We start from the raw sequence: 71302 nt of genomic DNA on the forward strand, positions 1-71302 counted from the left end.
TGGGCCCCCCCAGGGCCCCCATGGTACTACGGTGCCAGGGCCCCCATAGTTCTACGGTGCCAGGGCCCCCGTGGTTCTACGGTGCCAGGGCCCCCCCAGGGCCCCCATAGTTCTACGGTGCCAGGGCCCCCGTGGTTCTACGGTGCCAGGGCCCCCGTGGTTCTACGGTGCCTGGGCCCCCCCAGGGCACCCATGGTTCTACGGTGCCAGGGCCCCCGTGGTTCTACGGTGCCTGGGCCCCCCCAGGGCCCCCATGGTTCTACGGTGCCAGGGCCCCCCCAGGGCCCCCATGGTACTACGGTGCCAGGGCCCCCCCAGGGCCCCCCCAGGGCCCCCATGGTACTACGGTGCCAAGGCTCTGGGCCATTTGTGACTCATACAAAGACATTGTCCGCTTAATTTATCTTCCTAAAGTCTTTTACAATGTTTTAATTTAATGTTAGTAATAATATGTACTGTATAGAGTGGATTTGTACACTACAAACATTTTGTTAATTGTTTTCTAAATAAATACGGTACAGTAGATGAGATGATGTTGTCCCAGTGGGGTACTGTTGCTATAGCAATAGTGTTGGGGTAGTTGTTATACTGTTGGGCGAGGAGTTTCTTTTCCATGACCATGTGACCTCACCAGGAAAAACTATTGGCCCTAATTACAATCGTTATTTATCAGAGTCAATTCCATTTCAATTCAGGAAGTTATACTGAAATTCTCATTTTTCTTCAATGTTTCTTAATGGAAAAACTATTGGAATTTCACATTTCAGTGTACTTCTCCAAATTGACTGAATTCAAATGGAATTCCCCCCCCCCCCCAAAGCCATTTAAAAACATATATATATATATATTTCTCAGTATATTTAGTATATTGGCTTTGTCTATAATACAGATGTACTGTGTGCAGTGACGTAGTAGCTCAACTCTACCAGCTGGTGTCGCCATTGAGCAGTTGTCTAATTAAAATCTGCATCATGAACCCAGCAAAGAGAAATGATAACGACGTCAACAATGACTGAAGGATTCCATCTGCTTAATAGACACCCAGAGGAGTAGTACTTTTAGATACCTAACCTTTTCTCTGGCCATGAGAGGGAGGGAGGGAGGGAGGGGAGGAGAGAGGGAGAGAGAGGGAGGGAGGGAGGGAGGGGAGGAGAGAGAGAGAGGGAGGGGAGGGGAGGAGAGAGAGAGAGGGAGGGGAGGAGAGAGAGGGAGGGGACGGAGAGAGAGAGAGAGGGAGGGAGGGAGGGAGGAGTGGAGAGGGATGGGGAAAAATGGAGAGCTGATTAAAGGATAAGAGAGGATGATCTCTTCATTGTCCGGGAAAAACGGATTGGGGGGGGGATCCTGACCCACCCTTTTCTCGCTCTCTCTCTCGTTCTTTGTTTGTGCATTCTGGGGAGTCTGGAGAGAGAGATAGGGATGAGTGGAGAGGAGAACGAGAGCCTTGCAACTGTGAAGAGAGAGGGAGAGAGAGATGGAACAAAACAGGGAGGTGGAGAGCAGAACAGCATTAGCATGCTGAGTCAGCACTCATCTTTCTTTTTCTATTTATCCCTACTCTCTCCAACCCCCTCTCTCCACTTCTCTCCCTCCCTCTCCATGTCTCTTCCTCTTTCTATCCCTCCATCCCCCTCTCCTCTTTGTCTGTGACAATTACACCATCAAAACACTTCAGTCAGAGAGGGTAATTGGTGCCAGTGTTGTAGTGAGAGAGCGATATAGATAGTGTGTCTATTTCTGTGCTTGTGTGGGTCTACGTGTTTGTGTGTGTTTAGAGAGGGTCCATCATATGTTCTATATCGTACAGCAAGGTGCTTCACTCACTGTGAGAGCCTGCTCGGTCAGAAGGCACAGAATCGGTGTACTTCGAGTAATGTGGCTTTACACACAGTGGTGAGGGCTATGGGAGTGTGGTGTCAGGAAAATAACCTCACTCAACGTCAACAAAACAAAGGAGATGATTGTGGACTTCAGGAAATAGCAGAGGGAGCAGCCCCCTATCCACATCGATGGGACAGTAGTGGAGAAGGTGGAAAGTTTTTTAAGTTCGTCTGCGTACAAATCACTGACAATCTGAAATGGTCCACCCACACAGACAGCGTGGTATAGAAGGCGCAACAGCACCTCTTCAACCTCAGGAGGCTGAAAAAATTTGGCTTGTCATCTAAAACACTCACAAACTTTTACAGATGCACAATTGAGAGCATCCTCTTGGGCTGTATCACCGCCTGGTAAGGCAACTGCACCGCCCACAACCGCAAGGCTCTCCAGAGGGTGGTGCGGTCTGCCCAACGCATCACCAGGGGCAAACTACCTGCCCTCCAGGACACCTACACCACCCGATGTCACAGGAAGGCCAAAAAGATCATCAAGGACAACAACCACCCGAGCCACTGCCTGTTCACCCCTCTATCATCCAGAAGGCGAGGTCAGTACAGGTGCATCAAAGCTGGAACTGAGAGACTGAAAAACAGCTTCTATCTCAAGGCTATCAGACTGTTAAACAGTCATCACTAACACAGAGAGGCTGCTGCCCCATATACATAGACATGGAATCACTGGTCACTTTAATAAATGGATCACTAGTCACTTTAATAATGTTTACATATCTTGCATTACTCATCTCATATGTATATACTGTATTCTATTCTACTGTATCTTAGTCTATGCTGTTCTGACGTTGCTCGTCCATATATTTATATATTCTTAATTCCATTCCTTTACTTAGATTTGTGTGTATTAGGTAGTTGTTGTGAAATTGTTAGATTACTTGTTAGACATTACTGCACTGTTGGAACTGGAAACACAAGCATTTCGCTACACTCGCAATTACATCTGCTAACCACGTGTATGTGACCAATAACACCTGCGAACCATGTGTATGTAACCAATAACATCTACTAACCATGTAACCAATAACATCGGCTAACCATGTAACCAATAACATCTGCTAACCATGTGACCAATAACATCAGCTAACCATGTGACCATGTGACCATGTGACCAATAACATCTGCTAACCATGTGACCAATAACATCTACTAACCATGTGACCAATAACATCTGCTAACCATGTGACCAATAACATCTACTAACCATGTGACCAATAACATCTGCTAACCATGTGACCAATAACATCTGCTGACCATGTGTATGTAACCAATAACATCTACTAACCATGTGACCAATAACATCTGCTAACCATGTGACCAATAACATCTGCTGACCATGTGACCAATAACATCTGCTGACCATGTGTATGTAACCAATAACATCTACTAACCATGTGACCAATAACATCTACTAACCATGTGACCAATAACATCTGCTAACCATGTGACCAATAACATCTGCTGACCATGTGTATGTAACCAATAACATCTGCTAACCATGTGACCAATAACATCTGCTAACCATGTGACCAATAACATCTGCTAACCAATAACATTTGATTTGACTTTGATTTGCACATGAATTACAGACACACAAACACTTGGCTAAGCGATACTTTACTGACTCTACTTTTACATATATGTAAAACTCACACATCCTGTAGGCAAACTCAACCCCAACTCACTCACAAATACACTGTACACACAGATATGCGCACACACCTTCCAATGACCTATATGTGTTAAATGATATCCCCCACCCCCTAACACACACACACACACACACACACACACACACACACACACACACACACACAGTGGTCTGCTCTGTTGTGAAATGACGAATGAGCATAATGTGTTTCCTTTACACACACAGCAATTACTGGAAAAAAGCACTGGACACACACACCCTCTGTTTCTATCCTCTCTACTTCCTCTCTCTCTATCCTCTCTCCCTCTCTTTTCCCCTGCATCCCTTTATCCCTCTCTGTCACCTTGCCTGAGGCTGTTTGAGTGCTCTCTCCTCCCTCCCTCCCTCCCTCCCTCCCTCCCTCCCTCCCTCCCTCCCTCCCTCTAAACAGGAATCAATGCACAAACACTTTATGCTGTCCATCAATTCTCTCATATCTCCTCCCGCCTCAGTTCTCACCCTTCCTTTCTCTTTTATCTCCCTTCCTGTTTTCTCTCTCTCCTCTCTTTTTCTCAATTCCTGTTATTTTGCTCTCATTCATCTTCCTCCCTTCCTGTTCTCTCTATCCACCTCTCTCTCTTTCTCCCACCCGTTGTCTCTCTCTCTCTCCATCCCTCTGGGATGCCCTATTTTTCCATTCCTGGTGCTGCTGTGTTCCCAGAGTGATATTGAAGTGTTAGATCAAACACACACACACACACACACCCACACACGCACACACACACACACACACACACACACACACACACACACACATCATCATCAGTCATTGGATGAGCTGCTTGATGTTGGGCCAAGTGGTTGACATGTTACAGACCTCAGAAAGAGGCAGCAGCAGAGAGAGAGAGAGAGAGAGAGAGAGAGATCATCCTCTGCTCTGTGCCAAAATAGAATTTAACTAAGCTAGCTATCTGTGAAATGGTTTATGGTCAGTTAAATACACTGGCTAAATAAATCTGTCCCCACACACACAGAAAAACACACACACTCTCGCTCCCACGTACACAGACTTCATAATTTCTCTGCATATGCTGTTGTTAATCCAGACAAATGACCCTCTCTCAGGCAGCTTTTGTTACCGCCATTGTTACCATAACAACCACAACCTTTTGGTTTTTGGGGGATGCTCTTACACTGAAGAGGAGAGATGGAGGATGGGAACGGGGACAGAGTGAGGCGGGTGTGTGTTACGGGCTAGACACTACAGCAGATGAACAGGTGAGATGATGTTTCCTATTCGTTAGTAAGTCATTAACCCTTCAATCAACCACAAAGGCCCTAAAAGCTGACAGAACTCCGGCATTAACCAAGCCAAGATGACAATAAAACACATTGTCCATGTAGCCAATGAAGTTTGCCATGTTTGCTGTCTGGGCCCTTCATGTGAATAAATGCTGTCTACAAATAAATCAATGTTTTTCCTTCTAGAGATAACAAAAAAATGGTTCATATTTGACTCCTTCAATCGAGGCTACGAGTTTCATTTCGGCTGTCAGTCAGTAGTGTTGTTCTAAATGACACCCTATTCCCTTGACTGGGGCCTAAAGTCAGGGTGTCATTTGGGACTGATAAAAATCTGTCAAATGATAGTCTTAAACCAACTGTTTATAATGATCGTTCCAAAGAGCCAATGAGAGACCTGGGGAATATGAACTCTGCTCTGTGATGTGATAGGACAGGAGCCAGGATTCCAATACTGGGATATCTGCCCACATGGAGAGTGAGTATGAATTCTAGTTGTCCCATGTAACTAACTACCTACAGCCACAATAGTATATAATATATATATAATCCCAGTGAATTTCAGTTTTGGCAAAGTCGTTAGTTCATTCTATATCACGTAGCTATACTTTTGTCTCCATAATAGACAGAGAGAAAGAGGAGATGGGGGAACAAGGGGGGTTCATGCCAACCGTGCCGTGAAGTGGACAACAGCTCGCGAGCCCGCCCTCACGCACCTTTTCGAAGCGTGCGTGGATGTCACAGGGAGATAGTGTATGTTAGGAAGCTAGAGATAGACAGACAGAGAGAGAGAGAGGGAACGAGGAGCAGCAATAACAGGAAACACTGCGCGCAGGGCTTTGCTTTCTACCGAGCGGATGCACTGACCAGAGCAAACAGAAGGGCACGAGAGGAGCGGTTGCAGACAAATAAAACGGGAAGAGGAACACTGGAAGAACACCTCAGAACTAACCGGTTCTAACGGTCTCACCGAGAGAGAGAGAGAAGAGTCGGTTTCCGTGCGGGGGGGTTATCCAATTCAGTGAGTTATTGTCGAAAGTCAATTCTACTTTTGGTTTGTCACACTGACTATACTCCGTGTGTCCTTTGCTGTGAAGTGCGCTGACCTGTGTGTCCGTCCATGTTTATGTATCCTAGCCTATTGTCAACTGCGACATACTGTACGTGCGCCGACAATTAATGGGCGGCAGATGCTCATTATGGAGGACTAAAACTGACATAATTAGAAATAAATTAATAAATAAAAGCACACATATAGATAAATACCTAAATAAATGCTCATATAAACACATAAATAAATAAATAAATGCTCATATAAACACATAAATACATGCTCATATAAACACATAAATAAATGGATGAATGAATGCATACAGATGACTAATTAATAGCAGTTTATTTTGTTCTATTAATTTTATATAATTTATTTCTGTATTTCTTCCTCCAATATGATAACGAGGGGGTGTCAAGCAAACATATGTGGCTGGTATCTAACAAACCATTGGTTGATCAATGCCACAGTGCGTTGCACTTGCCTGGGCTGCGTTCAGTATGACATAACGGTGTTCAACATTTTAAAGATCATGTTTAAACATTAGTACCCCCCTCCCCCCCCCCAAAAAAAACAAAAATGTGTAGAGCATACATGTATCAGTGTCACTTTTTTCCCGACATTAGAAATTGGAGATAAAATCTATTTTATGGTGCCGTGCTGAACACGCACCATGAAAACACACAAATGGAACATTGTCCTTGGTTGCCGTAGAAACCGGTGAACAACTGTGGAACACTGAGCCATTGGTTGCCAAGCTACACCAGGTAGCAGTGTTATGAGTGTGTTTGTTTTGACAATAAGTCACCGGGCTACACCCATATAGTTTTGAACCTAGAAGAAGGCAGAGAGACGGAGTCGACCGGGATCGGTGAGAGGAATATCCAGTTGGACAGAAAAGCACGGTATGCTAATGTTACTGAGTGAGTATCAAGCTAGCTAGCTTGGCTACAACTGAACGTTGAGTTGGCTGGCTAGCTAGCTGTGTTTAACAGTCAGACTCTACATTTTACACTTAGGTAGCTAGCTAGCTAGCTGTGTTTTACAGTCAGACTCTAAACTTTACACTTAGGTAGCTATTTAGCTAGATAATGAACTAAACTTCAAGTATCGTAAACCATTTAGCTAGCTACCGTAGCTACATATCTGTCAGATGTAAAGCAAGCAGGATCGTGGCATGTGTCAGAAGCAGTTGGCTAGCTCATCTTAGCTAGATCACATTAGCTAGTCAAGTTTCAAGTTTTATTAGTCGTATGTACAGGATACGCATGGTATACATGGTCCAATGAAATGCTTACTTGCAGGTTCCTTCTCGACAATGCAACAACAATACTAAATAAAAGAGAAGAATATGAACATAAAGTAAATGGCTCAGTAGATATAATAAATATTTTAGCACAAGTATAATACAGGAAGGCACAATTTATAGTCCAATATTTACATGTGTATTGGGGGGGGGGGGGGCAGTATATAAACTGAGCAGTATAATAACAGTCTGGTAGCGTGTGTGTGCTATGGTGTGAAGAATCAGAGCAGGTAGTCAGTCCAGTTCAACTTTTCAGCAAGTCTGATGGCTTGTAGACAGAAACTGTCTCTGAGCCTTTTGGTATCAGACCTCATGCTCCGATGCCGTTTGCTCGACGGTAAAAGGAGAGAATAGCTCGTGGCATGTGGTCCTTGATGACGCCTTGTGCCTTCCTCAGGCACCGTTTCCTGGATGGGTGGGAGCACCGTCCCAGTGACGTACTGGGCTGTCTTCACCACCCGCTGGAGGGCCTTGCTGTTGTGGACGGAGCAATTCCCGTACCAGGCCATGATGCAAACGCTCTCGATGGTGCAGCGTTAGTATTTGGAGAGGACCCTGGGTGGCGTGGCAAATTTCTTCAGCCCCCTGAGGAAGTAGAGTTGCTGTTGCGACCTCCTGACAAGAATGGTGGTGTTGTTGATCCATGACAAGTCCTCGGTGATGTGGACGCTGAGAAACTTAAAACTCGTGATTCTCTCTACTGCAGTCCCGTAGATGTGGATTGGGGCATGGACTGACTCATCGTTGTTGGTTATCAGGCGTACAACCGTGGTGTCGTCATGGAGACTAGATGATGGAGTTGGAGTCGTGCAAAGTCACACAGTCGTGGGTGAACAGGGAGTACAGCAGAGGACTGAGGACACACCCCTGGGGGTGCACCTGTGTTAAGAGTCAGTGTGGAGGAGGTGTTGTTGCTAACCCTCTTTCAGATGTAACTCGGAGGTGTAGCCTACTTTCTGAATTAAGCCATAGTTTATACCTAATTTAAGTGGGATGTCATTAAGCTAGCTAGCTAGCTAGGCTAATTCTCTACATCATCCATCTTTGAAACAGTTGGGAAGCAAAATTATGGTCTCAACAATCACAGGCATCTAAACTAGCAGCTAACCACAGTCAAATAAGGAAGAGCATGATGGAAGAAGTCCCCTATAAGCCACAATAAGGATTAGCCACAATAGTGGAATTTGCTGTTCGCCTTAGCGATTGTTAGTGAGATGAGACGTGGTGCCATAATATAAATAGTAGCTTAGCGAGCTATACGTTTAATGATTTCCTGGAGCCTAGTGGAGATGTATGGTCGTATCTAAGGCAGGAGATTTCTCTGCATCCAGGTTGAGGCTTGCTTCCAGCAGGAACATGGATCACTCCCTTGTCAGTAAGTCATGATATTGTTGTTTTCCGTTATATTGCATGATACAAGTTCCTCGGTGTCCACATCACTAAGGACCTATCATGGTCCAAACGCACCAACACAGTCGTGAAGAGGGCACGACAACGCTTCTTCCCCCTCAGGAGGCTGAAAAGATTTGGCATGGGCCCTCAGATCCTCAAAAAGTTTTACAGCTGCACCATTGAGAGCATCTTGACTGGCTGCATCACGGCTTGGTGTGGCAACTGCTTGGCATCCGACCAGAAGGTGGTGCGTATGGCCAAGTACTTTTTATCTTTGCATTGTTGGGAAAGGGCTCGTAAGTAAGCATTTCACGGTGAAGTTACACCTCTTGTATTTGACGCATGACAAATAACATTTTGATTTGATTTTGATAATAGGCAGGAGACCCAGTGCGAGGGCAGGGGTCTCTTTCTAGGAGACTCGCTACCTCGATCAGTCTCTCTTCAGGTGCTAGAGACAGACTGGTCCAAGGACTTCCAGAGCCACTACCTGCGATCTCTCCAGAGCACAGATAAATAAGCTATACTCCTAGTAAACCTCCTTCACTGTGGCGGCAGGTAGCCTAGTGGTTAGAGTGTAGGGGGGGCAGGTACAACTGAACGTTGAGTTGGCTGGCTAGCTAGCTGTGTTTAACAGTCAGACTCTACATTTTACACTTAGGTAGCTAGCTAGCTAGCTGTGTTTTACAGTCAGACTCTAAACTTTACACTTAGGTAGCTATTTAGCTAGATAATGAACTAAACTTCAAGTATCGTAAACCATTTAGCTAGCTACCGTAGCTACATATCTGTCAGAGCAAGATATGTAAAGCAAGCAGGATCGTGGCATGTGTCAGAAGCAGTTGGCTAGCTCATGTTAGCTAGATCACATTAGCTAGTCAAGTTTCAAGTTTTATTAGTCGTATTTACAGGATACGCATGGTATACATGGTCCAATGAAATGCTTACTTGCAGGTTCCTTCTCGACAATGCAACAACAATACTAAATAAAAGAGAAGAATATGAACATAAAGTAAATGGCTCAGTAGATATAATAAATATTTTAGCACAAGTATAATACAGGAAGGCACAATTTATAGTCCAATATTTACATGTGTATTGGGGGGGGGGGGGCAGTATATAAACTGAGCAGTATAATAACAGTCTGGTAGCGTGTGTGTGCTATGGTGTGAAGAATCAGAGCAGGTAGTCAGTCCAGTTCAACTTTTCAGCAAGTCTGATGGCTTGTAGACAGAAACTGTCTCTGAGCCTTTTGGTATCAGACCTCATGCTCCGATACCGTTTGCTCGACGGTAAAAGGAGAGAATAGCTCGTGGCATGTGGTCCTTGATGACGCCGTGTGCCTTCCTCAGGCACCGTTTCCTGGATGGGTGGGAGCACCGTCCCAGTGACGTACTGGGCTGTCTTCACCACCCGCTGGAGGGCCTTGCTGTTGTGGACGGAGCAATTCCCGTACCAGGCCATGTTGCAAACGCTCTCGATGGTGCAGCGTTAGTATTTGGAGAGGACCCTGGGTGGCGTGGCAAATTTCTTCAGCCACCTGAGGAAGTAGAGTTGCTGTTGCGACCTCCTGACAAGAATGGTGGTGTTGTTGATCCATGACAAGTCCTCGGTGATGTGGACGCTGAGAAACTTAAAACTCGTGATTCTCTCTACTGCAGTCCCGTAGATGTGGATTGGGGCATGGACTGACTCATCGTTGTTGGTTATCAGGCGTACAACCGTGGTGTCGTCATGGAGACTAGATGATGGAGTTGGAGTCGTGCAAAGTCACACAGTCGTGGGTGAACAGGGAGTACAGCAGAGGACTGAGGACACACCCCTGGGGGTGCACCTGTGTTAAGAGTCAGTGTGGAGGAGGTGTTGTTGCTAACCCTCTTTCAGATGTAACTCGGAGGTGTAGCCTACTTTCTGAATTAAGCCATAGTTTATACCTAATTTAAGTGGGATGTCATTAAGCTAGCTAGCTAGCTAGGCTAATTCTCTACATCATCCATCTTTGAAGCAGTTGGGAAGCAAAATTATGGTCTCAACAATCACAGGCATTTAAACTAGCAGCTAACCACAGTCAAATAAGGAAGAGCATGATGGAAGAAGTCCCCTATATGAAGCTAGTCACAATAAGGATTAGCCACAATAGTGGAATTTGCTGTTCGCCTTAGCGATTGTTAGTGAGATGAGACGTGGTGCCATAATATAAATAGTAGCTTAGCGAGCTATACGTTTAATGATTTCCTGGAGCCTAGTGGAGATGTATGGTCGTATCTAAGGCAGGAGATTTCTCTGCATCCAGGTTGAGGCTTGCTTCCAGCAGGAACATGGATCACTCCCTTGTCAGTAAGTCATGATATTGTTGTTTTCCGTTATATTGCATGATACAAGTTCCTCGGTGTCCACATCACTAAGGACCTATCATGGTCCAAACGCACCAACACAGTCGTGAAGAGGGCACGACAACGCTTCTTCCCCCTCAGGAGGCTGAAAAGATTTGGCATGGGCCCTCAGATCCTCAAAAAGTTTTACAGCTGCACCATTGAGAGCATCTTGACTGGCTGCATCACGGCTTGGTGTGGCAACTGCTTGGCATCCGACCAGAAGGTGGTGCGTATGGCCAAGTACTTTTTATCTTTGCATTGTTGGGAAAGGGCTCGTAAGTAAGCATTTCACGGTGAAGTTACACCTCTTGTATTTGACGCATGACAAATAACATTTTGATTTGATTTTGATAATAGGCAGGAGACCCAGTGCGAGGGCAGGGGTCTCTTTCTAGGAGACTCGCTACCTCGATCAGTCTCTCTTCAGGTGCTAGAGACAGACTGGTCCAAGGACTTCCAGAGCCACTACCTGCGATCTCTCCAGAGCACAGATAAATAAGCTGTACTCCTAGTAAACCTCCTTCACTGTGGCGGCAGGTAGCCTAGTGGTTAGAGTGTAGGGGGGGCAGGTAGCCTAGTGGTTAGAGTGTAAGGGTGGCAGGTAGCCTAGTGGTTAGAGTGTAGGGGCGGCAGGTAGCCTAGTGGTTAGAGTGTAGGGGGGCGGCAGGTAGCCTAGTGGTTAGAGTGTAGGGACGGCAGGTAGCCTAGTGGTTAGAGTGTAGGGGCGGCAGGTAGCCTAGTGGTTAGAGTGTAGGGATGGCAGGTACCCTAGTGGTTAGAGTGTAGGGGCGGCAGGTAGCCTAGTGGTTAGAGTGTAGGGACGGCAGGTAGCCTAGTGGTTAGAGCGTAGGGGTGGCAGGTAGCCTAGTGGTTAGAGCGTAGGGGCGGCAGGTAGCCTAGTGGTTAGAGCGTAGAGGCGGCAGGTATCCTAGTGGTTAGAGCGTAGGGGCGGCAGGTAGCCTAGTGGTTAGAGCGTAGGGGCGGCAGGTAGCCTAGTGGTTAGAGCGTAGGGGCGGCAGGTATCCTAGTGGTTAGAGCGTATTGGCGGCAGGTATCCTAGTGGTTAGAGCGTAGGGGCGGCAGGTAGTCTAGTGGTTAGAGCGTAGGGCGGCAGGTAGCCTAGTGGTTAAAGCGTAGGGGCGGCAGGTAGCCTAGTGGTTAGGGCGTAGGGGCGGCAGGTATCCTAGTGGTTAGAGCGTAGGGGCGGCAGGTAGCCTAGTGGTTAGAGCGTAGGGGCGGCAGGTAGCCTAGTGGTTAGAGCGTAGGGGCGGCAGGTAGCCTAGTGGTTAGAGCGTAGGGGCGGCAGGTAGCCTAGTGGTTAGAGCGTAGGGGCGGCAGGTATCCTAGTGGTTAGAGCGTAGGGGCGGCAGGTAGCCTAGTGGTTAGAGCGTAGGGGCGGCAGGTAGCCTAGTGGTTAGAGCGTAGGGGCGGCAGGTAGCCTAGTGGTTGGAGCGTAGGGGCGGCAGGTAGCCTAGTGGTTAGAGCGTAGGGGCGGCAGGTAGCCTAGTGGTTAGAGCGTAGGGGGGCAGGTAGCCTAGTGGTTAGAGCGTAGGGGCGGCAGGTAGCCTAGTGGTTAGAGCGTAGGGGCGGCAGGTAGCCTAGTGGTTAGAGCGTAGGGGCGGCAGGTAGCCTAGTGGTTAGAGCGTGGAGGCGGCAGGTAGCCTAGTGGTTAGAGCGTGGAGGCGGCAGGTAGCCTAGTGGTTAGAGCGTGGAGGCGGCAGGTAGCCTAGTGGTTAGAGCGTGGAGGCGGCAGGTAGCCTAGTGGTTAGAGCGTAGAGGCGGCAGGAAGCCTAGTGGTTAGAGCGTAGAGGCGGCAGGTAGCCTAGTGGTTAGAGCGTAGAGGCGGCAGGTAGCCTAGTGGTTAGAGCGTAGAGGCGGCAGGTAGCCTAGTGGTTAGAGCGTAGAGGCGGCAGGTAGCCTAGTGGTTAGAGCGTAGAGGCGGCAGGTAGCCTAGTGGTTAGAGCGTAGAGGCGGCAGGTAGCCTAGTGGTTAGAGCGTAGAGGCGGCAGGTAGCCTAGTGGTTAGAGCGTAGAGGCGGCAGGTAGCCTAGTGGTTAGAGCGTAGAGGAGGCAGGTAGCCTAGTGGTTAGAGCGTAGGGGCTGGCAGGTAGCCTAGTGGTTAGAGCGTAGAGGCGGCAGGTAGCCTAGTGGTTAGAGCGTAGAGGCGGCAGGTAGCCTAGTGGTTAGAGCGTAGAGGCGGCAGGTAGCCTAGTGGTTAGAGCGTAGAGGAGGCAGGTAGCCTAGTGGTTAGAGCGTAGGGGCTGGCAGGTAGCCTAGTGGTTAGAGCGTAGAGGCGGCAGGTAGCCTAGTGGCTAGAGTGGTTAGAGCGTAGAGGCGGCAGGTAGCCTAGTGGTTAGAGCGTAGAGGTGGCAGGTAGCCTAGTGGTTAGAGTGCTGGGCCAGTAATCGCAAGGTTGCTAGATCAAATCCCTGAGCTGATAAGGTAAAATTCTGTCGTTCTGCCCCTGAACAAAGCAGTTATTAACCCACTATTCCTAGGCTGTCATTGTAAATAACAGTTTGTTCTTAACTGACTTGTGTGGTTAAATAAATAAAAAAATTCACTGTGGCAGCCTGCCTGTGTGATGACATAGTATATTATCCAGGGCCAGTTGTTGGATTCTATTCACTCCAAAACCCAAGCTCTCTCCTCATGGACAAGTCTCTGAGACTATTATTAAAAACTCACCTCTGTCCCCAGGTGAGTCTGCTGGGCTGTGGGAACTCTACAGCAACACATCAACAAACCTGTTTCGAGGAAGGATGCAACTATCACTGCTTTCAAAGGCCACAGTCAAGTTTTCTGTATAAACAACTTGTTTTTTTTATTGTTTATTTATTTTATTTTTTTATTTTTTTAACTTCTGTGGTATAAGAGCTTGTGATTCAAAAGGTCTCGTGTCCAGGGTAAATACATCTTTATTCATGTATATCCGACACATCAACACAGGCTTGTCAACTAATATATATATATATATATATATATATATATCTATATCCCAGACAAGATTTAAGAATGGTACAAGTAGACAAAGTGACTATAAGACAGTGCTTGTGTCTGCAGCTGTTGGTATGAATTTGAGTGGTTACATACAATACATGTTGATAGAATGGCTGAGTGACAGAGAGACTGTTGCTGTACTCCTCCAGGTAAGGACCTTGTTTCCGGGTACCACTAAAGGCCACAGTCTTCAGCCAGGCAGCTTGAAGATGTCACCATCCAGGCCTGTTTCACAGCATGCAGTCGCCTGATACATTGTTTACCTTTCATCACCAAAGACATGTTAGCGTTTACTGCACATGTTGCTGAAACGATTCAATCTTTTTGTTCGTGTCATTGATTATATGGAAATTCACATACAATATTCAGTTCATAAGCATTGACTGTAATACCTCTAAGGATCGGGTAGGCAGCCCTGGGCCTGGATTCAATTGATGAAACTGTACTGAAGACCGTTCAAGATTGCCGCAGCCACTTCATGTTTTTGTGTGTGTTGAATTTAGGAAATCACTGAACTGATCAATTAGCACAGTTGGTCAGGGCTGTGTTCAGTACATAACATAATGGAATGTTCAATTGATGAAACTGTACTGAAGACGTGTAGAAAAAAAAAAAATTGGGAGTGGTTGGGTTTGTGGGGTCTTAAATTGCACCGCTGACCTTTTTCAATACACCACTCGTTGCTTCAAGCCACACCCTGGCACTCCCACCGAACGGAGAAAACGTTTCTGTTCCAAGAACGTTTTTGGGAAAACGTGTCGTTCAATACAAACCGTTACGCATCGTAAAAAAACGATCAAGCGAACTGAACGCACCCCGAGGCCAAAATCCTGCAGTACCCGCGGCACTCCAGGAACAGGGTTGCATACCCCTGCTGTGGGATTCTGGGGTGAAAGGACTGCTCTGTAAGGTATTGGGCGACAGCTTTCTTCCAGAGCAATAGCTATCTAGGTCCTAGGATAACCTCCACCTTGTCAATGTAATTGAATTGCACTCAAAGACAGTCTAGGAAAAAACTGATCCTAAAATCAGTACGTGACTGTGTGCCCTGGCCTGTCAGCCGGCAATGCCACTCCATCTGAAATGCAACAAAAACAACTTGAATCAGAATTATCTTATTTCGAAAATGTTGCTAGTTAGCTAATGAAACATTATTGTAAATGCGCACAAGCCTAATCAGCCAAATTATATGAAAACAACAAAGCCTATTTGCAGTGAAATTAGGAGGGACATTTTGTTTCTGGACAACTTTCTGTCACCAATTCATCAAACAGGCAGAGGGACAAAGTAGTTTTACAAAAATGTGTTCAATAGTCAGTAACTAGCTGCTAGTCTTTAAAATATAGCTACCAGTTATATAGCTAGTTGTTGTTTTCTATAAACCTAGCTACTGTTACAGATGGTGGGAGTAAGCTAACTTTAGCTTTCCCCCCGAAGTTACAATAATTTTTTTTTAGCCTTTTATTTTAGGTAAATTCCTTGCCTAGTTAAAAGAGCAAATTCTTATTTGTTGGGTTAACTGCCTTGTTCAGGGGTTGTCAGCTCAGGGATTTGATCTAACAACCTTTCGGTTACTAGTCCAACGCTCTAACCACTAGGCTACGCTGCAGCCTCAAGATAGCTGGCTAGTTAATGGCATTTTTTTTAATCAACTTTATCAATCAGATGAACAGCTAGCAAATGTATCCGTTCACCAATGTGTAACTTGTAGCAGCTAGCTGATAAGTTGTCGATGCGTGCATCCACACGGGAAATCCGGTAATCTGGAGATACGTCGTTCTCAGCAGGGGCCAGCACTGCCACAGGTCTATGTGAAGATAGCCACAATAGTGGAATATTCGGTTCGCCTTCAAAATAAACGTACGGCACTGAAAGTGACGCAAACGGATACAAATAGTGGAATCATGCCATTTTGGACTAAATAACACGTTTGGAATGTTGCTATATGAATTAAAGAAAACACAATTTAATTTGACAAAAAAAAGGACAAATCAGTTAATCGCACAGTGGATGTAAATAGACTTAATAATTGTATATTATTTTTATTTAACCTTTTTATTTAACTAGGCAAGGAATTGCATTTAAACATCAGCTATCTGAGCAGCTAACAGATCGCTGCAGCTGTACATAGCCCATCTGTAAATAGCCCACCCAATCTACCTACCTCATCCCCATAATGTTTTTATTTACTTTTCTGCTCTTTTGCACACCAGGATCACTACTTACACACCATCATCTGCTCATTTATCACTCCAGTGTTAATCTGCTAAATTGTAATTACTTCACTACTATGGCCTATTTATTGCCTACCTCCTCACGCCATTTGCACAAACTGTATATAGACTATTTTTTTCTATTGTGTTATTGACTGTACGCTTGTTTACTCCATGTGTAACTCTGTGTTGTTTGTGTCACACTGCTTTGCTTTATCTTGGCCAGGTCGCAGTTGTAAATGAGAACTTGTTCTCAACTGGCCTACCTGGTTAAATAAAGGTGAAATTAAATAATTAAATTACTCCATTTCAGCCAGCCTCACTCCATTTCATGGAACCAAGATCCATGGGTATCAGCCTATTCAGTGACACCCAAAGAACACAACGTTGAAGAGTTTACACAGATATTAGCATTGTAGCTGATATTAGCATTGTAGCTGATATTAGCATTGTAGCTGATATTAGCATTGTAGCTGATATTAGCATTGTTGCTGATATTAACATTGTAGCAGATATTAGCATTGTAGCAGATATTAGCATTGTAGCAGATATTAGCATTGTAGCAGATATTAGCATTGTAGCAGATATTAGCATTGTAGCAGATATTAGCATTGTGGCAGATATTAGCATTGTAGCTGATATTAGCATTGTAGCTGATATTGCAGGACTTTGACTGTGGGAAATCACCTCCCCAGTCAGTCTATTTGTACGTATTGGATATTAATATCGCAATGTATAGACTTTTTTATTAAATTTATTTTTATTTTTTATTTAACCTTTTATTTAACTAGGCAAGTCAGTTAAGAACAAATTCTTATTTACAATGACGAATTCTACCCCATTTTATGGACCCAAGATCAATAGGTATCCGCCTAGTCAGTGACACCCAAACGAACACAACTGTGAAGAGAGATCGAATTTGAATAATTGAATATTTATCTATTTTTAGGCTGTTGGATTATATAGTTAATGTTGCAACGGAATTATAGTAACCCCCTACCATGGTGACCATGGTGACTGATGTGACCTATTCACTGTAGGGTTAAACTGCCACACATTTAGTTGAATTAATTTATGGATTATAGCTAGATTCAAATCCTATTTAAAATGTCACTTTCTCTTTTGTCTGTCTCTCTCTCTGTGTGTGTGTGTGTGTGTCTGCCTGCCTGTCTCTTTCTGCCTGCCTGTCCGTCATGTTTGTCTATATATGATAGAAGTACAGTGAAGTGTGTGTGTGTGTGTGTGTGTGTTATCACTGTCAAGTAGGACAACTGCTTTCACACTGCTACCTCTCTACCTCAACTGTTGTCATCTCTCTGTGTGTGTGTGTGTGTGTGTGTGTGTGTGTGTGTGTGTGTGTGTGTGTGTGTGTTCGCACTGTTGGGGTGTGCACGTGTAGGATGAGACAGGAGAGAGGGTAAAACATCTGAATAAACAGAATTTCTAGAGGGAGATCTGACTAACTTCTCACTTTACTGCCACACTCCACTGAAGTGACTTTATGGGTTTAGTGGGCATTTCTCTGACCAGGTGCCCGAAATGGGGTGTAAGGTACGGTCACAATGGGTTTATCACTTTAAACACAAAAACAGTTTAATATTTTCTCTCTTTGCAGAAACAGTCATCGACGAGGAGAAGAGAAGACTCCATGGATTCCCCTTCTGATCTGTTTGGTCGTCAGTCCTCCCTGATTTCTCCCTTTGACCCGTATCCTAACCCCTCCACCGCCCTTGACCTCCCCAGACACATCACACCCTCTGGAGGGGGGCACGGTGCACCCTACCCTGGAGCAAACCCCTCCTCCCAACCCCACTACCCCCTCATCCACCACCTGCTGCAGCCTGGTGGAGCCCCCATGAGGTCCAGGGGGCAATTACACCTAGACAGATATAACAGGGAAGAGGAAGGGATGGAGGGGGAGAAGGAGGAAGGGATGGGTGGACGGTTGGTAGGGGCGGGGGGGAAGAGGCTGAGTGGCGCCGCCCTAGTGGCGGACTGGAGCTATGACATGATGAGAGTGAAACGATTGAGACTGGAGAGTCTAGTTTTCGGAGATGGAGAGATAGGCTTAGAGGAAGAAGAGGAGGAGGAGGAGGAGAAAGGGAGGAGGAATGCAGAGAGGGGGAACAGGGAGAAAGGGCGGGAGGGGAGGAGGAGGAGAAGGGAGAGAGAGGAGCTGAAAGAACAGTTGGAAGAGGCGAGAGGAAGACTGAAGACCTTGCAGGAGAAAGTATGGAAAGCATTCGGAGAGAGATCCGCTCAGGAGGAGGAGAAGAGGTGGAGCGGAGGAGAGCAGGAGGAGGATGGCGATGGAGAGATGAACAAAGAGGAGGAGGAGACGGCAAAAGGCATCACTGAAGAAGAAGTGGGAGAAATAGACCATCTCTCTCTTCCCTTCATCCCCTCTTCTCCCCATTTCCAAGGCATCGCTAAACAAGACCGAAAAGCGGAGGATCACGAGAAAAGGAGTGAAGAACAGAGGAACGTGAACGGAGGAGGTGGGGGGTTTTTGGAGGGGGTTTTGAAGAGGGCGGCAGTGTGGATGGGGTGTGGGGTGGTGAGGGGGGAGTGGGAGCGTTTTGGAGGGGAGCAGAAGTTTGCCCAAGCTTTGAAACAGGAACTGGGAAGCGCTGTAGCTCGAGTCATCGATAGGGTCCTCCGTCTATACACCCAAAACGACCCTCTACCTCCCTCCATTCATCCTTCACCCGGAGAGGGAAGGAACGCGGGAGGAGGCGGAGGAGGAGTGTGGGCAGCCCTGAGAGAGAGGGAGGAGAGGAGGGAGAGAGGAAGCGGGGGAGGTTCAGCAACACACGACCAACCTCCCCACTCAAACGGAGCTCCGCCCCCCCACCCCCACCAGGAACAATCTGAAGCGTTGCCGTTGATTACCCGTCGCCCCGACAACCGCCGAAACAATCTTCTACCCCCCAACAACCGCACTAAAAACACTCTTCTCCCTCCTCACCCCTTCCCCCCTCTCTGCCAGCCTCACCCCGCCCTCCTCCCCCCCTCCTCTCGTCATAAGGACTCCTCCCCCTTCCTCCCGCCCTCCTCCTGCCCGCTCCCCATCCCCCTCCTCCACTACACCATGCAACAGCTCTTCACTCGTTCTCTCTCTCACCTTCCTCCTCTCCACAAAGGGGGCATTATGAACTCTGATGTTTACATGGAGGGGAACCCTTTCCCCAACCTCCTCACCTCCGCCTCCTCCTCCTCTCATCCCTCCTTCCCTCCCCTCGCTGTGATGGAGGGATTGGATCGGCTGGATGGAGGGCTGCAACATCATCATGAGAGGGATGGAGGGATGAGAGGAGGAAGGGACGGAGGGATGGATTCTGGGATATATCTCGGTCTGGGTTCAATATCCTTTTTCTGGAGGAGTGGAGTGAGAAAAAGTGTGTGTGTGTGTGTGTGTGTGTGTGTGTGTGTGTGTGTGTGCCGCGCGCGCGCGCGATCTCCGTACTACTCCTTAACCATGGTTACTCTCAGGAGGGTTTGTCTCCCTGTCATCTGAAGAAAGCCAAACTGATGTTCTTCTACGCTAGATACCCCAGCTCTAACACGCTCAAGACTTATTTCCCTGATGTCAAGGTATTGTATTACACAAACACACACATGGACTCTACAAGGTGTTGAAAGCGTTCCACAGGGATACCGGCCCATGTGGACTACAATGCTTCCTGCAGTTGTGTCAAGTTGGCTGGATGTCCTTTGGGTGGTGGACTGTTCTTGATACACACAGGAAACTGTTGTGAGTGAAAAACCCAGCAGCGTTGTAGTTCTTGACACAAATCAATGCATCTGGCACCTACTACCATACCCCGTTCAAAGGCACTTAAATCTTTTGTCTTGCCCATTCACCCTCTGAATGGCACACATACACAATCCATGTCTCAATTGTCTCAAGGGTTAACAATCATTCTTTAAACTGTCTCCTCCCCTTCATCTACACTGATTGAAGTGACATCAATAAGGGATCGTAGCTTTCACCTGGATTCACCTAGTCAGTCTGTCATGGAAAGAGCAGGAGTTCCTAATATTTTGTACAGTCAGTGTACTTCCCTGATGTCAAGGTACCAGTGTGCCCTCTAGTGAAACTATAATCAACTACAACAACACTGACTGATACAATACAACTGTATCAAAGTTACCTCTGGACATCTCTCTTTCTCTCTCTCCTCTCTTTCTTCATCTCTCTTTCTCTCTCCCTCTCTCCCTCTCTCCTCTCTCTTCATCTCTCTTTCTCTCTCTCTCCCTCTCTCCTCTCTCTTCATCTCTCTCTCCCTCTCTCTTCATCTCTCTTTCTCCCTCTCTCCTCTCTCTTTCTCTCTCTCCATCTCTCTTTCTCTCTCCTCTCTTTCTTCATCTCTCTCTCTCCCTCCCTCTCTCCTCTCTCTCTTCATCTCTCTCTCCCTCTCTCCTCTCTCTTCATCTCTCTTTCTCTCTCTCTCCTCTCTCTCTTTCTCTCTCTCCTCTCTCTCTTCATCTCTCTTTCTCTCTCCCTCTCTCCTCTCTTTCTTCATCTCTCTCTCTCCCTCTCTCCTCTCTCTCTTCATCTCTCTCTCCCTCTCTCTTCATCTCTCTTTCTCTCTCTCTCCCTCTCTCCTCTCTCTCTTCATCTCTCTCTCCTCTCTCTCTTCATCTCTCTTTCCCACCTGTAGTTCAACCGCTGTGTGACCTCCCAGCTCATCAAGTGGTTCAGTAACTTCCGTGAGTTCTTCTACATCCAGATGGAGCGCTTCGCCAGGCAGGCTGCCCGCGATGGTGCACCCTGCCTGGGGAGAGATAGCAGAGAGACCCCCCTATGCCTGGGCCGGGACACTGAGCTCTATCGCATACTGAACATGCATTATAACAAGAGCAACGACTACCAAGTAAGTGTGAGGGGTGTAGGGACTAGCTGTCTATCTGTCTGTGTATCTCTCTTATACATGCACATTGAATGCCTCTCTCTCTCCTCCTCCTTCCTTCTCTCTCACCCTCCCTCTCCTTCCTCCTCTCTCTTTCTCTCTCACCCTCCCTTTCCTCCTTCCTCCTCTCTCTTTCTCTCTCTCACCCTCCCTCTCCTTCCTCCTCTCTCTTTCTCTCTCTCACCCTCCCTCTCCTTCCTCCTCTCTCTTTCTCTCTCACCCTCCCTCTCCTCCCCCCTCCTTCCTCCTTTCTCTCTCTCTCTCCCTCTCCTCGTCCCTCCTTACTTTCTCTCTCTCTCACCCCCCCTCTCCTTCCCCCTCCTTCCTCCTCTCTCTTTCTCTCTCTCACCCTCCCTCTCCTCCCCCCTCCTCTCTCTCTCTCTCACTCCCTCTCTCCTTCCTCTTTCTCTCTCTCACCCGCCCTCTCCTCCCCCCTCCTTACTTTCTCTCTCTCTCACCCACCCTTCCTCCTCTCTCTTTCTCTCTCACCCTCCCTCTCCTCCCCCTCCTTCCTCCTCTCTCTCTCTCCCCCTCCCTCTCTCCTTCCTCCTCTCTCTCTCTAGGTTCCTGACAGGTTTGTGGAGATAGCAGAGTTAGCACTGAGAGAGTTCTACACGGCGATACAGACTGGGAGAGATAGTGACCCCTGCTGGAAGAAATACATTTACAAGATTATCTGTAAACTAGATAGCCCTGTTCCGGATAGTTTTAGGCTGCCTGGCTGTCCAATGGGCTGAGGAGAGGACACGCACACAAACCGCAAGGGACACACACACACACACACACAATGAGCTGACGAATAAAATGTAAAATATGTCACTAGTATAAATTGACACGTTGAACTAATTGTAAACGTGCTCTATTGGAGAGGTATACAACACATGCTATACTATTACAAACTACTGCACAATGTGTTCTGTCCTGAATCTCTCTCTGGTCGTTGGTCGCTATAGTTCGCTGGCTCTTATTGGCTGTGTTACTCAATACCACATCTGGGTTCAAATAGTATTTAGTGTTTGTTTTTTGCTCGCCTGGAGTGCCAGACTATTATATTAGTGCCATTGCAACTGGTAAACTCAATCAAGCACAGAGGGTATTTGTAATGATTTCAAATAGCATGTGAGGTCATAGAGATGGAAAGAGGTCTCCTCTTTTGTAATGATTTCAAATAGCATGTGAGGCCATAGAGATGGAAAGAGGTCTCCTCTTTTGTAATGATTTCAAATAGCATGTGAGGCCATAGAGATGGAACGAGGTCTCCTCTTTGTATCTGTGCCATTATGGTGTCTCTGACAGAATGGGAAGCGCCATTGACGCTATCTCTATTTTTATGCTAATATTTGTGATTTACCTCTACCTGCAGTACCTGCAGTGCTGTAGTCCTGAACCAAACCATGGCACCCAATTTGAAAAAGAAGACAATGGTCTGATCATTGGCTGATCGCTCCCAACCCATTAGAATCCCCACCAAGTTGACTACTTTAAAATGGTGGAAACCCTCACTGGCAATGTCCATGCAAAAACAGGTTAAATCCAAGTTTATTCCTCTGACTATCTCTGTTTGAACTCAGATCTGCTCTATCCAATCCAAAACCATAAAGATCTCTGGAAATGGCTCTATGGTCAAATTCTTCTATACATTCATTCATAATATTGAATATTATTTTTGTTTACTTGTTTACTATACTGTTGTTTAGTTGTTGTTAAGAGTAAGATACATAAACACACATGTGTATATGTGTATGTATGTATGTGTGTATGTATGTGTGTGTGTATGTGTATATATGTGTATATGTGTGTGTGTATATATGTGTGTATATGTGTGTGTGTGTGTGTATATGTATATATATATATATATATTACACAGCATTCCAGCCTTTTTAACATATAAATAGAAATACTAGAATTGAGAATATTAATTATATAAATTATATTTCTATGGTTTATTATGATTTGTTTATACAGTATATTACAAGATCTGTGCCTCAGCTTTTTTTTGAAGATTTTTGATGCTATTACACACTCACACACACAGGCACACACTTTTGATGTTATGACATAATTATTGTAATAAATGAAGGAAGGGTTGAATAATGGGGGAAACAGAGGAAAAGGGGGAAAATAAAAGGATGGAAGATAAAATGGAGTATAACAATGTGTTTTTTCCCCCATGACAGGATGACGAACACACACTATGAATGGGCAACACACCATTCTCTGTCTCTGTGTCTGTCTCTCTGTCTCGCTCTGTCTCTCTCTCTCTCTGTCTCTCTCTCTGTCTCTCTCTGTCTCTCTCTCTCTCTCTCTCTCTGTCTCTCTCTCTGTCTCTCTCTCTGTCTCTCGGGTCAGTAAAGTCCTCCAGGTAGTGTGTGTGTGTGTGTGTGTGTGTGTGTGTGTTTGTGTGTGTGGCTCTGTGTCAGGTGGTTAGACTTAGTCGTGGATTGAGCTGCTTAAAACACCTTGTCATAGGAGTATTAGTGTGTCGGCTACCAGACTGCAACACACATAGGGAGACACGCACAGGTCTTGGTATTCCAGATATGTGTCCTAAAACAGGACTAAATTAGTCCCTCTTATATCAGACCTTCTGTTGTCGCATAGCTTCCCAGAAGGTGGCACATAATGTTCTGAGAACCATATGTTTTGATGTGAGAGTGTGGTGAGATAGCGTGATTGTCCTACGGTTATTTTGCATACAACTTTTCCACAACTTTCTGGGAAAGGAGCAGGATTTGTTGCTTGTCTTCGGGAACATTCTCAGGACATGAATGATAGGGAAACATTTTCGATTTCGCGCCTAAATAGATATACCCAAACGTAGTTCTTTTTCATGAGATGGCCATAAACAATAACTGGTAATGTTGCATACTGTAGCTTCAGAATGTCTGGAACACATCTGTCTGGTATAAAAAAACGGTGTTATACATTCCTGATCTATACTCACCTTTTGTGGACACAAGTTCAAGTACATAGTACAAATATAATGAAAATATGAAAATATCCTATATGATTTCAACAGAAGTGGAGCAATAGGGCTTGAAATGACTGAACTGCTTTCTAAATATAGTAACAATCAAATTATAAAATTACTTAGTGTAAGATTTCACCTTTCTTATAACTGGCAAATAAATAGGATCAAACTTAGTGACAGAAGAATATTGGCACCATTTCATATAGTCAACGACAGAGAATGTTCTCCTAAATGTCCCCACTGAGTGGCGCAGAAACACTTGCTACAACTTCAGCTTTAAGTACAAAGTGATTTCTAACACGTTTGAGGTAAGACCCAGAAGCAGACAGCGTTGAAGAAACAAAAGTTTATTCCTAACAACAGGGGCAGGCAAACGACACTTCAAGGCAGGCAGGGGTCAATAATCCAGAGAAGGTAAACAGGGACCAGAACAACAGGCAGTCGCAGGGTCAGGGCAGACAGAACGGTCAAAACCGGGAAGGACTAGAAAACAGGAAGCAGGGAAAAACGCTGCTAGGTTTGACGAACAAAACGAAATGACAACAGACAAACAGAGAACACAAGTATAAATACACAGGGGATAATGGGGAAGATGGGCGACACCTTGAGGGGGGTGGAGACAATCACACAGACAGGTGAAACAGATCAGGGTGTGACAGATTTCATCTGTCTGTGACCAAGAGAAAGTGGTCTTGTTTAAATTTGATGAAATTATTATTTTTTTTTTTCATTTTAAAAGCTCTAAATCCACATGAGAATATCACAGTGAGATGAAACTACAACTGTTGAATTCACTAGACTGTCATCTTCCATATGCCGTCTCCCAGCCTGGGCTCCGTCACTCAGCTGGAGAGTAAATCAATTAATTGTCTGGATAGGCCAGAAAATGTGACACGTCACTCGCTATGCAAATGTTGGGTGTGAAACCTGAGACTTTATGTCAGCTCCACTGAGAGAGTGGTAGTGGAGAGCAGGTAGATGGGGCTTTCTGGCACTATAATTTACGGGACCCTACGACGTTCACAGAGCGCTTTTTACACCAAAAATGTCAGTCGGAAACTGGTCCAAAACCAGTAAAAGTCCCAGATATAAGGGACTTAATATTGACAAATACAAAAAAAAAAACATTCTTGCTATTTCATTACTTTAACAGAACGTTTCCTAAAAGTTCAAACATTGTTACATATAATAAACATTTTGTTAATGTTCTAGGAACGTTCTCCAACTGGTTTGACCCTTGGGAAGGTTCTCATAGTTCAGAGAACGTTAAAATACAACGTTCTTCTTTGGGAATTTCAGTACTTCAGCATAACATTTCCTATAGGTTTCGTCATGGTTCTACTTCAAGTCATGTTCTCAAATTGTTCTGACAATGTTAAGAAAACGTTCAATAAAAAATAGGATGCTGCCCCTTTAAGAGAATTGTGTTCTAACGAGATATATAGCTGGCTACAGTAGGCTAGCCATTAGCCACAACAAATGCTAAAGTGTATTTTTGTAGGTTTATTCGTGCAGATTATCAACAGTAGCTATCATATTGCTAGTATGTTCAATATTGAAGGTTTACTTTTGTAAATCACTTTCCCTAAAATAAATAAGCTTAGAGAGTAAATTGGTGCTTTTTTTTCCTCCCTTCTTTTTGTTTAACGTATCTATCAACTTCTGTACTGTAATCACTGGAGAAGTTATAAATAACTCGCCGGAGCGTAGTGGTGCATGAATGATATTACTCAAATACGAACAGCATGACTTTTCTGCGTGTAGTTAACAATGGTAGACTGACACAAGAGCTAAACGTTGAACCGGAATGGAAAAATGCGCCGTCTCGCCACATGATATCCAGCGGCTCTGTTGTATTTTAGCTTCCGTCCGGGTTGAACAGTGTACAAAAGATTATAGGTTCAAATCACACTGATGCCATGTCACGATACAAAATAAATGTGTTTGCATGTTTAATGCCTAAGGAAATGAATTTCCATGTGTCCTATGTGCTTGGATATATATATTTTTTTAAGTTTACCCAAAACAAGCTTGCAACGTTATTGAAAGCTTTATTAAAACACGTTACGAAAATAAATAAAAACCTATAATTTCCGTTCTAAGAGCTTTAATATAACGTCCCAGGGAAACGTTCAAGGAATCAGAGTAAAACGTTCTCAGAACGTCCCTGCAACCTAAAAATAAAGGTTCCCAGAACAGGAGAAATGTTCACTTCTGCTCTCAAAACATTTAAAAGAAAAAACCTTCCCCTTTTACTGGTCAGGAAACGTAGGACTTGTTCCCACAACCAATGTCAAACCAAAAACATACATTCCCACAACTTTTAAAGAACCAAATGTGTTTGTTTCGTTTCTACTTTGATAGTGAGCTCAACCATTTCTCAGGCAAACTATTGGGCTTTTATTAATTGGCTGAAAAATGTATAGCTGATGCTTTCCCTCTCTCTCCCTCTCTCTCCCTCTTCCTGATGTTCTCCCTCTCTCTCCCTCTCTCTCCCTCTCCCTGATGCTCTCCCTCTCTCTCCCTCTCTCTCCCTCTTCCTGATGTTCTCCCTCTCTCTCCCTCCTCCCCTTTCCCTGATGCTCTCCCTCTCTCTCCCTCTCTCTCCCTCTTCCTGATGTTCTCCCTCTCTCTCCCTCTCTCTCCCTCTCCCTGATGCTCTCCCTCTCTCTCCCTCTCTCTCCCTCTTCCTGATGTTCTCCCTCTCTCTCCCTCTCTCTCCCTCTCCCTGATGCTCTCCCTCCTCCCCCTTCCCCATCACTCTCCCTCCCCCTCTCCCCCTAATTGTTTTTTTAGCCAATATTGGGATTTTGGGGTGTCCAACAACATCTAGAAATAGAGCAACCACCACAATATCCATGTAAAATGATCTGATGAGATTATCATTCAATTCTTCACACCAAGACAGGGCAGGTCAAAGAGTTGTTCTACATAGTTATGGTTTCAGTGGCGGTTCTAGACCATTTCAACTGGGGGGGCCAAGCTGGGGCCAGTTGTACTGTTAGAGGGGGCCAAGCTGGGGCCAGTTGTACTGTTAGAGGGGGCCAAGCTGGGGCCAGTTGTACTGTTAGAGGGGGCAGTTGTACTGTTAGAGGGGCCAGTTACATTACATCGTTTTCTTCACTGCATTAGCAGACAAAAGACCATGTTCATAATCATCATCGTTGCCACTGTCTAATAACGGATGTAAAAAAAAGAACGATAGCAAAAAAATAGTTATGTAAAAATTATTGTAACGACCCTGGGTTTATAAGCGCGGAAATCGACTCTGCCGCTCGAGCATGATTTTGCGGCACAGTCGATAGCGCGCCGGACTTCGGGCTTGAAGGTCGAGGGTTCGAGACCTGCTCCCTGCCTGTTCATTACATTATTTAATACTCCACATTTAGGGGGGCCACAAGGGGGTCCAGAATTGTTGTCACAGGGGCACTGCCCCCCCCCTTCCCCCCCACCCCACAGAACCGCTAGTGTATAGTTTGTATTGGACATTTCTCGATTTCAGCGGATGCACTGGTGGTTTTCAACGGTGTCGAATGCGCGCTTCGGAGGCAGTTCCGGAATGCTGTTATAAACCGTTAGAGCGCGACTCCCGGTTGTCTTCTAGGCTTCGTCTGTCAGTCAGGCGGTCCGTTAGATCCCGGAAAGAGAGAGAGAGAGAGATAGAGAGAGATAGAGAGAAAGAGAGAAAGAGAGAGAGATAGAGAGAGACAAAGAAAGAGAGATAGAGAGAGAGAGAGAGAAAGAGAGAGAGAGACAAAGAGAGAGAGAGAGAGAGAGAGACAAAGAAAGAGAGAGAGAGAAAGAGAGAGAGAAAGAAAGAGAGAGAAAGAAAGAGAGAGAGAGAGAAAGAGAGAGATAGAGAGGGCTTGAGTAGGGGACGATGATGGCAATAGCGAAGCTACCGTGGCTACTTCTCGTTGAGATGGGATTGTACGCCAGTTGTTTCGTTTGTGGAATCGTCACGGCAGCTTCTCTCACTATCACTCAGGTAAAGAAAGTTAAAAACAAACCTTTGTCTTCTCGTGTTAACTTTGCAAACACTGGTAGGCTAATGTTGACATACTGTTTCGACTGGCTGTCTGCTTTGGACTGACTGTTATGTCGCAGTTGTACAAGTTTACTTTGATTTACTTTCCAAGCGGACATTTCTTTATATGAATCACCAGATAAAATGAGTTTGACCGGGGGAGTAGTATAGTAGCCTAATTTAATGTCTTATGATTGAACAAACGTATTGTACATTAGGAGAAAGTAGGACTCTGAAAGTGTATGATACTGGTCATATGACCGACTGCCTCGCTGCTTTCTCCTAATGCTGCACCAGTTTCACCATCCTAATTCTATTCTGTACCAGTATGGGTACGGGAAAACCCACTTAAAACCTTTTCACGCTATATTCATTCGACCAAGGCAGGGCCCTTTAGTGGCAACTTTTTTTGGGGCGACCAAATTCACATAAAATGTGAGTTATAAATTCATAATTCTACAAATAAACTGTAACTCTGTTATATGTGTGCAATTTCTATGCTTACCCTTATTACGTTTTGTTTTTGCGTCTTTAACTTTCGGTTTTGTACACCAGATTCAAACAGCTGAAACAACAGTATTTTTGGTTATGGAAAATATATTTCACAGCGGTTTAGTGGGGTACAATGATTATCTACACGATACTAATGTTATTTTCACGTAAACTGAAATTAGGCAAACTATTAAGAGTTTTAGCAAACAGGAAATGGCTTCCCTGTGGCTCAGTTGGTAGAGCATGGTGTGTGCAACGCCAGGGTTGTGTGTTCGATTCCCGGGGGGGGGGCAGTACAAAAAAAAAATGCATGAAATGTATGCATTCACTACTGTAAGTCGCTCTGGATAAGAGCGTCTGCTAAATGACTTTAATGTAAATAGAGTGATTTTGGCATAGTTTAAGATATTTAGTCTCAAGTTCATGTTCAATCTACAATGGGCTACATTCTATAGTGACACATGACCTCTCTTACAAACAGCTTTCATTTGTTCCTAAAATATCGGTCCTGGAAGTGTAGCTAAAGGTGTGACACAGTCATCTGTAACTATAGTAACGTGGAACTAAAACCCAAGAGCTCTGATAGACATTTATCATGTGATCTGGCTGCGGTCTCCTGGTGTCAAATTATAAACCGCATGCTTTGAGTCAAGAGCAAAATGACCGAGAGAGAGACAGACAGACAGACAGACAGACAGACACACAGAGAGAGAGACACACAGAGAGAGAGAGAGACAGACAGAGAGATAGAGACAGACAGAGAGAGAGACACACAGAGAGAGAGACACACACAGAGAGAGAGACAGACAGAGAGAGAGAGACAGACAGAGAGAGACAGACAGAGATATAGAGACAGACAGAGAGAGACAGACAGAGAGAGAGAAACAGAGAGAGAGACAGAGAGAGAGAGAGAGAAGGGGTGTCAATTGGGTATGCAAGCTCAACACCAACCATTTGAAATAGGCTACTAAAATCATTCCAATCCCGATTAAAAGACAAATGTAGTTTAGCTGTATTAGAAGGACTGACTTGGCTTTAGGACCATGCAGACGCCTGGGCGCGGGAGGGAAGGCCATTTGTGTGGCTGTCTTTATGAATAGCAGAGATGTGTATATAATGACGAGATGCTTATGTCTCTGCCCTAACAATATGAGTCATTGTTCCAAAGACGGGAAAGCATGCAACAAGCTTAGGTCCGAAATAATCCCATTGAAACGCAACGGCGCTTATTTTGGACAGAGTTTGGTGAGAGTGAAACCTCTCGCTTCGCCTCTTCCTCTCCGTGGAAAGCATCGGCTGCAGAGAATAGCGGTGAATTTTTCTCAACACATCTCAGAGGTAAACATGTCTATAGTAGATGGCTTTGGCTAGGTAAGTGCTGATTGACTTGACGTGAAACTAGTGGACTAAACGCCACTCCATGGTGAAGGAAGTTTATGGAGACCAGGCTTTGTGGAATCTAGCTCCAAATACATCGATTCGACCACAGTGGCGTGTATTGTCACTCAGTTCGGCTTTCAACTTACTCTTGAAAGTTGTGATGGTAGAATGCACAAGGTGACATTTCTATATTGGGTAGTAACATTATCAGTTCCTCTTGTCAAGTCCGTCATTACAGACCTTAGAGAGATATTTATAACTTGTCAGAAACGTCCAGATCAACTAGCCCACGGCACCTAACGTTTTCTTAGCTAGGTTTTTTTTAATCCATATATATTGTTGTAATATTTGAGTCAGTCAAATATCACATGAATACATATTAGGAATGGCAAAAATGTATAGAATTGCAACAACAACAAAAAATGCTTTAAAACAGCAACATTTTCTTTGCACCACATGACAAAATGTGTAGAATTGCAAGAAAATAAGCTTTAAACCTGCAACATTCTCTCCACCTACCAGAGGGGTGTTTTTATTTCACCTTTATTTAACTAGGCAAGTCAGTTAAGAACAAATTCTTATTTTCAATGATGGCCTGTGTTGCTGCCTTGTTCAGGGGCAGAAGGACAGATCTGTACCTTGTCAGCTCGGGGATTCGATCTTGCCACCCTTCAGTTACTAGTCCAACACTCTAACCACTAGGCTACTTGCCGCCTCTACACTCTAACCACTAGGCTACCTGCCGCCCCTACGCTCTAACCACTAGGCTACCTGCCGCCCCTACGCTCTAACCACTAGGCTACCTGCCGCCTCTACACTCTAACCACTAGGCTACCTGCCGCCTCTACACTCTAACCACTAGGCTACCTGCCGCCCCTACACTCTAACCGCTAGGCTACCTGCCGTCCCTACACTCTAACCACTAGGCTACCTGCCGTCCCTACGCTCTAACCACTAGGCTACCTGCCCCCCCTCTACACTCTAACCACTAGGCTTCGCTGCCGCCCCTACACTCTAACCACTAGGCTACGCTGCCGCCCCTACGCTCTAACCACTAGGCTACCTGCCCCCCCTCTACACTCTAACCACTAGGCTACCTGCCGCCCTACACTCTAACCACTAGGCTACCTGCCCCCCCTCTACACTCTAACCACTAGGCTACCTGCCGCCCTACACTCTAACCACTAGGCTACGCTGCCGCCTCTACTGTCTAACCACTAGGCTACGCTGCCGCCCCGGGTGTGAACAGTGCTTGCACCCATAGAAATAGATGTGACGGGGCTTGAGTTGAAAAGTTTTGGGGACCCCTGTGCTAAATGACTCAAATGTAAAAATGTCAAATGTAAGGCACTGCCATAGGCTTTCTCAAGCAAGCTAAACTGCCGAGGTTACTGCCTGTATGAAAAATATGTTCCATTATATTATATAACTAATTGATATTATGGTTTCGATAAACTAATCTTAAATGGCATTTGTTTTTTATTGACTGAATATATATGTGGCAATTTAGAAATTAGGATTTGTTATCTGTAATGTTATGATAAATTAGGCATTGTTGGCATATATGCCTAAATAATTGCACACATATATTTTTCTGGCATTGTGTTCCTTAAAATATATGTATTTTTTAATACCAGTACTCAAGTTCAATTTAATATAGCAGAACCTAAGAATAATTATTGTGTTCTGTTCATAAATATGGATTCGCCTTGTAAAGAAACAATGTAGAATTGCATAAGTAAAAAAGTCAGGCGCCCATGTCTGAGCTAGTACGTAGCAGCTAATATCTTGTATGACATGTCTTTGTAGAAAGTCCCCTATTATTGACTGGGGTGAATGAATGTTCAGTCCCCTATTATTGACTGGGGTGAATGTTCAGTCCTCTATTGACTGGGGTGGATGTTCAGTCCTCTATTGACTGGGGTGGATGTTCAGTCTCCTATTGACTGGGGTGGATGTTCAGTCTCCTATTGACTGGGGTGAATGTTCAGTCCTCTATTGACTGGGGTGAATGTTCAGTCCCCTATTGACTGGGGTGAATGAATGTTCAGTCCCCTATTATTGACTGGGGTGAATGTTCAGTCCCCTATTATTGACTGGGGTGAATGTTCAGTCCCCTATTATTGACTGGGGTGAATGTTCAGTCCTCTATTGACTGGGGTGAATGTTCAGTCCTCTATTGACTGGGGTGAATGTTCAGTCCTCTATTGACTGGGGTGAATGTTCAGTCCCCTATTATTGACTGGGGTGAATGTTCAGTCCCCTATTATTGACTGGGGTGAATGTTCAGTCCCCTATTATTGACTGGGGTGAATGTTCAGTCCTCTATTGACTGGGGTGAATGTTCAGTCCCCTATTATTGACTGGGGTGAATGTTCAGTCCTCTATTGACTGGGGTGAATGTTCAGTCCTCTATTGACTGGGGTGGATGTTCAGTCCCCTATTGACTGGGGTGGATGTTCAGTCTCCTATTGACTGGGGTGGATGTTCAGTCTCCTATTGACTGGGGTGAATGTTCAGTCCTCTATTGACTGGGGTGAATGTTCAGTCTATTGATTGGGGTGAATGTTCAGTCCCCTATTATTGACTGGGGTGAATGTTCAGTCCTCTATTGACTGGGGTGAATGTTCAGTCCCCTATTATTGACTGGGGTGAATGTTCAGTCCCCTATTATTGACTGGGGTGAATGTTCAGTCCTCTATTGTTGACTGGGGTGAATGTTCAGTCCCCTATTATTGACTGGGGTCAATGTTCAGTCCTCTATTGACTGGGGTGAATGTTCAGTCCTCTATTGACTGGGGTGAATGTTCAGTCCTCTATTGACTGGGGTGAATGTTCAGTCCTCTATTGACTGGGGTGATGGTGCTACAGCAACAAAGGTGATAATGGCTGGAGTCAATGTTGCTTGGTATTGCTGTTCCTCGCAGCATGTTAAAAGTTTTAAATGATGTATAAATTCACAAATGAAGCTTTGCCATACCCTGTTTTAGCTGAAATGATGCCCCTGAGAGACAGAGAGAGACGGAGAAACACAGACAGACAGAGACAGACAGACGGACGGACGGACGGAGAGTTATTTGAAGCACTATGACAGGTCATGTTGTCAATGTTGTGGATTTTCAGTAAATTTAAACTAACAATGACTGGTGATCTCTCTCTCCTTCTCTACCCCTCCTCGTCCCCCCTACCCCCCCGTCTCTGTCCAGGGGAGTTTCAGTAAATTTAAACTAACAATGACTGGTGATCTCTCTCTCCCTCTCTACCCCTCCTCGCCCCCCCCCCCCCCCCCCCCCCCCCCGTCTCTGTCCAGGGGAGTTTCAGGGGTCGCTGTATGCTGTATGGAACAGTGACCCACAACTCTTCATCAGACTCCATATTGGTCCAGACCTCCAGCTTTCCTTCGCTCTGTTACTTTGTCTCTGCGATCTCAGTGTGTGTAGCCGTGTTCTGTTTCTCTATATCACTGTACTGGATATATACATGCTGCCTGGATGGAGGGGTTAACAGGTGAGTGTTTCTCTATATATCACTGTACATGTCTGTCTATATACAGTGCATTCGGGAAAGTATTCAGACACCTTGACTTTTCCCCTATTTTGTTAGGTTACAGGCTTATTCAAAAATGGATAAAAACATTTTTTTCCCCCCTCTCATCAAATCTACACACAATGCCCCATAATGACGAAGCAAAAACAGGATTTTAGAAATGTTTGTTAATAAATAAAAAAACAGAAATATCACATTTACATAAGTATTCAGACCCTTTACTCAGTACTTTGTTAAAGCACCTTTGGCAGCGATTACAGCCTCGAATCTTCTTGGGTAGGACGCTACAAGCTTGGCACACCTGGGCACACATTTTCCTCGCAATCTCTGTCAGGCTGGATGGGGAGCGTCGCTGCACAGCTATTTTCAGGTCTCTCCAGAGATGTTCGATCGGGTTCAAGTCCGGGCTCTAGCTGGGCCACTCAAGGACATTCAGAGACTTGTCCCGAAGCCACTCCTGCGTTGTCTTGGCTGTGTGCTTAGGGTCATTGTCCTGTTGGAAGGTGAACCTTCGTCCCAGTCTGAGGTCCTGAGCGCTCTGGAGCAGGTTTTCATCAAGGATCTCGCTTAGCATTCAGGCCAAAGAGTTCAATCTTGGTTTCATCAGACCAGAGAATCTTGTTTCTGATGGTCTGAGAGTCTTTGGGTGTCTTTTGGAAAACTCCAAGCAGGCTGCCATGTGCCTTTTACTGAGGAGTGGCTTCCGTCTGGCCTCTCTACCATAAAGGCCTGGTTGGTGGTGTGCTGCAAAGATGGCTGTCCTTCTGGAAGGTTCTCCTATCTCCACAGAGGAACTCTGAAGCTCTGTCAGAGTGACCATCGGGTTCTTGGTCACCTCCCTGACCAAGGCCCTTCTCCCCCTGATTGCTCAGTTTGGCCGGGAGGCCAGCTCTAGGAAGAGTCTTGGTGGGTCCACATTTCTTCCATTTAAGAATGATGGAGGCCACTGAGTTCTTGGGGACCTTCAATGCTGCAGATCTTTGTCTCGACACAATCCTGTCTCGGAGCTCTACGGAGAATTCCTTTGACTTCATGCCTTGGTTTTTGCTCTGACATGCACTGTCAACTGTGTGACCTTGTATAGACAGGTGTGTGCCTTTCCAAATCCTGTCCAATCAATTTAATGTACCACAGTTGGACTCCAATCAAGTTGTAGAAACATCTCAAGGATGATCAATAAAAACAGGATGCACCTGAACTCAATTTCGAGTCTCATAGCAAAGGGTCTGAATACTTATGTCAATAAGGTATCTGTTTTTTATTTAATCAATTTGCAAAAATGTCTAAAAACCTGTTTTCGCTTTGTCATTATGGGGTATTGTGTGTAAATTGCTGAGTATTTTTAAATCCATTTTAGAATAAGGTTTTAACATAACAATGTGGAAAAAGTCAAGGGGTCTGAATACTTTCCGAATGTACTGAACATGTTGCCTGTGACAAATTGACAATTTTGCTTCATGTTTAAACTGCCATTTTTCCTTCATCGTTTTTTTCCATTAAAACAATTAAAAAAAAAATCTAAATTCCATGTCAATTCACAATGCAGAACAATGGTCCTATTACTATAACCGCTAGGGTCGAGCAGTGACCTTATATCTACCTCCGTCAGATGCCGTAGCCGAGGCACTTTCAAGGGTTTGTTTGTTTGTCTGGAAGGGTAAACTACAGCTACAGGGACGAAACCTCTGGAGATAGTTTCAAAGCGCCACTGAACGGGCACTTCTAAAGCGAGACTAACAGCCATCACTAAGCAACCAAAACTGTCAAATCAAATAATCTGGAACGGAGGAGGCTGATTAGTTGTCGTACTTCCCGAGAACACAAACACCGGCATCTTTCATAGCGAACTAGCGAGGGACGGAGATAGAGGGGAACCGTATAGGCAGCTCGGCCACCAGACTGACAGTCAGAACGGTGCGCTAGGCCTATCTATATCTCTTAACGGAACGCTGTATTTCGCATTGAACAAACTAGGATCTTCCACACTCAACAGACCGAAGACTGAACACACACATCATTAGCAAAGAGAAAGAGAAAGCTACACTGTGATTTTAATATACGTTAAAGGAATACTTCAGGTCCGTAATCTTCTTCCCCAGAGTCTGCTGAACTTGTGAATACAATTTGTATGTCTCCAAGTTCAGTATGAAGGAAATGAATAGGTAGTTACGCGAGACAATGCTAACTAGTGTTAGCGCGCAATGACTGGAAGTCTATGGGTATCTGCTAGCATGTCATTAACAAGGTTTCTTTTCATTTAAAAGTTTCAATTCGCTAGTCAGAAAAGTCCTTATAGCCCTCTCTCACTAGAATGAACGATATGCATCTTCTAATGCTCTCTATTGATAGGCTAGGTGCCTGTCAATCACAAAGCCAGCCATGTCCCGCCTCTCGGTACCTGTGTTAATAGGCTAGGTGCCTGTCAATCACAAAGCCAGCCATGTCCCGCCTCTCGGTACCTGTGTTAATAGGCTAGGTGCCTGTCAATCACAAAGCCAGCCATGTCCCGCCTCTCGGTACCTGTGTTAATAGGCTAGGTGCCTGTCAGTCACAAAGCCAGCCATGTCCCGCCTCTCGGTACCTGTGTTAATTGGCTAGGTGCCTGTCAATCACAAAGCCAGCCATGTCCCGCCTCTCGGTACCTGTGTTAATTGGCTAGGTGCCTGTCAGTCACAAAGCCAGCCATGTCCCGCCTCTCGGTACCTGTGTTAATAGGCTAGGTGCCTGTCAGTCACAAAGCCAGCCATGTCCCGCCTCTCGGTACCTGTGTTAATTGGCTAGGTGCCTGTCAGTCACAAAGCCAGCCATGTCCCGCCTCTCGGTACCTGTGTTAATAGGCTAGGTGCCTGTCAGTCACAAAGCCAGCCATGTCCCGCCTCTCGGTACCTGTGTTAATAGGCTAGGTGCCTGTCAGTCACAAAGCCAGCCATGTCCCGCCTCTCGGTACCTGTGTTAATTGGCTAGGTGCCTGTCAGTCACAAAGCCAGCCATGTCCCGCCTCTCGGTACCTGTGTTAATAGGCTAGGTGCCTGTCAGTCACAAAGCCAGCCATGTCCCGCCTCTCGGTACCTGTGTTAATTGGCTAGGTGCCTGTCAGTCACAAAGCCAGCCATGTCCCGCCTCTCAGTACCTGTGTTAATAGGCTAGGTGCCTGTCAGTCCATGTACTTATGCGTAGATGTTGCCATCTTTAACCCATTATTATGTGCATTGTGCAACATTCCGCAATGTCTGTCTAACCTTATGACCTGTGAGTGTGTGTATGTGTCCGTCATTCGTGTGTGTGTTTCTGTATGGTGTGTGTGTGTGTGTGTGTTTCCTTCCAGAGAGCGTCTATGGCTGAACGTGACCCTGGTGATGTGTAGTGTGTTTCTCTTCTTCCTCCTGTTGACGGGCGGTTTGTTGAAGAGAGGAAGAGACTCTCTGTGTGACTCTGTCCTACACACTGTCCCCAACATCACCAGGTACCATACACATCTACCTAAACTTGTATTAGGAGTAGCTTTTCTTCATATAAAATCTATAAATGGTTTGAGTACTGCTACTACCAATATAACTCTAAATAGTTTGTGAGTACTGCTACTACCAATATAACTCTAAATGGTTTGTGAGTACTGCTACTACCAATATAACTCTAAATGGTTTGTGAGTACTGCTACTACCAATATAACTCTAAATGGTTTGTGAGTACTGCTACAGCCACCAATACGACTCTAAATGGTTTGTGAGTACTGCTACTACTACCAATACAAGTAGACTTCTTATTTAGAAGAACTGTGTGGGCAGTAGTATTGTGTGGACAGTAGTTTTGTGGGCAGTAGAGTGTGTAAACTTAGATGTTTGTAAAGTGTGTAAACATTCCTATTGCAAATGAATGAATTCTGGATTTACTCCCTCCATCTAGCTGTGAAGAGGCTCAGTCTAGGACCTGGATCAGTCCTTACACTGGAACACAGTTCTACACTGGACTATACAACGCTGGGGTCAGTATTAACAGACAGTACTACACTGGACTATACAGGCCTGGGGTCAGTATTAACAGACAGTACTACACTGGACTATACAGGCCTGGGGTCAGTATTAACAGACAGTACTACACTGGACTATACAGGCCTGGGGTCAGTATTAACAGACAGTACTACACTGGACTATACAGGCCTGGGGTCAGTATTAACAGACAGTACTACACTGGACTATACAGGCCTGGGGTCAGTATTAACAGACAGTACTACACTGGACTATACAGGCCTGGGGTCAGTATTAACAGACAGTACTACACTGGACTATACAGGCCTGGGGTCAGTATTAACAGACAGTACTACACTGGACTATACAGGCCTGGGGTCAGTATTAACAGACAGTACTACACTGGACTATACAGGCCTGGGGTCAGTATTAACAGACAGTACTACACTGGACTATACAGGCCTGGGGTTCAGTATTAACAGACAGTACTACACTGGACTATACAGGCCTGGGGTCAGTATTAACAGACAGTACTACACTGGACTATACAGGCCTGGGGTCAGTATTAACAGACAGTACTACACTGGACTATACAGGCCTGGGGTCAGTATTAACAGACAGTACTACACTGGACTATACAGGCCTGGGGTCAGTATTAACAGACAGTACTACACTGGACTATACAGGCCTGGGGTCAGTATTAACAGACAGTACTACACTGGACTATACAGGCCTGGGGTCAGTATTAACAGACAGTACTACACTGGACTATACAGGGCTGGGGTCAGTATTAACAGACAGTACTACACTGGACTATACAGGCCTGGGGTCAGTATTAACAGACAGTACTACACTGGACTATACAGGCCTGGGGTCAGTATTAACAGACAGTACTACACTGGACTATACAGGCCTGGGGTCAGTATTAACAGACAGTACTACACTGGACTATACAGGCCTGGGGTCAGTATTAACAGACAGTACTACACTGGACTATACAGGCCTGGGGTCAGTATTAACAGACAGTACTACACTGGACTATACAGGCCTGGGGTCAGTATTAACAGACAGTACTACACTGGACTATACAGGCCTGGGGTCAGTATTAACAGACAGTACTACACTGGACTATACAGGCCTGGGGTCAGTATTAACAGACAGTACTACACTGGACTATACAGGCCTGGGGTCAGTATTAACAGACAGTACTACACTGGACTATACAGGCCTGGGGTCAGTATTAACAGACAGTACTACACTGGACTATACAGGCCTGGGGTCAGTATTAACAGACAGTACTACACTGGACTATACAGGCCTGGGGTCAGTATTAACAGACAGTACTACACTGGACTATACAGGCCTGGGGTCAGTATTAACAGACAGTACTACACTGGACTATACAGGCCTGGGGTCAGTATTAACAGACAGTACTACACTGGACTATACAGGCCTGGGGTCAGTATTAACAGACAGTACTACACTGGACTATACAGGCCTGGGGTCAGTATTAACAGACAGTACTACACTGGACTATACAGGCCTGGGTCAGTATTAACAGACAGTACTACACTGGACTATACAGGGCTGGGGTCAGTATTAACAGACAGTACTACACTGGACTATACAGGCCTGGGGTCAGTATTAACAGACAGTACTACACTGGACTATACAGGCCTGGGGTCAGTATTAACAGACAGTACTACACTGGACTATACAGGCCTGGGGTCAGTATGAACAGACAGTACTACACTGGACTATACAGGCCTGGGGTCAGTATTAACAGACTTATCTGACATCATCACACCACCCCTCCTCCTTCTTCTTCTCTCTCTCCAGACTGCGGTGTGGGTGAACTTCTTTTTCTGGATTCTGATTGGCGTGCTGGTGGTGATCCAGAGAGGTCAAGGGTACGAGTTCAGAATGACGGTGGCCGACCCCTTAGCCACGCCCTCTGAGACAGAACCTTTCTTCCCACGCCCGGCCCGGCCCCAGTGACTCATAACGGTCTCGCCTTACGACCTGTTGGCTAGACACATGTGGATGTGCGCAAACACATGACGGAGACACGCAGACACACACACACGCACACGTACTCCTCACTGTCTGACCTGTTAGTAGAGAATGAATGAACCTCACCCTGTGTATGTTTCCAGAGAGAGTCCCACTCACACACACACACACACACACACACACACACACACACACACAACTGTTCCTGGGGTCAGTGTCTATGCAGATCTCTGGTTCTGAGTACTGCGCCCCAGTGAGCATCCACAGTGCTTTCTCTGTGGTCTCTCCATCCACAGTGCTTTCTCTTCCTATATTCAGGGAGAGAGGTGTACAGTAGATGCGTGACTGTGTGTGTGTGTGTGTGTGTGTGACTGACTGACAGGGACATCAATCTTCTCAGATAATATCAGTGCCTTGCACTGTGTGTGTGTGTGTGTGTGTGTGTGGAGGAGGACTCTCTCTGGAAACATACACAGGGTGAGGTTCATTCATTCTCTACTAACAGGTCAGACAGTGAGGAGTACGTGTGTGTGTGTGTGTGTGTGTGTGTGTGTGTGTGTGTGTGTCCCACTACGGACCACTGCCAAACCAAGACTACTGCACCACAGTCAGCTTTCAGCAACAGACAGACAGACAGACAGACAGACAGACAGACAGACAGACAGACAGACAGACAGACAGACAGACAGACAGACAGACAGACAGACAGACAGACAGAATAATGCCTTCCTGACTACTAAGACACAAAGCAACCATTTTGTTACTGCGTTCCCTTTCTGCCTGCACTTACTTAGATTTTTTTTTAAATTATTATAAAAGCAAAAACATGTATTTTGTTTGAGTGAATGAATTATTGTTGCCATTGCTGATACTGTATTGTTGAATCTTTTTACAAACCTTTATAAAAACAGGTATCGACCATCCAATAAAGATACATTTTATTCGTCAGATATTCTTAATTCTTTCATTCGTTTTTTGTTGTTGTGTATTTCATTCTGGGTTTGGCAACCTTAATGCTGCTGTAGACATCCAAGGGTTGACAGGCTTTTTATCTAGCACTAAACACGCCAGGAGTTTCGACTGGACAGATTGGGAATCATACTGAAAATGATGGAGGGTGTAAAGCCTAATTAGACCCTCTGATAGCCCCTTCAAATCGAGTCAGCAAGACTTCAGAGCGAAGTTCTATCTCGACACGCACTGAGATATGTTTGGAGTTTGCACATTTTCATATAAAATAACAGAGAGACATTACAAAATGTTATATGCCGTGTGCAGTTGTTTGTCTGATTTCAAGACTTGACACATGTAACAGACAAAATACATCCCAAATTAAATGTTTAATAACTGTTACTGAGGTTTATACCTTGTAAAACGAGAACAGATTAGGATTGAATGGCGGGAACCCGGTTACCGAGATTTACCGCCCCAAACCACTCCCTTTCCCAGGTTAAATAACAGCGCGAGACCAGGAAAATGTATAATACATTATTTATATGAACAGCATGGCATGAAATGGAACTGCTAAATGATATGCTATTTCTAAATCTGACTTCTCCCACGTCTGCATGATAAATCAACGTTTAGGGTGTGGGGACACACAGCCCATCTCAGTATGGAGAGCAGTTCACAATGCATGTGTAGACCAATCATCTCATCATTGTAACTTGTTGTATTGTGACAGGTAGGCCTACATTTTCTGCAGCAGTTTTTTAATTGTAAAGATTCGCTTAATTTTTTTCTACTGCAGCTGCAGACTTTAAAAAAAAAACAGCCCATCACTCGTCTTTCTCTCTCCATCCAAAATAGATAATCCTGTTCTAGATTGATATATAGTCCTATTCAGTGCCGATTTTAGCATGTACATCTTGGTGGGGCAAACTCAAAAAAAAAAATGTTTTGGGGGATGCCAGCAAAGCCACTACACAACACAAAACTAAACAATACATAAACAATACAGTAACTGCACTAAAACGGTGACAAACGGTGCCCACAAACGGTTAGGGCCTACAGTACATAAAGCTGGTCCCAACAGCAGAGTCCCAACAGCAGTCCCAACACCTTACCACTGCTACACCTGGCTATCAGCGGAGCCTTGTCTGGCAGCCAAACAGTTCATTCAGCTTCATTTAAAAACATAGCTGATATGGTTGACTTGCTTAAACAAATGTGGTTTCTACTGACAATTGAGATGTGCAAACTATGGCGTAAGGGGACGACAAGCGGATTAGAGGCAATCCATAATTTAGATTAAGACATTAATGAGCGATCTAGGACGGACGTAGTCAATATCTATTTGTTCAGCACTTTTGAAATGTACAGCGACAGAATTCAGAACATGGGCCGTTCTTACAGTATTCTCCCTGTACACCAAGTCAGAACTATAGAATAAATATAGGGGGCATATAAGCAGACAATAACAGGTCTTACAATATTCGATGATGACATTTCTCTAAAACAGGCTATAGGCTAAATGTGCACCACCAAGTCAGAACAGTAGGCTAAATTATATGGTGAAAATGGACCAAATTACAGTGCATTCAGAAAGTATTCAGACCCCTTCACTTTTCCCACATTTTGTTACCTTACAGCCTTATTCTAAAATGTATTAAATAAACATTTTCCTCAACAATCTACACACAATACACCATAATGGCAATGCAAAAACATTTTTTTTTTCAAATGTATAAAAATAGAAAAAAAATATTTACAGTATTGCTATGAGACTTGAGCTCAGGTGCATCATGCTGTGGGGATGTTTTTCAGTGGCAGGGACTGGGAAACTAGTCAGGATCGAGGGAAAGATGAACGGAGCAAAGTACAGAGAGATCCTTGATGAAAACCTGCTCCAGAGCACTCAGGACCTCAGACTGGGGTGAAGGTTCACGACCCTAAGCACACAGCCAAGACAATGCAGGAGTGGCTTTGGGACAAGTCTCTGAATGTCCTTGAGTGGCCCAGCCAGAGCCCGGACTTGAACCCAATCGACCATCTCTAGAGAGACCTGCAGATAGCTGTGCAGTGACGCTCCCCATTCAACCTGACAGAGATTGAGAGGATCTGCAGAGAAGAATGGGAGAAACTCCCAAATACAGGTGTGCCAAGCTTGTAGCGTCATACCCAAGAAGACTCAAGGCTGTAATCGCTGCCGAAGGTGCTTCAACAAAGTACTGAGTAAAGGGTCTGAATACTTTAATTCTCTTTTATTTATAAATTAGCAAACATTTCTAAAACCTGATTTTGCTTTGTCATTATGGGGTATTGTGTGTAGATTGATGAGGGGGAAAAAACTATTGAATCAATTTTAGAATAAGGCTAAAAAGTCAACATCAATTTTTGAATAAGGCTAAAAAGTCAACAGGTCTGAGTACTTTCCGAATGCACTATATTAGAGTGAGGCACGGACTGTTAACAGCTTACTACACAACATACACTTAATATTACTTTCTTACCTACAGTATACATATCTCCCTGGCATATTACATCATTTATGCAGCAGCATACAATACATTTCTGAACTCACAGTTGTGCTGTGCTCACTTGAACAGGACGGTGGTGCGGTGGTCTTTCTTGTGTGCAGATTTTGTCATCAAAGTCTGGGATTCTCTGGATTCATGGTGCTTTCAAAACAACTGGGAACTCGAAAACACAAAAAAACAAAGTTGAATCATGGCGCCCGTGATCTTCAGGTTGGAGCTCTAGAAAGAGGCAGAGTTGGATGACCATTCAAAACGTATTTTCCAAGTCGGAGCCCGTTAAATTATTATTATTATTTTTTTTCTCCAGAATTCCCAGTTGTCTTGAACTCACTGAAGTCTGACATTTCCCAGTTCTGAGTTTCGAGTTGTTTTGAACGCGGCAGAAGTAATGTTGGATTGACAGCATGGCCAAGGTTGAATGTTTATCCTTTTAAACTTGTAAAAGAGACCCTTTAACCCAGACTTGGACCACACAACAACTCCACTGAATAGCTATTGATTGTTTTGCAAAATCTTGCAGTTAGCCACTGATTCCTTCCAAACCAACTCATTGTTGAATTTGTGATTTCCAACTTATTGTGTATCGTTTATGAGCAATGAGCACCGCTTCATTTTATCTATAATTTCGCTTCATAATTTCTCTTCATATGACAAGGATTGAAAAGGATTTGTCAGTAGATTGTTGACTTGATTTATGATGATGACTGCTTGTCTAGCTTGCTAGCTAAGACTTTGAAAGTGTGATGTTGACATGATCAGTCCAATCAAAGCTACGGTAGATATAACGTGATTAGACTTCATTTTATCTTTGGCCAATGACCTTGAACCTTCTTGGATGAGCACTTCTAATGTAACTCTACGGCAGCACCCAAGGAGCTTGCATTTTCTAGCTCTACCTGTAGATTTTGCGGTGACTTAGTGTCCCCATGAGTGACAGAACACTGAGCCAATCACGGCGCAACTAGAGAACATTACCAACCCCTACGCCCCTACGCTCTAAAGCACTGAGCTAGACTAAAATACCTGCATTTTGGAGCTGCTTTAATCAAGAAAGAAAAGTAGACCATGTTTGTATGCGGCTTTATTAAGTCCATTTTTTTTGTTTTTTAGATTGTTTGCAAACTGATATGTGACACGTATTAATGCCAAAATAACTAAACAGGTGGGGCTCAAAACAGGTGGGGCTCTGCCCTGAATGACAGGTCGCTTCTGGCCCTATATAGATGTCCTAGTCATATATATATATATCCATATATATATATATATATATATATAGATGTCCTAGTCATATATATATTGAAGGCGGAAGTTTACATACACTTAGGTTGGAGTCATTAAAACTCGTTTCTCAACCACTCCACAAATTTCTTGTTAACAAACTATAGTTTTGGCAAGTCGGTTAGGACATCTACTTTGTGCATGACACAAGTCATTTTTCCAACAATTGTTTACAGAAAGATTATTTCACTTATAATTCACTGTATCACAAATCCAGTGGTTCAGAAGTTTACATACACTAAGTTGACTGTGCCTTTAAACGGCTTGGAAAATTCCAGAAAATGATGTCATGGCTTTAGAAGCTTCTGATAGGCTAATTTACATCATTTGAGTCAATTGGAGGTGTATCTGTGGATGTATTTCAAGGCCTACCATCAAACTCAGTGCCTCTTTGCTTGGCATCATGGGAAAATCAAAAGAAATCAGCCAAGACCTCATTATGTGGATATATTAAAGCAACATCTCAAGACATCAGTCAGGAAATTAAAGCTTGGTAGCAAATGGCTCTTCCAAATGGACAATGACCCCAAGCATACTTCCAAAGTTGTGGCAAAATGGCTTAAGGACAACAAAGTCAAGGTATTGGAGTGGACATCACAAAGCCCTGACCTCAATCCTATAGAACATTTGTTAGCAGAACTGAAAAAATTGTGTGCAAGCAAGGATGCCTACAAATCTGACTCAGTTACACCAGCTCTGTCAGGAGGAATGGGCCGAAATTCACCCAACTAATTGTGGGAAGCTTGTGGAAGGCTTACCCGAAACATTTGACCCAAGTTAAACAATTTAAAGGCAATGCTACCAAATACTACACATACACACTATTGAGTGTATGTAAACTTCTGACCCCTGGGAATGTGATGAAAGAAATAAAAGCTGAAATATATCACTCTACTATTATTCTGACATTTCACATTCTTAAAATAAAGTGGTGATCCTAACTGACCTAAAACAGGGAATTTTTTACTAGGATTAAATGTCAGGAATTGTGAAACCTTAGTTTAAATGTATTTGGCTAAGGTGTATGTAAACTTCCGACTTCAACTGTATGTATGTATATAGATGTTCTAGCCCTATAAAAAAATAAAATATATATATATATATAAATATATAAATAATGTCCTAGCCTACCTCTTTCAGGTAATACATTCAATTCAGTATTAGCCTTATATTTAGTTAATTAATGATGGCTTATGTATAATAATAAGCTTCTAATTTATAGCCTCTGTCTCTTGCGTAATACCCAAGCGCCTGAGCTCCGCTAACCTCTCCTTAAAAAAACATTCCTTAGCTCTTGGTCCCATGCAGGAAAAACTAGAATAGCTTGCTGGATATTATTTTTATTTTATTTTTGTTAGCATTTCTTATAACAATAGACTATTGGAAGAAGGATCCAAGCTCTTTTCTGCCGAATGTTAAATACAGTAGCCAAAAGAAATCGCGGGTAGTTTTGAAAGAAACGCGAATGAGCGATGACGGTAGGCTATAGCAGCTATTTATTCAGACCCATAACCATTCAATCTTTCGTGAAGAGAAGTGAAAGCCTATATATAGCTAGCATAATAACTGCTTATTAGCCATAAAGTCTATTGTTTAAGGACAGGAGATAGATAGCGTTAGAGAACAGGAGACATTTTTTTATTTTTTTTTACATTTTAACTACTAAGTTTACCATCCCGGATCTCCATCGGAGCCTTGTTAGCCAGCCGTTCTGATTTTCTCACTCTCCTTCTCTCCCCTCCTTTCCCTTTAGAGTGTCTTGCTGAGTTTGCGGTGCATTCTATCACTGGCCTCCATCTGAGCCTTGCTATCCAACAGTTGTTCTAGCTGTCTTCTCATCTGGGCCATATCCAGCTGGGTGGCTTGACACTGTTAAATCAAGCAAAATCAAATCAATCAACCAAACAGTCAGTCAGTCTATCTAAATATCTATGCATCCATCCATACCTCACCTGTTCTCTCAAGCACGCCGACTCCTCCCTAAGTGCGGCGGCGGCCACGGCTAGCTGCTCACTACGCTCCCGGTACTGGGACTGCATCTTCACTGCGTTGGTTAAAATGGACTCGACGCTCACTGCTATGGATTCACACTGGTCCTTTGACATGGTGGTGATGGTGATGGGTGGTCTATATAGGTGAAGAGAGGGATGGATGGGAGGAATTTAGAGACTGGTCCTTTGACATGGTGATGATGGTTGGTCTATATAAGTGGAGAGAGGGAGGAAGGAGAGAGAGAAAGTAGGAGAAGTTGTGTCTGAAAAGCTTTAAATGTACATCTGTCTAACGCTCCTCTCTCTAAACACTGGACACTCGCTCATACACTGGAGGCCTGGGCCCCGTACGGCCAGAGCTTAGCCCGGCATCTGAAGCTTACAGGGGCTTGGCTCACACCACCGAGCCCCTGGCATAACAACCAGGGCAGACCGTGTGCATGTTTGCCTGCCTGTCTGTCTGCGTGTGTGAGTATCGTGATGCAGATAGAGACATAGACAGCCAGGCCACGCCCTAAAACCTGTGCGCAAACAAGGTCAAGGTGTGTGTGAGCGGGACTCTACAAACAGTCATGCTAACCTATAGGTACGGCTGGACTCTACAGTCATGCTAACCTGTAGGTACTGCTGGACTCTACAAACAGTCATGCTAACCTATAGGTACGGCTGGACTCTACAGACAGCCATGCTAACCTATAGGTACGGCTGGACTCTACAGACAGTCATGCTAACCTATAGGTACCACGGGAGTCTACAAACAGTCATGCTAACCTATAGGTAGCGCTGGACTCTACAGTCATGCTAACCTATAGGTACCGCTGGACTCTACAGACAGTCATGCTAACCTGTAGGTACGGCTGGACTATACAGTCATGCTAACCTATAGGTACCGCTGGACTCTACAAACAGTCATGCTAACCTATAGGTACCGCTGGACTCTACAAACAGTCATGCTAACCTATAGGTACCGCTGGACTCTACAGTTATGCTAACCTATAGGTAGCGCTGGACTCTACAGACAGTAAGGCTAACCTATAGGTACGGCTGGACTCTACAGACAGTCATGCTAACCTATAGGTACGGCTGGACTCTACAGACAGTCATGCTAACCTATAGGTACCACGGGAGTCTACAGTCATGCTAACCTATAGGTACTACAGACAGTCATGCTAACCTACAGACAGATATAACTGAGTGATCTGTGTCTACAAGTGGCCTGAAAGAGGCTTTACTCCTGGCTAATCTACCCTTCATCCCCCTCCTCTCTCTCTCTCTCTCTCTCTCTCTCTCTCCTTGCTGGCCTTTTCTGGGCTTTCAAACACACATCAGGTGTACAACAAATAAAGACATTCAAATTCTAAAGGAATTTAAACAGTGAAGTGAACAGCAGCATTCAGTCACACTACTGCCTACACGACAGCCTTTCTTTTATAGGCTATTTGTCCATTAGTTCCATTGCAATTAACAAGACTTGTCTGCAATATTTGACAACATTAAACCTTGCCAAAGAATGGCAGGTGCCTGTTCAATACGGAGCACCTTGTTCAGGTAGGTAGATCCTCAGCTAGATGTATCCCGTTTTCTGGCGGTGCAGGTTCAAATCAACAGCATCTCTTCCCTCTCTTCCTTCAACAGCGCGTCGTCTTCCCTCTCTTCCTTCAACAGCGCGTCGTCTTCCCTCTCTTCCTCGAATTTTGCTGGAGCACGCACGACTGGTGCGTGCCATTAATCCGAGAAGATGAGAGAGAGAGAGAGAGAGAGAGAGAGAGAGAGAGATAGGGTAGGAAAGAGGGGTTAATGCCAATAGCAGTAAACTCCTCTTCCTTTAAAATCTCTAGTAATTGAACAGGCCCAATCAAGATCCAGATTATCAGCCTACATATGAGTTTATAGGACGATGTCAGCATAGATGTAATATTTATACTGTAAAGAACAATAATGAGCGACGCTGACTGCAGACTGACCAGAATATTATACAAACATCCAACGTTGTTGTAAAAACTATTGGTCGCTAAATCTGGAGAGATGTCTGACCACGTAAAAAAAACTGTTGGTCACTAAATCCGTCTAGAAGGATGTGAATGCCCTCACCAGTCTGAGCGGTCGGGTGTGAATGCCCTCACCAGTCTGAGCTGTCGGCTGTGAATGCCCTCACCAGTCTGAGCGGTCGGGTGTGAATGCCCTCACCAGTCTGAGCGGTCGGCTGTGAATGCCCTCACCAGTCTGAGCGGTCGGCTGTGAATGCCCTCACCAGTCTGAGCGGTCGGCTGTGAATGCCCTCACCAGTCTGAGCGGTCGGCTGTGAATGCCCTCACCAGTCTGAGCTGTCGGTTGTGAATGCCCTCACCAGTCTGAGCGGTCGGCTGTGAATGCCCTCACCAGTCTGAGCTGTCGGTTGTGAATGCCCTCACCAGTCTGAGCGGTCGGGTGTGAATGCCCTCACCAGTCTGAGCGGTCGGCTGTGAATGCCCTCACCAGTCTGAGCGGTCGGCTGTGAATGCCCTCACCAGTCTGAGCCGTCGGTTGTGAATGCCCTCACCAGTCTGAGCGGTCGGGTGTGAATGCCCTCACCAGTCTGAGCGGTCGGGTGTGAATGCCCTCACCAGTCTGAGCGGTCAGCTGTGAATGCCCTCACCAGTCTGAGCGGTCGGGTGTGAATGCCCTCACCAGTCTGAGCGGTCGGCTGTGAATGCCCTCACCAGTCTGAGCGGTCGGCTGTGAATGCCCTCACCCGCTATATACTTAGAAATGATTGGTTTGGTTCTGTCCTCTATAGCGCTGTCCTGTTGGAACATGATGTTGAGGCCCATCACTGTGCTCTTGATAGTCACCACCACACACACACACAGAAACAGCTGTTTCCTTTGAAGATGTTTATATGATTTTGGTAATCTGAATGACTTAAAATGTTATTGTTGTAGTTCTATAAGACAAAGATATGTACACATGTAAACAGCATTAGTTAACGGTTATAACTATACAATAACTATACAATATACATACAGCACCAGTCAAAAGTTTGGACACACCTACTCATTCAAGGGTTTTTCTTTATTTTTACTATTTTCTACATTGTAGAATAATAGTGAAGATATCAAAACTATGAAATAACACATATGGAATCATTTAGTAACCAAAAATGTGCTAAACAAATAAAAAATATATTTGAGATTCTTCAAAGTAGCCACCCTTTGCCTTGATGACAGTTTTGCACACTCTTGGTATTCTCTCAACCAGCTTCACCTGGAATGCTTTTCCAACAGTCTTGAAGGAGTTCCCACATATGCTGAGCACTTGTTCGCTGCTTTTCCTTCACTCTACTTTTGACTGGTACTGCATATATACACATTAAATGGCATTAAACTTATAACATGTCTATAAAGGGCAATAAACACAGCATCAATGTAAACATGAACTTGAGAGAGAGATAAACTAATTACCTGGATTGACAAAGGGTCAAGATTTATGGCACCCTCTCTCTCAAGCCTCCTGTGAGAATCTCACCAGATCTGCCTTGGCGCCACAGGGTCGTAAATTACTCTGTGCATGAGCAACCTCCAAGAACTGTCTGGGATGACTCGAAGCTCGCTCATCGCAGCGCAATAAAACACCTTAATAAGGCTACTATGGAAAACATTGTGGAAGCGTGTGCATGCAAAATACTGTGTTTACCAATACAACAACTAAACCACTTCTACAGCCGATGCGATAACAGTTACGGCAGTACTGAATAATACTACATACGATAAACAGGCAAAACAGTATTAGAGTTATGTCTGAAAGCTGTCAAAGTAACAGTAAGTATTTAGTGGTAATTACCTATTATTACACAGCATGTAAAACCCAGATAAACAACCCTGCACTTACATTGCAATGCCCGCACAACAGTCAGACACTCGTGTTTACTGTAGACAAAAGTCCTGAGAAACGTGCGTCTCTCAGTTCGGACGACTAAAACAGTCTGACCTGAGTGGGAGGGTACAGTGTGGAGAGGCGCATTTCTAAGCGCTCTGATTGGTTGGGAATGGCAGGGCTATGATGGGTAATTTAGGTAGGCTGAGCAGCCAAACTAATGGGTTTAAATTTCTTGATAAATTTAACATTTCAATAACCTTGAAAGAATATGCAATTGTTTTTGATGCGATTCCAAGGGGGGTTGTATTTCTTATAAATTCCTCTGTGGTTGATGTAAGTAAATGTTTTGTCATTTAGCAGACGCTCTTATCCAGAGCGACTTACAGTAGTGAATGCATACATTTCATAACATAGATTTACATGAAAATATATTAATTGGCAATATTAACATCAAAGATAAAGGTAGTAATAAACAGATTAGGAATATTGTTTGTGACACTACAATTCCCTCAGCAAGATTATTTTGGTCAAATATCTATGGTGATATAGAATGGGGGAAAGCATGGAAAATTGCTAACAAATATTGTATCAGTAACAAGGTAAAGGAAGTTTCATTTAAAATGTTACATAGAATTTATACTGTGGAACATGATTTGGAAAGATTCAAGCTAAATATTGAATATAAATGTGATTTCTGTGGAATGGAGGAGGTGACCATTTTGCATTTGTTTTTTGCCTGTATTTATAGTAGAATGTTTTGGATTGACATACAGAATTTTGTTACAAAAAAAAATTAAAAATAGGACCAGTTGTACACTTTAATGGATTTGATATAATGATTTATTTCAGAAATTCTGACATTGATAAAGATGTAGTATATTTAATTAAGCTGCTAATAATATTAGGTCAATTTCATATTCACAAATGCAAATTGTCTAATTCAAAACCTAACTTTTTTCACTTTATAAATTAGTTTAAACAATATGGCACCACTTTAACTAAAGTCAAAAACAAAAAGGCAATTAAATGTTGTCAACGATGTTGGTGATGTCAACGATGTTGGTGATGTCAACGATGTTGGTGATGTCAACGATGTTGGTGATGTCAACAAAGTTAAAGCTTGGTCGCAAATGTGTCTTCCAAATGGACAATGACCCCAAGCATACTTCCAAAGTTGTGGCAAAATGGCTTAAGGACAACAAAGTCAAGGTATTGGAGTGGCCATCACAAAGCCCTGACCTCAACCCTATAAAACAATGTGCGAGCAAGGAGGCCTACAAACCTGACTCAGTTACAGCAGCTCTGTCAGGCGGAATGGGCCAAAATTCACCCAACTTATTGTGGGTTAAACATATTTATGTTTAACTTGGGTTAAACAAGTTAAACATATTTAAAGGCAATGCTATCACTTCTGACCCACTGGGAATGTGATGAAAGAAATAAAAGCTGAAATAAATCATTCTCTCTACTATTTTTGACATTTCACATTCTTAAAATAAAGTGGTGATCCTAACTGCCCTAAAACAGGGAATTTCGTTGTTGCTGATTGAGAGTCATACATAGGCAGCCTGTTTTTCCTTTAGGCTTTGTGGGTGAGTCATTTCTGTTTAGTGTTTGCACCTGACAGTACTGTTTGGCTGTCGGGTTCTTGTTTTTTGTCTAACGTGTTCTTTCTTGAATAAATTCATTTAAGATGAACACATCCTCCGCTGCACCTTGGTCTCATTTTGACGGCAGCCGTTACAAGAATGGAATTAACAGCAGTAGATATATTCATTTGCCAACAGGGGCTGCTGCCCAGTTCATTGGTTATTCTGATAGTTAACATTATGAAAATGGATTCAGATTACATCAATATTTTAAGTGTGATCCTTCAATGTTGACGTCTGAGTGGTTGGAATTCCCCCCCTTACTTTTGCTCAAATGTAACAAACATACCAATATTGTTTAATCTTTAGGGAAAAGTCTAAAAGGCTTCCTTGGGACATCCTGTCAACTTCAATGGGATGAATGGGAGGTCCCAACGATGCCGTTTAAACGGTTGACTTAAGGGCAGGGTTATGGTGAAGGTTAGGGTAAAAGGCTTTAGGGTATGGACGTCCCAGGGATCCATAGTAACACTAACCATTATTTTTGCACGTTGCCCACTCTGGAAATCATAGAAGATTGTACCTTGCACTGATATGAGGACATGCAGGTGAATGTAGATAATTTGCGCCTCGAACGTTGAACCATGAAAAGACTTTGGATAATGGCGCATTTGGGCCCTTGTGACCTGAAGACAAATACGAGCAAGCATCTACGAGAATCAGAAAGTGCTATACTTGAGGTAGGTAAATGACTCTGGCCTTGTATATATTACCTGTGCGTTATAGCCTTGGCTTGTTAGCTACTGTTGATGAAAAAGCCATAATTGGAAAGCTATGGACATGCATCTCCCTTCAGACTAGCTAAATTAGACAGCTTCGCTCCGACGTGTGTCGTTAGTTATAACTTGTTACCTGCCCACCATTGTCATTACCGCCGCTGTATTCCTTACTGCTGTAATTGTAAAGTGCAAACCATTTTTTTAATGAGAACTTCTCTCTGTTTTGGAGTCTTGTCAGAGTGTCTGCTTTCAACTTTGCCTTCGAATATATTAGTCAGGGAAACATGGTTGGTGTGTTTTTATTATTTAACCAGGTAGGCCAGTGGAGAACAAGTTCTCATTTACAACTGCGACCTATTCGTGGTAGATGGAGACATGCAGGCTGTCGAAAAATAGGAATAAATCCCAAACTGAGGCTTAAATGCAAGCCTCGGTTTAGGATTTTTACTGCTTTAATTCTACCTCTTTCTCCAGTATTCTGATTTTGTTACCTGGAACAAACGCTATTTAGGTTAACAGGACCATTTAAACAGCGCAGACTGACTCCTATTATTTCTTGTTTTATTTGAACATGGTTTGTATTTCGTTTTAAATTGTAGAACTGTGATGTCAAACGTGACAAATAAATAACATTTCTCTGGCAAAAGGTGTTTCGTAGGTTCAATGGAACAGCTCTTATCATCCCTCTGCGCTGCGCCTTCAAGTCTTATTTGCGGTGAATGGAGCTCCATCTGGCGGAGAAAAGCAGTACTGCACCAGCGGACGTCAAAGAGGACAGGCTTTAAATTAAAACGCATCCAAGATGGCGACTCGTGTAAGTATTGAACACCAATGTATTTTAGTTTAGTTGCCCCTCTTGTTGGTAAGATTTTCTGCTGTTTTAAAAATGTGAGTTCAACGGACACACACTAAACCCAAGTCCTCTCAGCTCTGAGTAGAAGTGGTTACTAGATACAGATATCGGACCAGTTTAGTTTCTACTAGCCGAGGAAAGACTTTATGGAGGGGGAAACCACACCAGTCACAGCCCCGCTACTCTACATAACCCCCAGCATGCCCTACTGCATGGTAAAAGGCAACTGTTAGAAGCTTTTAGATGGTAACTCCGAGAGCTCTGTGTGTTTATATAGGTGTGTTGATTGGTTTAAGCATATGTGAGTCTTATCAGGGTGTTTCCAGAGTATAACCGTTAATAAGACTGCTAATCTAGACTGGTCCTATAAATAATGTCTGCTCAGAGTGACTATTTGTGCTGGCTTCGGCAGCACATATACTAAAATTGGAACGATACAGAGAAGATTAGCATGGCCCCTTGTGCAAAGATGACACGCAAAATCGTGAAGCGTTCCCAGTTTTGTACCTCTCGGTTGTAGTTTTGGCTTTTTCAGACCTTTAATTAAACTTTGTTTACTGTATTCATTGTGTGGTGGGAGAAAGCAGGCACTTGTGTGGCTGGCTGTTCACTACCTCTAGTGGTCATGTTGGGTAAGTGCAACAGGACTGCTGAATTAAACCCAAACAGCTGTGTCGCTATTGACAGGATATTGCTCACTAGTCGAGCTTGTGCCACCAGGAATTAGCAAATTCAAAGGGGGGTATTTTCTACCAAGGATGAACCTACTCACCGACCCTGTACGGAATCCCGACACGGCTGCTGTATTTAGCCTTGAATCGTTGTTTTTTTAAATGCTTTTTCTTACTGTGAGAACCTGTCACTTTTTGTCAAGGCGCTCACCTTCGTCAGGATCTAACTTGTAGAAGGGTTGTCTAAATGTGTTAAACCTAAACCCCACAGGAGTTAAATCTTGTTTATGGAGGGTGATTTTGAGACTATGGGCACTTCTATCTCGGGTGAAATTTTGGGGATTTGATTAAAAGTTTATATTCTTTGTTAAGTTCACACTACAAACACCCCAGACTTTTTTTTAACACCTCTCTCAAGTATATTTAGCTACTTTTCAGATGCATTTTATACCTAAAATTCACTGTTTTACCCTTGTCCCTGACCCAGACTTTTGAGCTTCTATGTTTTTCTATGAATGAACATTTATAAAATGTGTAATTGTTATCAACTGGAGAAAGAATCAATTAAATAAAATATGTATTTATTGTGAGTATGTCCTTTATATTGTAGTTTGGTAGTGGTGTTATTTCAACCACTGAGGACAAATACCTCATTTAATGAAGAGAATGTTAATTTAATTACCATGTAAACATGGTGACACTGAAGGACATGGCTGCAGCGGACAGAAAAATTTAGGTAAATATTGTTTGTGTAGAGATTATTTTTTTTTAAACAGTCATTTCCAAACAGGCTATAATTTCATTAATTTGTGGTAGAAATGTTGAAAAAAATTGTGTATTTAGTGTAAACTACATGTGTAACCGATGTGAAATGGCTAGTTAGTTAGCGGTGGTGTGCGCTAATAGCGTTTCAATCGGTGACGTCACTCGCTCTGAGACCTGAAGTGGTTGTTCCCCTTGCGTTGCAAGGGCCGTGGCTTTTGTGGCGCGATGGGTAACGATGCTTCGTGGGGTGTCAGTTGTTGACGTGTGCAGAGGGTCCCTGGTTCGAGCCCGGGTTGGGGCGAAGAGAGGGACGGAACCTACACTGTTACACATGCTAACTGTAATACTAACCAAAGCACGCTAAGCAGCCTGTCATTTTTCTCCAGAAACTGTAGAAGTGTCATTTCCATCACAAACTTAACTGGTGGACATTACAGAACGTGGTGGAAATGACACATCCATTTTCTTATTCGTTGTTACATTTTGTACTTTAGGATCATTTAAACATGTTTTAAATTAATTTAATCTAGAAAATTCTCCAAGGTGTGCACAAGTTTGACTTGATGGTGATCTGTAACAAATTGTTTCATTAGTCCTCTCCTCCAATCAGCACTTCAGCTTGTTCCAAATTGTTTCATTAGTCCTCTCCTCCAATCAGAGCTTCAGCTTGTTCCAAACTGGAGAAAGAGAGCAAAAACCCACCAATGAAGAGCCTAGCTTGTTCCAAAAGTTTTTTTTAAGCCAATAATTGTCCTCCGAAGTTCTAAAGTTCTGGTAACGTTCTAAAAAAAGTAACGTCATCTCATCACAAAAATATTTTTTTTTCGGGGCAGCCATTGATCATACCGGATGAGTATGTGAGGTAATTGCGCTTAATTTGCAGCCAAGTTAACATCGACGACTAAATGTGCTGAAATATGACAATAACACGTTTAGCCAACCGAATTGTTTGATTACAGGGGCTACCCGAACTGTGTAATTTAATAACCGTAGATCGCTAGCTACTGTAGCTATAGTATAGTATGCTGCTGCGCAGGTAAGTTAGCATTGGCTATAAAATATTTTTCCGACTGACATTGATGATACCCGGTGAGTATATGAGGGAATTGTGCTTAGTTTGCAAAGAAATGAAAATAATCGACGAGTAAATGGGATAAAATATGACAATAACACGTCTAGTCAACCGACTTGTTTAACTACAGGGGCTACCCGAACTGTGTAATTTAACGTCCGTAGATCGCTAGCTACTGTAAACAAGGTTTACAAAAACTCTGTTTATTTGAGCGCTGACAACCCTGTAAAACCTTAGCTAACATTTTATATCAACTCAAAGTTGGAATTCTATTTTCCTTCGTTTTTTTGATGGCATGTAGTTGAAGTGTATGTAGTTGAATGCATTGCATGATATGTGACAACCTGATGGTCATTGGGGTAAACGTGTCTTTCTATGAATGTAACTAAACTGAATTTAACTGCATATGAAATAAAACTAAACTGAATTTAACTGCATATGAAATAAAACTAAACTGAATTTAACTGCATATGAAATAATAAATCAGCCTAACCCGGCACCCCTCCACCACTGATATCTTCCTATGCCCCCCATCGGCCGGGCACCAGCCGTTTGGTGGAGGCAATTTGCAGTCAGCTCTGCCAAATCCATCCCAGCGCCACACAGTCTGCCGGCGTCAAGAAGAGCAGGTGGGTGCTCGTTCTGGTAGACTACGTGGCCATCCGGGACGCAGTGCTGAACAGCCCAAGGTTGATGGCCCAGACCAACCTTCAGCTCTTTGAGCTGAATCAAAGGACCATCAGTCAGTGGTAAGACATTAACTTATGGAAGACTTGTTACATAAAGCCATGTGACTAATGACAATCTGAGTGACAGCTTGTGTTTGTTTTTCTCTACCTGTTTCAGGTACTCCCGGCGTCAGAAGGAGAGGGAGAGGATAGTGCTGCAACAGGGATTGGGGCTCGCTCCTGCCCCCAGCGTCACCGCCCAGCCCCTCCACTACCAGCGGGAGGGAATCCAGGCACCCTTCCCTACGCTACCGCACGGCAAGCGGTACCGGAGCGCCAAGTCTAAGACCAAAAGGCTCCTCAACAGCTTCTACCCCCAAGCCATTAGACTGCTGCGAATTTACATCGACCCACCCACTTTTGTACACTGCTGCTACTCGCTGTTTGTTCGCCCCCGTTAACAGTTGAAGTCGGAAGTTTACATACACCTTAGCCAAGTACATTTAAACTGAGTTTTTCACAATTCCTGACATTTAATCCTAGTAAAAATTCCCTGTTTTAGGTCAGTTAGGATCACCACTTTATTTTAAGAATGTGAAATGTCAGAATAATAGTAGAGAGAAAGATTTATTTCAGCTTTTATTTCTTTCATCACATTCCCAGTGGGTCAGAAGTTTACATACACTCAAATAGTATTTGGTAGCGTTGCCTTTAAATATGTTTAACTTGGGTCAAGCATTTCAGGTAGCCTTCCACAAGCTTCCCACAATAAGTTGGGTGAATTTTGGCCCATTCCTCTTGACAGAGCTGGTGTAGCTGAGTCAGGTTTGTAGGGCTCCTTGCTCGCACATTCTTTTATAGGATTGAGGTCAGGGCTTTGTGATGGCCACTCCAATACCTTGACTTTCTTGTCCTTAAGCCATTTTTTCACAACTTCGGAAGTATGCTTGGGGTCATTGTCCATTTGGAAGACCCATTTGCCACCAAGCTTTAACTTCCTGACTGATGTCTTGAGATGTTGCTTCAATATATCCACATAATTTTCCTCCCTCATGATGCCATCTATTTTGTGAAGTGCACCAGTCCCTCCTGCAGCAAAGCACCCCCACAACATGATGCTGCCACCCCCGTGCTTCCCGGTTGGGATGGTGTTCTTTGGCTTGCAAGCCTCCTCCTTTCTCCTCCAAACATGACGATGGTCATTATGGCCAAACAGTTCTATTTTTGTTTCATCAGACCAGAGGACATTTCTCCAAGAAGTACGATCTTTGTCCCCATGTGCAGTTGCAAACCGTAGTTTGACTTTTTTATGGCGGTTTTGGGGCAGTGGCTTCTTCCTTGCTTAGCGGCCTTTCAGGTTATGTCGATATAGGATTCGTTTTACTGTGGATATAGATACTTTTGTACCTGTTCCTCCAGCATCTTTACAAGGTCCTTTGCTGTTGTTCTGGGATTGATTTGCACTTTTCGCACAAAATTACGTTCATCTCTAGGAGACAGAACGCGTCTCCTTCCTGAGCGGTATGACGGCTGCGTGGTCCCATGGTGTTTATACTTGCGTACTATTGTTTGTACAGATGAACGTGGTACTTTCAGGCATTTGGAAATTGCTCCCAAGGATGAACCAGACTCGTTGAGTTATACCATTTTTTTCTGAGGTCTTGGCTGATTTCTTTTGATTTTCCCATGATGCCAAGCAAAGAGGGACTGAGTTTGAAGGTAGGCCTTGAAATACATCCACAGGTACACCTCTAATTGACTCAAGTTATGTCAATTAGCCTATCAGAAGCTTCTAAAGACATTACATCATTTTCTGGAATTTTCCAAGCAGTTTAAAGGCACAGTCAACTTAGTGTATGTAAACTTCTGACCCACTTGAATCGTGATACAGTGAATTATAATCGTCTGTAAACAATTGTTAGAAAAATTACTTGTGTCATTGTCACGTCGTTCGTCGGAAGGAGCGGACCAAAGTGCAGCGTGTGTATCGTTCCACATATTTTATTGAACTGTGAAACTATGCAAGATACACAAATAAACTAAAGAACAAACACAACAAACTGTGACGAAGAGGTGCAACATACACTAACTCAAAAACAATCTCCCACAAACCCAGGTGGGAAAAACACTACTTAAGTAAGATCTCCAATTAGAGACAACGATGACCAGCTGCCTCTAATTGGAGATCATCCTCCCCCCAAAAAACATAGAAATACAAAACTAGATGTGTGATGTGTGAATAACCACAAGGCAAAGCAATTATATCCTGGTACATCAAGCAGGTTGACTTTATTATTGGTAACAATCATCGTTATCAGCAGCACCATCAACATCGTTGTCGTCACCAACATCGTTGACATCGTCAACATCACCAACAACGTTGACACCATCAACATCGTTGACACCATCATCGCCAACATCGTTGACATCACCAACATCGTTGACATCACCAACATCGTTGACATCACCAACATCGTTGACACCATCAACATCGTTGACATCGCCAACATCGTTGACATCACCAACATCGTTGACACCTTCAACATCGTTGACACCATCAACATCGTTGACATCGCCAACATCGTTGACATCGCCAACATCGTTGACATCGCCAACATCGTTGTCATCACCAACATCGTTAACATCGTTGACATCACCAACATCGTTGACATCACCAACATCGTTGACATCGCCAACATCGTTGTCATCGCCAACATCGTTGTCGTCGCCAACATCGTTGACATCGCCAACATCGTTGACATCGTCAACATCGTTGACATCACCAACATCGTTGACATCACCAACATCGTTGTCATCACCAACATTGTTATCAGCAGTACCACATACATCATCACCATCAGAGGTATAGTAGCATATTCATGAAATTACATTTATTATCAGAAATATATAGAAGAGCATTACTTTAGTTTGTGTGAATATAAGTGTTGATACCGGTGGGTATTAAAGTAAATACTGTATTGCAGTGTTGGACCATCCATTCATTCCATAGGAAAAGCTGCTGCTGGCGATTTAATTTCAGCCATTTTATCTGACTTAGATCAGTAGCAACCTGATGTCTCGTGAGTCATGAAAGACAGGTACCCAAACCGACTAGCTGGTCAGCACATACAAGATCTGGTTTGGAGATTAGTGGAAACCAACCAGGTCAAAATAATCTGTCATTTTAAAATACAGATGATAATCTGTCTGTCCCTTGTATTCCAGGATGGTAATGACCAGTAGTAGAAGTAATATCCAGGATGGTAATGACCAGTAGTAGAAGTAATATCCAGGATAGTAATGACCAGTAGTAGAAGTAATATCCAGGATGGTAATGACCAGTAGTAGAAGTAATATCCAGGATGGTAATGACCAGTAGTAGAAGTAATATCCAGGATGGTAATGACCAGTAGTAGAAGTAATATCCAGGATAGTAATGACCAGTAGTAGAAGTAATATCCAGGATGGTAATGACCAGTAGTAGAAGTAATATCCAGGATGGTAATGACCAGTAGTAGAAGTAATATCCAGGATGGTAATGACCAGTAGTAGAAGTAATATCCAGGATGGTAATGACCAGTAGTAGAAGTAATATCCAGGATAGTAATGACCAGTAGTAGAAGTAATATCCAGGATGGTAATGACCAGTAGTAGAAGTAATATCCAGGATGGTAATGACCAGTAGTAGAAGTAATATCCAGGATAGTAATGACCAGTAGTAGAAGTAATATCCAGGATAGTAATGACCAGTAGTAGAAGTAATATCCAGGATGGTAATGACCAGTAGTAGAAGTAATATCCAGGATGGTAATGACCAGTAGTAGAAGTAATATCCAGGATGGTAATGACCAGTAGTAGAAGTAATATCCAGGATGGTAATGACCAGTAGTAGAAGTAATATCCAGGATGGTAATGACCAGTAGTAGAAGTAATATCCAGGATGGTAATGACCAGTAGTAGAAGTAATATCCAGGATGGTAATGACCAGTAGTAGAAGTAATATCCAGGATGGTAATGACCAGTAGTACAAGTAATATCCAGGATGGTAATGACCAGTAGTAGAAGTAATATCCAGGATGGTAATGACCAGTAGTAGAAGTAATATCCAGGATGGTAATGACCAGTAGTAGTAGGAATAACAGCATTATCATTAATAGTATCCTATATAGAGCAGAGCAGAATAATAACAGTTTAAAATATCAGGAGGAAAAGTTTTTGGACTTGCCGCTTTTTGGTGTCTGACATGGCGCCCGTTTAAAAACTCATCATCCTGGCTAACACGTCCTCATGTTTAGACAAAATAGTGATGTGGACAGCGCTGGACTGTTACAATGACTGGAGAGTGTTACTGGATACAGTGTCATAAACCCATCAGAGACATTGCAAAGACTAGGTCAATGGTACCCTATACCCTATTCCTTATGGTCCAATGGTACCCTATACCCTATTCCTTATGGTCCAATGGTACCCTATACCCTATTCCTTATGGTCCAATGGTTCCCTATTCCTTATGTAGCCCACTACTTTTGGCTTTTAGATGAGGAATACAGATGTTGCATCTTAATTTGAGCCAGTTTGCTACAACAGGAAAATAATCCTTGTAGCAACAGGAAATGTGAATTATTATGTGGATTATAATTAATGGATATTTTTTGTAAAGGTTGATCCATTTTCTTTGTAAGGGAAAATCAAGTCTTAAATTTCAAAGTGGAAATTAGAAACATCAGAAGCCTAGGGAACAGGGTGCCGCCCTGGCCCGAAAGTAGTGCCCTACCTGTCTAGGGAATAGGGTATGATTCGAAGATTGTCTTCATCGTAGTAATAATATAATTATCATTGTCAACCTGTCAACATTCGTGCTGCAACACAAAGACATTCCGACAGCGTAGCGATGACATCACAGCAACAAAACGGAACCAACGTTGCCTGCACACATGCGCGGCGACCGGTGTGCGTGGCGACCGGTGTACTTGGCCAAGTGATGATCTCATGGGAATGCGCGTATGTGCGTGTGAGATTTATCTTGGCACTGTTCTCAGAAAGAGACAGAGGCGGCGTGTGAATATAACAACACCAAATCAAGGGGAAGGCTCAGTCAGGGCAGTGTGTGTGAGCAAGGACCACATGCTGAAAAAAACCAGGTCATCCTCTGTTTGTGGTCAAGTTTGTCATTTAGTAGAATATAATTCTCTCTCTCGTTGGCTAAACATTGGTGGGGCTAGAATCACAGCCTATGCACCTGGACCACCTCACACTGTCATAGAACCATGAGGAGCCAGTAATCCATTTTAGTCATTTAGCAGACGCTCTTATCCAGAGCGACTTACAGTAGTGAATGCATACATTTCATTTTTTTTTTTTTTTTTCCTGTACTGGCCCCCCGTGGGAATCGAACCCACAACCCTGGCGTTGCAAACACCATGCTCTACCAACTGAGCTACCAACCATAGATACATTTGATTACTGCCAGGGGGAGGTTGGAGAGAGACGGGGAGCGGCTTGTAACTCAAGCCCAGTTCCTCACCTCGAACTCTGGGTAGATGCAGACAGCGGAGTGAGTGATGGTTCCCTATTCCCTATGTAGTGCCCTACTTTTGACCAGGGCCACATACCATATAAGGGGCAGTATACATACACAGGGCTGTCCCATAGAGCCTCTGGTCAAAAGTAGTGCACTACTCAGGGAATAGGGTGTAATGTGAGACGCCAAGCAGGCAGATAGTGATAACGAGGCTATAGGAGGTCAGAGAGGAAGGATCAGATATCCTCCATTTTGTTTTGCTGTGCTGGGTTGTTGGCTGAAGAAGACAGGGTCCAGTGTGATGGAAAATAGATAGCCTCCTATCTGCAGAGGTGACTGTGAACAAACACACACACACACACACACACACACACACTGTTTATAGAAGAACTGGTTCATGATGGCACTCTCAGATGATTGGCTGCTCAGTGTCCATGTCTATCCATAGCATGTCGAGCTGTTTCCAGAATGTTCCATCTATTCCTCTCCTTCGGTTGGTGGAGAATGGGAACTCTCGTTCCATCTGTTCCATGGAAGACAAGATAACGAGAGGAATACACTCTGCTCTGTTTCGTCTTTCATCTCCAGTATCCTGTCTTTTTTTTGTTTTTGTTTTCGCCCTCCTCTTCTCCTCTGTCTCAAAAGAGCAGATCCTAAATGGTGGCGTCCGATGTCCTGTCGCTGAAGGCGACATCCCGTACCCCGCAAACATATTTACCAGCCCTCTGGTTGACCTATTTCAGAGAAACTTTTCCGGTCACTAAAATATGGAACAGGGTACAATTTGGGACACAGCCAATCTTTTTAAACAGTCACATACTCCTACAGTATCTTTCTCCTACAGTATCTGTCTCCTACAGTGTCCTTGAAATCTGGAAAACAACATACTTGAACAATATCCTTGCATAGATACTATATCTGGAAAATATTCCAATGTTCAGTCTACTACCCTCCATTTAAAACTACTCTCTCCCTCTCCCTCTATTTCTCTCTCTGTGTCATATTATCAGACCTCTCTCTCCCTCTCTCTCTCTCTCTGTGCCGTATTATCAGACCTCCCTCTCTCTCTGTGCCGTATTATCAGACCTCTCTCTCTCTCTCTCTCTCTCTGTGCCGTATTATCAGACCTCCCTCTCTCTCTGTGCCGTATTATCAGACCTCTCTCTCTCTCTGTGCCGTATTATCAGACCTCTCTCTCTCTCTGTGCCATATTATCAGACCTCGCTCTCTCTCTCTCTCTGTGCCATATTATCAGACCTCGCTCTCTCTCTGTGCCGTATTATCAGACCTCTCTCTCTCTCTCTCTCTCTCTCTGCCGTATTATCAGACCTCGCTCTCTCTCTGTGCCGTATTATCAGACCTCTCTCTCCCTCTCTCTCTCTCTCTGTGCCGTATTATCAGACCTCCCTCTCTCTCTGTGCCGTATTATCAGACCTCTCTCTCTCTCTCTGTGCCGTATTATCAGACCTCCCTCTCTCTCTGTGCCGTATTATCAGACCTCTCTCTCTCTCTGTGTCGTATTATCAGACCTCTCTCTCTCTCTGTGCCGTATTATCAGACCTCTCTCTCTCTCTCTCTGTGCCGTATTATCAGACCTCGCTCTCTCTCTCTCTCTGTGCCATATTATCAGACCTCTCTCTCTCTCTCTCTCTGTGCCATATTATCAGACCTCTCTCTCTCTCTCTCTGTGCCATATTATCAGACCTCGCTCTCTCTCTCTCTCTGTGCCGTATTATCAGACCTCTCTCTCTCTCTGTGCCGTATTATCAGACCTCTCTCTCTATGCCGTATTATCAGACCTCTCTCTCTCTCTCTCTCTGTGCCATATTATCAGACCTCTCTCTCTCTCTCTCTCTGTGCCGTATTATCAGACCTCTCTCTCTCTCTGTGCCGTATTATCAGACCTCTCTCTCTATGCCGTATTATCAGACCTCTCTCTCTCTCTCTGTGCCGTATTATCAGACCTTTCTCTCTCTCTGTGCCATATTATCAGACCTCTCTCTCTCTCTCTCTGTGCCATATTATCAGACCTCTCTCTCTCTCTCTCTGTGCCGTATTATCAGACCTCTCTCTCTCTCTGTGTGCCATATTATCAGACCTCTCTCTCTCTCTGTGTGCCATATTATCAGACCTCTCTCTCTCTCTGTGCCATATTATCAGACCTCTCTCTGTGCCGTATTATCAGACCTCTCTCTCTCTCTGTGCCGTATTATCAGACCTCTCTCTCTCTGTGCCATATTATCAGACCTCTCTCTCTCTGCCGTATTATCAGACCTCTCTCTCTCTCTCTGTGCCATATTATCAGACCTCTCTCTCTCTCTGTGCCGTATTATCAGACCTCTCTCACTCTCTGTGCCGTATTATCAGACCTCTCTCTCTCTCTGTGCCGTATTATCAGACCTCTCTCTCTGTGCCGTATTATCAGACCTCTCTCTCTCTCTGTGCCGTATTATCAGACCCCTCTCTCTCTCTCTCTGCCGTATTATCAGACCTCTCTCCCTCTATCCCTGTGCCGTATTATCAGACCTCTCTCTCTCTCTGTGCCATATTATCAGACCTCTCTCTCTCTCTGTGCCGTATTATCAGACCTCTCTCTCTCTCTCTCTCTGTGCCATATTATCAGACCTCTCTCTCTCTCTGTGCCGTATTATCAGACCTCTCTCTCTCTCTCTGTGCCATATTATCAGACCTCTCTCTCTCTCTCTCTGTCATATTATCAGACCTCTCTCTCTCTCTGTGCCATATTATCAGACCTCTCTCTCTGTGCCGTATTATCAGACCTCTCTCTCTCTCTCTCTGTGCCGTATTATCAGACCTCTCTCTCTCTCTCTGTGCCATATTATCAGACCTCTCTCTCTCTCTCTGTGCCGTATTATCAGACCTCTCTCTCTCTCTGTGCCATATTATCAGACCTCTCTCTCTCTCTGTGCCATATTATCAGACCTCTCTCTGTGCCATATTATCAGACCTCTCTCTCTCTGTGCCATATTATCAGACCTCTCTCTCGCTCTCTCTCTGCCGTATTATCAGACCTCTCTCTCTCTCTCTGTGCCGTATTATCAGACCTCTCTCTCTCTCTCTGTGCCGTATTATCAGACCTCTCTCTCTCTCTCTCTGTGCCATATTATCAGACCTCTCTCTCTCTCTGTGCCGTATTATCAGACCTCTCTCTCTGTGCCGTATTATCAGACCTCTCTCTCTCTCTCTGTGCCGTATTATCAGACCTCTCTCTCTCTGTGCCGTATTATCAGACCTCTCTCTCTCTCTCTGTGCCATATTATCAGACCTCTCTCTCTGTGCCATATTATCAGACCTCTCTCTCTCTGTGCCGTATTAACAGACCTTTCTCTCTCTCTTTGCCGTATTATCAGACCTCTCTCTCTCTGTGCCATATTATCAGACCTCTCTCTCTCTTTGCCGTATTATCAGACCTCTCTCTCTCTCTGTGCCGTATTATCAGACCTCTCTCTCTCTGTGCCGTATTATCAGACCTCTCTCTCTCTGTGCCGTATTATCAGACCTCTCTCTCTCTCTGTGCCGTATTATCAGACCTCTCTCTCTCTGTGCCGTATTATCAGACCTCTCTCTCTCTCTCCAACATCTCCCTCTTTCTTGTCCTGTACTACAATATCCCTTCATTCCACTGCCAGACTATGACAACCACTCTATTTAAATTTGATCTCTTCTTTTAATCTCTTTGTTTTCTGTTAGTTTACTATTGTGTCCATCACATCATCTCCACCATGGCAACTCTCCTCTCCGTGTACGATCAACACCGGGAAGAAAAACGCATCGTGATAAGACGGAGGTCTATCTCTCTCTCCCTCCCTCACCCCCGCATCCACCACTCCTCCTCCTCCCTCCTGCTCTGCTTCCTCATCCCTCTCCTCCTCCTCCTGTTCTTCATCTCTCTCTCCTTCCAGCACTCCTCTACTCTCCTCATCGTCCTGACCCTGCCGGGAACCTAACCCCAGAAACACTCCTCCTCCCCCGTCTTCCCCACGTCCTCCTCCCAGTCCCCCCCCCAGTCCTCCCCCCATACTACGAGAGTGAAACAGACTCGCCGGTCTCGGCCGTGTTCTCCCTAGAGAGAACCCACTACGACTCAACACTAACCTCCCCTCTCCTCCTCCTCCTCCTCCTCCTCCCCCCTGACCTCCCCCTCCTCCCCCGCCACCCCCTACGCCGTTCGCCCTCATCTCAGCCACGGTGCCGTTCAGCAGAGCTTGATTCCCTGTCGGGGCCCTTAGCCTGGACGGTAGGCTGGAGCTGGACGTGGTTCTCCGGCACCGGGGGCAGCTCTGGAGGAGGTAAGCCGAAGAGAAGGCCACTGGGTGGGCCATACCAGCTGGGATGCCCCCCTGGATGGGGTCTGAGCCTGGAGCTCCAGGTGTAGAGGAGGTGGTGGTATTAGTTCCTCCTGTTCTACTAACTCCTCCGTTACTCTCTCTCTCCAAGTCCATGAGAAGAGCTTCAGAATATGAAGGAACCATTTGTTGATTACAGCGAATATGCCACTCCAGCTCCGTCATGTCCACCGTGTTCACCCGCGATATCGCTCTGTAACTCGACCCGCCGTTGACACTCCTGTCTCCTCTCGTCGTTCCACCGTTCTCCGTCGTCACTCCGTCCCCTCCTCCGTCTTCACGGATCGTCTCCTCTCCGAACAGTTTCTCCACGTGGTAGTGTACGTACGCCGTGCGGTATTCCGACACGACCCGGAGCGGCCAGGAGAAGAGGAACACTGAGGCTAGCCAGAAGACCCGGGGTCGGGAATACCACGGTTGCCGGGTCGGGTCCGGGAACGCCAGGATATGCTCCCGGAAATCAACGTTCTTTAGATGCATCCCCTCTCGAGCTTCCATGTAATCATCCAGACCCTCATTGTCTCCGAAGAAGTGTGCTCGCTGGGTGAGGTATGCCGCCTCCGCACGGGCGCTGGCAAAACTGAAACGGAGGAACAATTGATTGATTCACTGACGGATTGGATTTCATAGCGCTTTTCCAGTAGCACAAATCAGCCTAAGGGTGGGAGACTCAACCCACAAAAAGTATATTTTTCTGAATTTTAAACAATGCTTTGTAAATGAATATCTAGATTTCCAAATGTGTGTGTTTCACCTGAAACACTTGGTGAAGCGTAGCCTGACAGCTGGATGTTCCTGAAGTCCCTGGAGCTCTTTGGAGACATCTTTAACCCTGTGGCGACCGTAGTCAAACTCAGAGCTGGAGGCGTGGGTATTAACCCTCTCATGATACACCTGCGACAGAGGGACAGGTTACAGGGGTAATGTAGAGGGGTTACAGAGGGACAGGGTTAATGTAGAGGGGTTATAGAGGGACAGGTTAAAGGGGTAATGAAAAGGGGTTACAGAGAGACAGGTTACAGGGGTAATGTAGAGGGGTTACAGAGAGACAGGTTACAGGGGTAATGTAGAGGGGTTACAGAGGGACAGGGTTAATGTAGAGGGGTTACAGAGAGACAGGTTACAGGGGTAATGTAGAGAGGCTACAGAGAGACAGGTTACAGGGGTAATGTAGAGGGGTTACAGAGAGACAGGTTACAGGGGTAATGTAGAGGGGTTACAGAGGGACAGGGTTAATGTAGAGGGGTTACAGAGAGACAGGTTACAGGGGTAATGTAGAGATGCTACAGAAAGACAGGTTACAGGGGTAATGTTGTAGAGAGGGACAGGTTACAGGGGTAATATTGTAGATGGGGTAGAGAGATATACAGTGAGGGGACAGTATTTGATCCCCTGCTGATTTTGTACGTTTGCCCACTGACAAAGAAATGATCAGTCTATAATTTTAATGGTAGGTTTATTTGAACAGTGAGAGACAGAATAACAACAAAAAAATCTGCCTTGAGATCATTGAGAGGATCTCCCTGTGTAGTTCTGGGCTGATTCCTCACCGTTCTCATGATCATTGCAACTCCACGAGGTGAGATCTTGCATGAAGCCCCAGGCCGAGGGAGATTGACAGTTCTTTTGTGTTTCTTCCATTTGCGAATAATCACACTAACTGTTGTCACCTTCTCACCAAGCTGCCTGGCGATGGTCTTGTAGCCCATTCCAGCCTTGTGTAGGTCTACAATCTTGTCCCTGACATCCTTGGAGAGCTCTTTGGTCTTGGCCATGGTGGAGAGTTTGGAATCTGATTGATTGATTGCTTCTGTGGACAGGTGTCTTTTATACAGGTAACAAGCTGAGATTAGGAGCACTCCCTTTAAGAGCTGGAGGTGTGGGTTTTCACCCCTTCCTGCTAACCTGTGTGTGTCCTTACCTGTGTAGTGGTATAAGCGTCTCCGTTGCGATACCTGGTCACCTGTCTGGTCCGTCTGACGTAGTGGTAACTGATGGCCTTCCACCAGATACAGGGAGTGGCCTGCTGGAGCTTTGTGACACGCTCATACACCTGGGGACACACACACAGTCAGTCTCCCCAACACACCTGGGGACACACACACAGTCAGTCTCCCCAACACACCTGGGGACACACACACAGTCAGTCTCCCCAACACACCTGGACACACAGTCAGTCTCCCTAACACACCTGGACACACAGTCAGTCTCCCCAACACACCTGGGGACACAGTCAGTCTCCCCAACACACCTGGGGACACACACACAGTCAGTCTCCCCAACACACCTGGACACACAGTCAGTCTCCCCAACACACCTGGACACACAGTCAGTCTCCCCAACACACCTGGACACACAGTCAGTCTCCCCAACTCACCTGGACACACACACAGTCAGTCTCCCCAACTCACCTGGACACACACACAGTCAGTCTCCCCAACTCACCTGGACACACACACAGTCAATCTCCCCAACTCACCTGGACACACACACAGTCAGTCTCCCCAACTCACCTGGACACACACACAGTCATTCTCCCCAACTCACCTGGACACACACACACAGTCAGTCTCCCCAACTCACCTGGACACACACACAGTCAGTCTCCCCAACTCACCTGGACACACAGTCAGTCAGTCTCCCCAACTCACCTGGACACACACACAGTCAGTCTCCCCAACTCACTCTACTATACACCCCTTGCCCACGTAACCAAAGCCAATTAGATTTCCCCCAAATAACAACAGATAGGGACACACAATGAGAGTTTCAACCAAAATAAAAGTCAAAGTCACATACCTCTGCCGTCTCCGCTTGAGCCAAAATGGCGGTCTTGGAGTAACAGTGCCAGCATTCCACCAGATACACCACATACAACATAGCTAGGAAGGCTAGAGGGATATACACATAACCACTGGAACATGGGCTGTTAGAGGAGGGAGAAGAGAGAGAGAAAGGTCATGTTCATACAAACACAATCAAACTTTATTTAAAAACAGGTCCATCACATAGAGCAGGGTTAAAGATCATTTATGCTTGATCTGAAAAATGTGTTCAGAGGCTCCATATGGATGGTGCGATGGAATTGTGGAGGCACGCAGAGGCCAAACAGCTCTGTAGCGCATCGCCGTGCGTCGCCCAAATGTTCTAACAATGCGGAGGACTCTGTATAGCTCCGGCATTGACATGATTGGTTGACGGTAGGTGGGGGCGGGAAGTATGAATGCCATGAGTTCTATAGAGGCCGTATCGCAGTAAATGCTGTACGGCCACTGCAGATACCAGATTGACCATGCAGAGGCTTTTAGGAATGTACAGATAGCCTCTTGAACTGGATGGAGGATACTAACACAATTCAACTTGAATTTAACTTTATTTAAAAGAGAATTTAACTTAATTTAAAGAGAATTTAACTTTATTTAAAGTGCATTTAACTTTATTTAAAAGAGAATTTAAATTTATTTAAAAGAGAATTTAACTTTATTTAAAGTGTATTTAACTATATTTAAAGTGTATTTAACTTTATGTAAAGTGTATTTAACTTTATGTAAAGTGTATTTATTAAAACCCCATTAACACTTATTTACAGCAGTAAAAATAACACAATAAAAGCGATCAACAAACGAGAAGAATAAATTAACATAAAACACAAAAAAGGGGGTTTAAAATGAGAAAACGTAGATTCCCTGAAGAACATTTGTTGAAGATTTGCTGTCTTAAGATTTTCTGTATTGTTTTTAGGGTAGTGGGAGACGACTAAAGTAAACGTAACACACACTAACTAACCTGTCGAGGCGCAGTTGAGGCAAGTCAGGGAAGGCGGCGGTAGTGGTAGCCGAGACGACCGCGTACTCCCCGGAGCCCAGGACAGGCACACGGCAGACGCCACACCAACCCAGCATGACGAAACACCCATACATGAGAAGAGTCAAGAGGAGGCACTTCCAGTGAGACTCACGACACAGAGAGGCAGCAAAGGACTGCTGGACGGGACGCTGCTGTTAGGGGGAGGGGGGGGAGACAAAGTGAATGGCAAGTTCCCTTCTATTGCAGTGTCATATCACACCAACAGCTATTCTGCCCTACCAAGCAAAAAAGCAGTAACTGCTCATAGCGTGGAACTGAGAAAAATAGCTTTTTATTTACCTTGGATTATTTACTGCTAACATGACCCCCATTTTCCTCCAAAACCCAATACAACAGATGCAGGGATACTTGTCCACGTGATTAAGCATGTATTTAATGTAGCAAATATGACATGAACACATTTTCGACCAAATGAGCAGCAATTGCCTTTTTGCTTGGTAGGGCAGTATAGATCTCCGTGAGTGATAATGTTGTAATCCCTCATAAACCAGAGATTACCGCAGATTACACTGGTGTTATGTTAGAGGGGGGGGGGATAGAGAGAGGAGGGGTACTCATAATTCAAATATCACATCAACACACAATGATAATGTTGTAATCCCTCATAAAGCCCAAAACAATTACAGGACAGAATGAAGGTTAGAGTCATCACCCCCCCACCTCTCCTATCTGTGTTTCTCTGTGTCTCCTGGGGGGTGAGAGAGTCAATTTCCTGAGTGTGTAACCTTAGATGCTCCAGCAACACACAACATATAGTCATGATGTGTGTGTGTGTGTGTACACAACGTAGTTATCAGCCACAGTCACCAATACTCACATATTGGAGGAAGGGTATCTGGAGTGATTTAATGCAGGGCTGGATTGAAATCCTGCACACATATCAATTTCACTCAGAAATGACAACATAGTTAGCCATGTTGCTCACAAAACACACTCAGAGTCCTCAGATCTGACACGTGTGTGTGTGTGTTTGTGTGTGTGTGTTTGCGTATGTGCAATCATCCAGGTATTGAGAAGGTTCTGGTTCTAATGGGAATCTCTGTTCATCATGTGGTCGATAAGGGTCAGGTGATGCCGTCG

The 71302-nt window shown here is 44.5% G+C and overlaps 4 protein-coding genes, 1 long non-coding RNA gene and 1 other non-coding gene across 7 annotated transcripts in view; 3 read left to right on the top strand and 3 right to left on the bottom strand.

The window, feature by feature from the left end:
* Positions 1-4343: 4343 nt before the first annotated feature.
* Positions 4344-22688, top strand: LOC115199197 (prospero homeobox protein 1-like). Its single transcript, XM_029761825.1, has 7 exons — positions 4344-4800; positions 5257-5302; positions 17776-18252; positions 18310-19524; positions 19647-19754; positions 20825-21037; positions 21637-22688. Exons 1-7 carry the CDS (start codon positions 4793-4795, stop codon positions 21808-21810), a joined length of 2241 nt encoding a protein of 746 aa, XP_029617685.1. The 5' UTR covers positions 4344-4792; the 3' UTR covers positions 21811-22688.
* A 5160-nt stretch (positions 22689-27848) lies between these two features.
* On the top strand, positions 27849-39539 carry tmem179ba (transmembrane protein 179Ba). The gene is made up of 5 exons (XM_029759716.1): positions 27849-28032; positions 33254-33450; positions 36815-36952; positions 37393-37471; positions 39294-39539. Exons 1-5 carry the CDS (start codon positions 27925-27927, stop codon positions 39450-39452), a joined length of 681 nt encoding a protein of 226 aa, XP_029615576.1. The 5' UTR covers positions 27849-27924; the 3' UTR covers positions 39453-39539.
* A 6163-nt stretch (positions 39540-45702) lies between these two features.
* On the bottom strand, positions 45703-50222 carry LOC115198050 (uncharacterized). Of its 2 annotated transcripts, XR_003879160.1 has the most exons (5): positions 50083-50222; positions 49656-49839; positions 47755-47927; positions 46177-46351; positions 45703-46093 (listed from the first exon to the last, which is right to left on the bottom strand). It is a non-coding gene; the product is annotated as an uncharacterized LOC115198050 (long non-coding RNA). The 2 variants fall into 2 exon arrangements; XR_003879159.1 differs by having other exon boundaries at positions 49656-50212.
* A 3465-nt stretch (positions 50223-53687) lies between these two features.
* LOC115199264 (U6 spliceosomal RNA) lies at positions 53688-53795 on the top strand. Its single transcript, XR_003879358.1, has one exon. It is a non-coding gene; the product is annotated as a U6 spliceosomal RNA (small nuclear RNA).
* A 5376-nt stretch (positions 53796-59171) lies between these two features.
* LOC115199198 (uncharacterized) lies at positions 59172-62117 on the bottom strand. The gene is made up of 3 exons (XM_029761826.1): positions 62103-62117; positions 60589-60628; positions 59172-60554 (listed from the first exon to the last, which is right to left on the bottom strand). Exons 1-3 carry the CDS (start codon positions 62115-62117, stop codon positions 59647-59649), a joined length of 963 nt encoding a protein of 320 aa, XP_029617686.1. The 3' UTR covers positions 59172-59646.
* A 3835-nt stretch (positions 62118-65952) lies between these two features.
* The window catches only part of LOC115199199 (transmembrane protein 151B), a 17995-nt gene continuing 12645 nt past the window's right edge, over positions 65953-71302 (bottom strand). Inside the window, exons 4-9 of the mRNA XM_029761827.1 lie at positions 70142-70353; positions 69155-69281; positions 68277-68408; positions 67110-67249; positions 66145-66935; positions 65953-66029 (exon numbers count right to left, since the gene is read on the bottom strand). Of these exons, the coding sequence (XP_029617687.1) occupies positions 65953-66029; positions 66145-66935; positions 67110-67249; positions 68277-68408; positions 69155-69281; positions 70142-70353 (1479 nt within the window). The remainder of the gene's footprint in view (positions 66030-66144; positions 66936-67109; positions 67250-68276; positions 68409-69154; positions 69282-70141; positions 70354-71302) is intronic.

The sequence above is a fragment of the Salmo trutta genome, chromosome 8 (genome assembly GCF_901001165.1).
Source record: "Salmo trutta chromosome 8, fSalTru1.1, whole genome shotgun sequence".
NCBI classification, from domain to species: domain Eukaryota; kingdom Metazoa; phylum Chordata; class Actinopteri; order Salmoniformes; family Salmonidae; genus Salmo; species Salmo trutta.

Excerpts from the sequence above, each read along its gene's own strand:
- LOC115199197 (XM_029761825.1), top strand. Across the intron at positions 5,303-17,775 it reads GATATCTGCCCACATGGAGA|AAACAGTCATCGACGAGGAG; the intron begins GTGAGTATGAAT and ends CTCTCTTTGCAG. Across the intron at positions 19,755-20,824 it reads CTTATTTCCCTGATGTCAAG|TTCAACCGCTGTGTGACCTC; the intron begins GTATTGTATTAC and ends TCCCACCTGTAG.
- tmem179ba (XM_029759716.1), top strand. The coding sequence starts at position 27,925 with ATGATGGCAATAGCGAAGCTACCGTGGCTACTTCTCGTTGAGATGGGA. Across the intron at positions 36,953-37,392 it reads ACTGTCCCCAACATCACCAG|CTGTGAAGAGGCTCAGTCTA; the intron begins GTACCATACACA and ends CCCTCCATCTAG. Across the intron at positions 37,472-39,293 it reads CTGGACTATACAACGCTGGG|ACTGCGGTGTGGGTGAACTT; the intron begins GTCAGTATTAAC and ends CTCTCTCTCCAG.
- LOC115199198 (XM_029761826.1), bottom strand. Across the intron at positions 60,555-60,588 it reads TGTTATTCCTACTACTACTG|GTCATTACCATCCTGGATAT; the intron begins GTCATTACCATC and ends CTTCTACTACTG.